Source organism: Centroberyx affinis, unplaced genomic scaffold (assembly GCF_046629955.1).
Source record: "Centroberyx affinis isolate AG114_WGS23_722 - 3 ecotype Tasmania unplaced genomic scaffold, CSIRO-AGI_Caff_v1 ptg008327l_1, whole genome shotgun sequence".
Classification (NCBI taxonomy): Eukaryota; Metazoa; Chordata; class Actinopteri; order Beryciformes; family Berycidae; genus Centroberyx; species Centroberyx affinis.
Window position 1 is genome coordinate 313019 of NW_027284140.1, and position 72089 is coordinate 385107.

The following is a 72089-nucleotide window of genomic DNA, read 5'->3' on the forward strand; positions in this document are numbered from 1 at the left end:
TGGAGAATGACAGGGGAAAGATAGCGAAAGGTGACAAGAGAGCACCAACGCAGGCTTTTTTCGGGGGATAAGGGCACACACTCACTTCAGGTTCAGAGCTGCTAATACTAATATATCAAAAACGTTCACAAATCCCTGTTCATGGTGTATGGAACGGCTCCAAATTTGACATTTTGAACATCACAGGTTCGATTTGTACAGCAGTTCTCTGGTTTCTGAGAGAGTTGTTCAAGTTCACATGTATTGCCTGGACCTTTCTGGACCATAGGAACTATGGTCCAGGAGGGTCCAGAACTATATGAAATCTTAAATGCAGTGAAATCTCCCTTTAAGGCCAGGGATTGGTACAGTTTGGGGTTACCACAGACTTTCTTGAGAGAGCTTTGGTTTTTTTTGGGACGATCTAACCTCCCATACATACAACTGTTTTCCATCGTGACCTCCTGTAAAGGTAACCCCTGATTTACAAAGTCCTTTGCTGGGATCTCATTCTGCATGTGTAGGCATCTGTAACCGTGTGCATTGTTTAGCTTAGGAATCGAAAGAGGTACATCGGCATAAAGATCATCTGTTCAAAAATCATGTGCTACGGTCACTTTACTTTGAAAGATGAAGATGTATTTTCGTGTAAATAAAACAATACAGTGCAACCACTAAGAACGGGAGCTGTGGTGTTGTTTCTTCTCCATCCCTCGGCCATGTGTCTTTGATAAACCAAACAGTTGCTTTACAAAATAAGATATGCACCATTTGAAAGATATGATACCTGCAAATAATTACTGACATGAAGATGAAACTCGTTTTTGAATTATTGAGATTATGAGCCACGTTTTTCAGATCTGGACGCTGTGTAATGAATGTCATGTGACTTTATTTTGGAACGAAACTTCTAACTTGTCGGCTTTGAAATGTGTTAGATTTAGAATTCTGTTAAAACTATTGATTACTAATGGAAGTAACCCGGAGCTGAAGCGGACATGAAATTAAACCTCTCCCAGCAGGCCAAAGGACATGCCACCCCTTCACTGTGTGAGATATTTAGGCTTGCAATGTCTCAGGCTCAATCTAAAACAAAACTGCACCCAGATCCCAGCCTACAGTCATTATTCCCTCTCACCCTTTGTGTTTCCCAGGGCCAACTGCATGCCAGATCGTTTCAGTCTTGGACTCACAAGGCTTTTAGCCCCGGGAGAACTAACATTTCAGACTGGTACATCTCGCTCGAGGCCATTTAGCCCCACCAACAATAGAAACAGACTCACGCAGTGTGAAGAGGCTCGGTGCCAAGCTCCTGCCTGGGGCAAAGATATGACAGTATGATAACTACCATTGTCATGCTTTGTACAAGCCAGTGTAGAAACCTTCCATGGGGCCTCGACTGTTGCAGTGTATTTCTGAAGCCATCTGCTGGCCAAATCAATTGGACACGCTGCCTGAATGAGAGTGTGATACCATGAGATGACCACAAGATGGCATCACGCTCATGCAGTCAACCAGAAAGTCCTGATTTGCATATGCCTGTAATGTCACCTTGTTAGTAATACTAATAACGTATGGTCTCATAGGGTCTAGGATATAGGGCTTATTATAGGAGCAGGCTATGTGTTTTCCATCCTAAAACATTCAAACTTCCCTTGGAGGGTTTTAGTTCAGAAGTGAGTGTGATTGGGCTTTTTTAGGACCTAGGCTACTGATTAATTCTATTAGATATGTAGATAATTATTTTTTTATTTGGTTTGAAAAGCACATTATGACAATGATAAGTGAAAAATGCTCTGTAAATTGTTATCATTATTATTATTATTATTATTACTACTGCTACTACTAGAAACTACTACCACTACTACTACTATTACTACCACTACCACTACTGATTATATATTAATATTATTATTACTAGTAGTAGTAGCCTAGTAATGATTTGTATTCTATTTTATTATTTCAATATTTTTATTCATATTTATTTTCAATTATTATCATTGTATTAGATTTTATTTGTTTGTTTGTTTGTTTGTTTCAATTGAATTCTTCTTCTTCTTCTTCTTCTTCTTCTTCTTCTTCTTCTTCTTTATTAGCCTATTATTTTTTTTATTCCTGGTCTAGACTGGCCCCTCTGCATTGGTACAGCTCAGCTCAGGAGGAGGAGTCTGGTCTGGTGACGTCCTCCGTCTTGGGAGCCGCACGCCAAGTGGATCCAGACACACACCGCGCTCTTCCCTGCACCGTACCGGGGATGAAACGATGCCTCTGGAGAAGCTGATCACGGCCGGATCCTGAAGCCAACCATCTCCCCCCCCCCCAAACAATGGACATAAAAACTTAGATCATTTTTTTGAGCTGATCAGTTATGAAAAATGGCCCCTGTGTCCTCCTGTGTTTCCAAACGGGCGAGGAGGTGAGAGCCTGGTGAGAGAGAGCGGCGGTGGCTCAAGACAGAAGCGCTTTTCTGGGAGGAGGAGGGAGGTAGGGGGGACGACGCTGCCTCCTAAGCCGATAAAGAAAAGGGAAATCAAGCTATTTTTAACCGGGCTGACCTGTCCTATCCCCCGGTAACACCATGAGCGGCGGGCAGGATGAGAGCTCGGTGCGCGTCGCCCTGAGGTAAGGATGCAGGCTTTGGACCTCCTCTCCCAAAAGATGCTCTTGCGGGTCACACCTCTCTGGGACCGTGCACTTGTTATTCCTGCCTGTACTATTGTTTTAGCATCCACCATAATGCCAAATAGTGAGCTAACCTACTGGCAAAAGCACACTCTGATGATCCAGTGCCTCTCCACGCCATCTAATCTCACGGATATTTCCCTGTCCAGTCCCTAATCCCAACAACAATACCCTTCCCTCCCCATGTGCATTCATTTCAATGCTATTCTGGGACATTTGCTCTTCTCCACACCCCTTGCAGTGCCAGTATAGCTGCGGTTTAATGGTCATTGTATAATCTACAGAGTAAATATAGCCCGATGGCCTATGATTACATGAGCTCCCTTTGTTAATGCCTGCTGTATAGCACAGACATGCTGTGCAGTGGATTTATGAATGAAGATGTCGGTGCCTATAGGGATTAGGCCTGTATAACTCTTCCTTTGCCATGTCTTTCACTGTGATTCCTCAGTCAGTATAACACACAGTGGTGGATATTCAGCATTTTTAAAAACGGACACCTGCTCTGACATTGTTTGCGATTGTTAAAATATCTATCTTAATACCTTTGGTGGCAAAAAACTTTGAGTTCTTGCAATATTGACCTGTGAATTTGTGTTTAATCTTGTTTTTTCAAGCATTTTAGAGCGACACCTGCCAATTCTGCCACACATGCTGTGTCATATGTTGATCTGACCCTTGATCAGCTTAGACCAATCCATTCTGTAGCAGACGGCCGTGATAGACTCCCATTGGTTTGCCGGTTTTATCAGTTTGTCTCATTGATGTTTATAGTGAGATTGTGCTGAGAGTGTGTGGAGCGGTGGGGCTGAACAAAAGGAGAAGCCCAGACGCAGCCCAAACAATGATATATAACAAAAATCAATACAGAAAATAATAGAGTGGCATGATACAATGGCAGCGGCAACAGTCGGGGGCAGGTGTGTGTGTGTGTGTGTGTGTGTGTGTGTGTCTTAAATAGAGAGACTCAGACAGACAGAGAGAGACAGCGGCTGACACCTGAATTCACAGTGTCTCCTATATAAAAACAAGGGTGAACTGTGGCTGTGTGTGTGTCTGTGTGTGTTTGTGTGTGTGTGTGTTTTGGAAAGACTATCTGAAATGTCATGTGAACTGGATCAGTGGAAGAGAAGGCACAAAAGCTCGTCCCTCTCATGTTTCTTTCTTCTCTCTCTCTCTCTCTCTCTCTCTCTCTCTCTCTCTCTCTCTCTCCTGTTATTGTGCATTCAGACTTTGACCCAGAACTCTGTTTACCAAGCCAACTTAGTTTACTAGCTCTCCTCTCTCCTTCATAGATAATACATAAACAGCCTGCATATCTCATCATGCACTCAGTTCATTCATTACAATCCATTTATACAGTTATATTTGTCTGGCTTGCTCAATAATGTATTAATGGCATGGAGTTGCATTGTCAGTGTAGTGTAGACGTCACAATACACCTTTTTAAACTTTGGAACACACACACACAGGCTGTTAATACGTAATATGACAAACCGGCCTGCAGAGAGGTGTGTGTGTTGGTGTGTGTTATTCTCCTGATGTGGAAACTACCTGCCATTGTATCTTCATAGAAAGCTCAAGCCTCATCAATTATGGGCGAGCTCTGCCTTCTTGTTTCCTAGCTGGTTTTCCAGCTCCTTCCGAAACATTAGAACCCACAAGCTTTTGTCCTGTTGAGAGTCAGTCACCCATTCATGGGTTTGTTCATTCATGTTTTTGTCTGTTTGTTCGTTCTCATTTGTTCTTTCTTTCTTTCTTTCTCTCTTTCTTTCTTTCTTTCTTTCTTTCTTTCATTCATTTGTTTAATGGGGAGCTATTGGATTCATCAGTGATCCGATATTCACCAGCACAGTCTCATAAAATTTTGTGAAATGAGCACAAACTCTGAAATGTAGATTACATGTTGCGGACACGAATTATGTGAAGATTATGTTCCTTCACCATGAACTGGATCGTGTGACAAAATCGGGAATCGGACACTTCCATTTTCACCTGTCATCATGTGAAAAGGTTCGCTGAAGGTTACATTTAGGCAGGTAAAACAACTCTGGTTAAGGGTTGAGTTAGGGTTAGGCAGCTAAAACAGATTGGTTAAGGTTAGGGTTAGGTTTTGGTCATGGTTAATTAAGAAAAACCCTCGCTAAAAATGAAAACTTACAGTAGAAAACATCTTGGCATGAGGGGTCATCTGAGTTGAAGGCAAATTTAATGCTCATATCATGAAATTTGTTGTATTCATGAACTAGCTTAATTGTAGAAGTTTGAAATGCTGTGTGCACACATGGATTATCCCAAAAGATTTACAATCAGACCCTGAATCACCAACAGGAGAACATTAGGTTTAACATTCGGGGGAAGAGTCAACAGTTGAGAGTCTGCCGAAAGTGCTTGGTCACTAATCTCTCTCTCTCTCTCTCTCTCTCTCTCTCTCTCTCTCTCTCTCTCTCTCTCTCTCTCTCTCTCTCTCTCTCTCTCTCTCTTTCTGTCTTTCCCTCTCTATTTTTACACACACTGTCTTACACACACTGTCCTTTTCTCTCTCTGTCTCCTTCATGTGACAAGTCCATCCTGCATGCACACACATACTGTATACATGTGAAAGTTCATTAAATGTCACTGCAATAAAAAAAAATGGTTGTACAGCTGTATTTGACAAAAAGGGCTCTGCTCTTGAGGATGCTCCCCAAATGAGGGCAATAAACCCCCAAAGGCATAGTAGACTTATCATTAATAATATGAAAACCAACATAAAACCAGACATAATTTGGAGATAGCTTGCACAAGCATCCTGTGAACAGATAACAGCAGGAGGAGGTTGATGTGGTGGAGGGAGTTTGCATAGATTTGGGTCAACAGCAGCAGTGGCATGAATGATCAGCAGTGTGAGCTATCAGATTATAAAGGCCACCTCATTGATTTGTTTGAATGTGATAGGTGATGAGAGTCAGCTGTTTGGATTGGACAGCTGATAGCCAATCAGCTGATGGCGTGCACGACTTCAGTGTTCTGCCTGAACTAATGCGATGCTCCATTTATGTTTGTCAGATGCAAAGATTTGTGTGTCAAAGATTGTCAAAGATTCCTGGGAGCCTATGATCGGCCGATTCTTTCAGGTGAATTTTTTTTATACATAACCTGAAGCAGTAGAAAATACTGACCAACACAAACCACTGCGTCAACAAAAAATAAGACAACCAATGTGATACAAACTCAACAATTGAGAAGTCGAGGATGGACTGGTTGAGGAGAGAGAGTGAGGAAAACGGCACCATCCACTTCTGCAAGGCTGCCAGATTCCAGCAGTGTGAAAGAAGTTAAAACAAATGTTAGTGGTAAAAAAAAATCTCCCTGTAGCTCTTTCATTTCACAGACTCTCAGACAGGCAAAGACAAGCTCACTCTCACTGACACTTTGTCAGTTTTTTCTCAATTCATCTCTTCTCTCTGCCTTTCATTATTACTCGCTCATTATCAGCCATTGATAGAAAAGTGCATGTTCCGATTTGGCACCGTGTCTAAATCCCTCTATCGGGTGCCCTCTTAACTAGTGATGTCATCCTCTTTTATCTGGCTGTCTGCCTGCCAGAGACGATGTCATCAGGCTATTTCATGTTGTAATATCACAGACTCACAGGAGTCTCATACCTGGCGTGCACATTCACAAAGAAACATGAAAAATGGGCTTGAAACACACCATCGAAAGAAAAAAAAAATGCTGCATTTTACAACCATAGAATTTGCTGTAATAACAAAGTTGGAAAGAAGTAAAAACTGTAACAACAAAAGTCCTTTATTGAGTTTATTGAAGCTGTTCAACCAGAGATGCAGTGGAGGGTAAATCACCAAAATTCAGTTTACTCAACTTTTTTGTTTGCAAAATAGACTTTAGCCACATTTGTAGGCTGATGTAAATCTTTGTGATGTAAAGTAAATAAAGTCAGTAGTATCAAACTGATTTAAAGAGGATGAGGATGGAGTCTTTTAGGAAGAAAAAGCTTAATCCTTTCATGAAAGTAGAATTGAATTTTGCTTACATTGGCGTTTGTTCGCCTTATGATGATTAAACACTGGAAGTCATAATTTCTCCACCTTTTCTTTTACCGCTCCATCACTGTCCCATCCCTTTGAACATCCATCTACAGCTTCATGTTGATGTTTTTTACCACGATTAATCGCCGTGGCAACATCCTAATTATTTTGGAGCAGCAGAGTGGTGGCGAACTGGAGCCTCAGAGCATGACTGACAGCTTCTCCCCGGCCTGTAACAGCCTGCCTCAGCCTGCTGAGCTAATGCTATCTGTTAGCAGGGACTTAATCCCCCATCCCAACAGGTTCAAAGTGATGAGATGATTCTTTATCATCCTGATTCTTTCTTTTTTCTCTTTTCGGGCAGAACAAGAGAGAAAGGGGGGTCTGAGGTTGTAACAGAAGGAAGGAGTTTCAGGGATTTTATTGTCTTTTTGATTTATTACTGGAAAGATCATATAACTATTAGCCTTTTTAAAACGTGTATTTGCTTCTTGATGGATCCTCAGTAAGATTATCTTCAAAGAGACAGTGAAATAGATTTTGATGGGAGATTTGACGATACAGGCAGGCTTCATCCAAAAAAATATCTTTTGTTTAGTTTATTTAAACCAGATGTGCTCTGCTGGCAGGGAAGGACATGGCATCGGCTGCCATGTGCTGGGAGCTCTCCGGTTTTGAAGAATGTCTTCACACCTGACAGAATGCAGATGGTGCATTTCAGCAACATAGACGTTTTTGCATGATTCAGCACACACACACACACACACACACACACACACACACACACACATAGCCACTCTCAGTACTTATTGGATGTGCATTATCCCCCGTGTGAATGTGTTTGTGTGTATATATTTCAAGTGCTGTGTTCTAGATCTCTTTCCTTATGTAACATCACATCTGTGTGTGTGTGTGTGTGTGTGTGTGTGTGTGTGTGTGTGTGCATGCATATGTGTTTATCTGTGCTGAACACTCATCATCTTCCCATATTCCATAGAAAAGCAATACAAGCAGTTAACGATTTAACCAGGAAAGCAGAGTTTGCCTGAAGCGGCCGATCAAGTGACTTAATTTGTCAATATCCTTGAAGTGCGGCTTTAATATTTCAGGGGCTACAGCCGTGGTGCAGAGTCAGCCGGTAGCGGGGATTCAGGTTTCGCACTTCAGAACTGATAGCTTGTCCTCTTAATGTAGATGAGTCAGAGTGAATGGCTTCAACAGGATGCGGACTGTGTGGGTTTGAAATGGGGGAAACGGTGACGTTTTAATCCTCTTTTTAATGCTTTGTATCTGTTTTGTATTTCCATACATAGGCTGCAGCTTGGTGAATGTGTTATCTAGTGGAAGACAATGATCTGTTTGTTGCCCCTCTGTTTGTTTTCTTTCCTTCAGGAGAAGTAATTTGCTGCCATTCAGTTTTGTACAGTATGAAAAACAACTTCCACAGACCTGAAAATTGGTTTTTGTCAGAGTTTATGGTTTATGGTCATTTCAACCCACACCTACACACACACACACACACACACACACACACACACACAATTATTGTCCAGACAGATTGTCTAACTCCTATTGGTTCATCTGACCGTCAATCAGACACTGTCCCTGCCTCTTATTGATCCTGCCTCTGATCTTAGTGGATTATGTTTGAGAGCAAAGGCTGTCCACCTGCTGCCATGACACAATAGCAGTGTGTGTGTGTGTGTGTGTGTGTGTGTGTGTGTGCGTGCGTGTGTGCGTCTGAACATGTGCATGGACCCGTGTCCACGCATATTCATGATAAATATTCATGAATCAACTCAAGTGGACTGAGACACAAAGCGATGCATGCTGCAAGCCATCTGCCAGCAGCTGTCATGTGATATTGCAGCTGACTCTACTATTCAATAACCGCTGTCTAACCAAGGAGGGCTCAGGCTTATTTGATATGAAATCATTATTAATATAAGGTTAGAATTCTGTTTAGTGTAGTTGTATTTGAAATCCATGCTGGCATTTTTGTTTATGTGTTGTATACTATTAAGTGTGTGTGCATGTGTGTGTGTGTGTGTGTGTGTGTGTGTGAGTGGATGGCTGTGGGTGTTTGTTGACCTTGGTGCTGTTGCCTGGCCTTGTCCTTGTGTTTATGTAAAGATGCAGATGAGATGTTATGGCAGAAACTCATGAGAGTCATGAATCATGAGAGGGAGATAGAGAGACATTGAGAGTGAGAGGTTAAAGTAATAATCTGTGACATTTTCATATAAATAAATGTCCGTTTTGATATCACACAATAGTGATTCAACCCATACCCAGTTCATGAAAGCTTTTACATTTGCCGTTGTTGGTCTTTCCTGAGAAAAATCCTCTGGTTTCCAGCAGCAGCAACAGCGGTTTGTTTAGAATCAGTAGAAGAAGAACTGGGTAGTTAGCATGAGCAGCGATAGCCACTCAAACCAAGGGAAAAGACGTCACAGTCCCGCCCGCACTGTTTGATTGACAGGTGATTTCTGGGAAGTGCAGAGCAGAGACACCACAGCAATGTGCGCTTAGAGCCAAAGATGGGCACAAAATCAAAAGAACTAGAACTAGAAGTAACTTGAGTGTTACCGTATTAACTATTTTCTGCAGAACTGATTGAATTTGATAAAAGTGGCGACAGGATTTCTCTTCACTGGCTCAGGAGTAGGGGTTTCTGGCACAACTTCACCTACTTCCAAGGTGCATGGAGAAGGGAAAAAAGTCTAAAGAGGTCAAAACTCCAGCAACACTTGTAGTATATAGACCCTGATGAAGGCCACAAGCTGAAACGCGTTGGTCTAACAATAAAGTTGTTCTATATACTACAAGTGTTGCGGGAGTTTTGACCTCTCTTCACTGGCTCAGCACAGTATGGCTGAGTCCTATCAGACTACAAGCTTCAACACACACACACACGCACACTATATAATTTCCCTTGCAAAACAAAAATGTGACCTTCAGCTCCTTATCTTTGAATGGGCCATAAATTAATGCAAAACATGTTTTTCCCTCTCCATTAGATACAGCGGCCTTGCTTATTTTCCCCTGCATTTTCATTTCTCTCACCTTGTATTTCCATTGAAGTCCCATGTGTGCCATCACTGGGTTGAACTGTCCTTGTCAAAACGTGATGTTTCCATTAAGCTGGCATTGCTGCTGGAGGCCAAAGAGGTGTGTGTGTGTGTGTGTGTGTGTGTGTGTTATCCTCATATGCCCTCTCTAGCTGCCAGTCAGAGTAACAGCCTCCCTCCACTTCTCCCTCCTTCCTGCCCAGCGATCTTTGACCCAGGAAGCGGTCGGAGCTGTGATCGGTGACCCGGTCAAGAGTTGACGTTTGTCGTGGTTGTTTGGGCCCACGTTAGCTGTCGCCGTGGTAACGGTGGGTCTCTTAAGGCCTGGGGGTGTGTAGCGATGACCCTGTGAATGGATGCCGGTCAGTCGGCCATGGAGAGAGCAGGACTCAGGCCAAGAGAGAGAGAGGGAGAGAGAGGGGGAGAGAGAGAGGAGGGGGATACTGAAACACTGAGTCAGCAGAACTCTTTCTCTCTGTCTTGCTCTCTGCTTCTCTTTCTCTCTGTCTTTTTTCTCTTTCCCACCCTGTCTCTCTTTCTCTCCCGCTTTCTCTCTCTTGACCTCCCTCCATTTTCTTTCTTTCTCTGTCTCCTTTCCCCCCATCTCTCGGCCCCCTGGTCTTTCACAAATGCCCTTGGTGACATCAGTGACATCAATGCCTTGCTGTTTGGACACCAGACACTGAAGGACAGAAAGTAGCCACTCACAGGCTACTACTGCTACTACTACTGCTAACACTAATACTACTCCTACTACTACTACTACTGCTTCTATTGCTACTACTACTATTATTACTGCTACCACTAGTACTACTATTAATACTACTGCTACTACAGCTACTGCTACTTGTTTCTCTCTTACAGACCATAGCTGTGCTGCCATGAATATTTTTGAAGGGAAATGCATTTAGATTGTGAGATCATAGATTTTAACATAATTTTGCCCTTTGTACATTGTTTGAACACGATGATAATAAAACAAATTACAGTCTGTAAAGAATTGTTCATGTTCAGCGGTTCAGAGTAATCAGATGTAGTTACTGAGTTGAAGTGCTCCAGTAGATTATGTTGCATATTAAATCCTTAACCAGGTCATCAGTAATCTGTTACTGGATTGAGTTTTGGAAGCAACCTATCCATCGCTGCATACATTATACATTTTCATTTTACTTCCCATCCCCATCCAATCATTCTAAATCACGCTCAGCCATTCCCCCAAAACTGCTGAGTCTGGCTATATTCAGCCTCTCACAGGGTGAAGACTTGTTTGGGCTTGTTGCTTGCAGTACATTGAAGAGAATGACACAATGAATTGCTCCTTGATGTCAAGTCCAACAGCTAGACAATGGAGAGGCTGTTACTAAAAACAAAGTCTTACTCCGCTGCACACTGAGTGATAGTTACAGTGAGCAGGAAAAACATTAGCAGTTCATCTTGGCTAATTTATACATCGGGCCATTTTTCACTGTCCTTCTCAGCCAGTAAAAAATAATTTGTTTTGTTGTTAATAAATGTTACTGTTAATAAATCTAAATGCATGGAGAAATGCCTAACCATGTTGTTACTATGCTGAATGAAGTTTAAATGTTCAACAAACACTCTTAACTAGAGCATAAGATTGAATCACAGGGTTGATATACAGACATCTGTCTATTCAGTACCGCTTTATGATGACCTCAATATGCCTCTCTCTCTCTCTCTCTCTCTCTCTCACACACACACACATACACACACACACTGGGTCTGTCAAGGGAGGAAAAGTGAAAAGTGAATCACAGTGGAAATCTTTCTGTCTGGTCTGATTTTGTCTTTTTTCCTCCTTCCATCATTTCTGTTTCTCCTCCTTCCTCCTCTTGCTGTGGGCGGCCATTAGACCCCGGTCAACAGGAACATATTGCACAAGCTGGTCCACACACACACACACACACACACACACACACACACACACACAGAAATGCACCTGCCGGCTGATGCATTATAGAAGAGCCAGCCTGGGTGTGTTGGTGTGTGCGTCTGTGTGTGCGTGTTGTTACATAAAGACATCATTATGGCGCACCTGAAGGGTTTTTTGAAACACACAACACACACACACACACACAGACACACACACACACACACATACACACATTTTAAAGGATGTGAATGAAGGCAGTGGTGCGATCAGGTTTCCTACAGTCACTAAGTCCTGAAGAATAGAGAGAAGGTTTTCACTATTTACACTGTTCAACAGCGGGCTTTGAACACTAGAAGAAAGATTGGTGCTGTAATAGCTACCTGTGTGTGTGTGTGTGTGTGTGTGTGTGTGTGTGTGTGTGTGAATGTGTGAAGCTCACTGAAAGCTGAGTTCCCTTGTCTCAGTTACATGGACGACACAGGGCCAGTAAGGCATGTGTGTGCATGCAAGTTTGTAGGCACTTATGTGTACATGCGTGTGTGAGAGAGTGTGTGTTGTGTAGTGTGGGATCTCATTAACCTCTGCTGGATAGCATCACCGTCACCAGTCCACAGTAAAGGTCCCTCACAGGACTACAGTCCACTCAAATCTACATCAAAACACTCATACACATTCTTTAGCTGCTTAGCCTGAGATTGCTAACCAGTCTGTTATTGTAGTAGATGCTAAGATGCTAAGATATCTGATGCTGGGCCAAAGAACTGAAGGTCTTATGACAAGAACTTTTTCAATGCAATTTCTATGACTGTCACACCTGAAACAATTTAAACCTCTTATGTGGTAATGGTGACAAAGCAGAATACCAGGTGCATTAAGATGGCGGCTTGATCTTTTCCACAAAGCTCAGCATTCAAACAGTGAAACGCATTTTTCAGTGTGGGACGGGCCAAGTGGATTGAATCATCTCTGAATGACTGTGCATTGAATACAGAAACTATTAAGTACACTGATGAGGTGAATCCAGGTAAAAGCCATTATCCCTTATTGATTTCCCTTATTAAATCTGTACAGATCACAAAGAAGGAGATGTAGATAAAGAGAAGCAGACAAGTTAGAAGAAGACTTTTAAGCTTTGAGACAGCTGAGATTGGGATTGTGCAAAAGGGGCTGCAACTCAATATCAGGAAGAGATCTCTAATATTTTGTACGTTCAGTGCAATTGAAGGCTCAACCTGAAACTGGAATGTTTGCTTACAGTTTGATGTACTGGAGTGAAGGTATTTTATTCAATCTGAAATTGACTGACTGGGATATTGACACTAGGAGAGACGGTATGAGGCAATTAAACATGAGTTCAAGATGTATTTTGAAAATGCAAATGCTTTGTTTGCACTTGTATTAGTTGTAAATAATAAATTGAAGGCAAAATGGGCCTGTGTTTTGGGTTATGGAAAGGGAATCTTGCAAAGAGATTATTTTTCATTAGCAAGCAAAATCTGAGTGTTTATGTCCACACTTGACATTCAGATGAATCCACATTTGGGCTTGAACCTCCAGGCCTATTTAGTTCAGTTCCAGTGCTTTGGGGGTTGGGAGTGTTGTGATATTTCAATGGTCAGTGAGCTTTTGTTCCAAAACAGTGAATAAAAGCCAGACATCTCAGCATCTGGTGACAGTAACAACAGCTCTATCAAACACACACATATATTGTGGTTGTTTTGTGCTATGTGAAAGTAAAATCTTATATTTCAGGGTCCAAAAATATGCGATGAGGTCTGGTGATGACTCAGCATGCCAGCAGCAGCGTGTGATGTGGTAAAAAAAGGACTCTGCCTGAAAAGACTGTTGTTTTGTGCTGCCTTGTGGGCGCAGATGTTCCTTTCTGTTCCTGCTGAATCACCCGGCTGTCTGTGCCAGCATTACATTAGATATGAAGTCAGCCATAACATCGAACGAAAGATTAGATTACTGATGATCAGATTACTTAGGAGACTGTGAAACATCGGGCTTTATGGTTGTTCTGGTCATCAAGGATGCAGAATCATCCGCTGTATCTCTGGGGAGCGAATCGATTGGCTGATTGTCAGGAAGAGTGATGTCAGCATGGGATTTGATTGGCTGTGTTTCAGGAAGGGTGATATCAGCATGGGATTTGATTGGCTGTGTTTCAGGAAGGGTGATATCAGCAGGTCCTGATCGGCATGGTGATGATGCTGAGATAGATGAATCATCTCCTTTTCCCAACATCTCTCCTCTCCTCTCCTCTCCTCTCCTCTCCTCTCCTCTCCTCTCCTCTCCTCTCCTTCTGTTTCCTCTCTCCTCTCCTCTCCATTCCTTTCCTTCTGTTTCCTCTCTCCTCTCCTATCCTCTCCTCTCCTCTCCTTTCCTCTCCTTTTGTCTCTCCTCTCTCCTCTCCTTTGCTTCCCTTTCCTTCTGTTTCCCCTCTCCTCTCCTCTCCTCTCCTCTCCTCTCCTCTCCTCTCCTCTCCAATGAACATCAAATTTGGGTATGATTTTTTGTTCAAAATGCCAAGGTAATGTCCAATATGTTACAATCAAGTCTATATTATCATCTATTTGGCCAGTATTTCTAGAATAACACTCGTATCATTCCTATCTTCATGGTCCATGGTACTAACACACTGTATAAATCAAAGTTTCACATGATAGTCATCTAAATATGAAGTTATTTCATCAAATCCCTTCAAAACAATAGCATGTACTGCCACAAGAAAGTCATTATATAAACATACACACTGACATAGGCATGCAGGGAAAATGGCTTGTGGTCTCCCAGGCCAGTGGTTCCCAAAGTGGGGTGCTGGGTCCCCATAAGGGTCCTTAATGAGTTTCTACATGGTCCCCAGCAGTATTTACTATTAATAATGTCAGAATGCATTGGAAATACTATTTGAACCACATTTTACTCTCTGCACTGTTATCACCCCCAATAGAGTATGGAAGGTTATACAATTCTGGACTAAATCATATCTCAAAACAAATAATCATCACAAAGCAAGGATCCATGAGTCAAAATCTTACTAAGTGGGGATCTGGGCCCTAATGTGTCACTTTGTGAGGGTCACAAACATGAAAAGGTTTGGGAAACTTATCTCACTTCCATCTTACTGCTGACCTGCAGGATGAGCAGATTTCACAAGAAATCCCCTCTGAAGTGTGTTGGTTAGTAGCTAATTAAACTGGACTGAAGTGTGTGTGTGTGTGTGTGTGTGTGTGTGTGTGTTTTGCGTGTATCTATGGTTCTGGGTGTCTATGTGTTTATCTTTTTTCTTTGTGTCTCTGTCTATCTGTCTTTCTTTGTGTTTTGTGTGTGTATCAACCTTTTGTAGTGTATGCATGCTACAGTGTGACCTTGTGTGTGTGTTTGTGTGGGGGGGGGGGTACTGAAACCCTGAAACTGGACAGAAGGACAAAAAGTAAGATAAGTTAAGCTCTGATGGTCTCATGATCATAAGACTGTTGGGTTGCTTTTCATCAGATTAGATGGATTCTGTAGTTTTACATTATACTGGATTCTTTGTAATCCATCCCATAGTAGAAATGGACAATGTCCCATTGATTGAACTAAAAAGTTAAACCTCTGACAGCCCCAAAACTAATGTTATTTCTATGAGTTTTCTCCAATTGAAAGAGAGGGACGCCAGGACAAGTTAGTGTGTTCTCTGTGTGTGTCTGTGTGTGTGTGTGTGTGTGTGTGTGTGTGCGTGTGTGTGTGTGTGTGTGTGTGTGTGTGTGTGAGGAGCCCACTGTTCCTCAGGCTGTCACTGTAATCGCAGTAATGAGACCCAGAGCATGAGCCTAAATGGACTTGTCACATGGGGAGGGGCTGACGGAGCCATGGAGGACGTGTGTGTCTGCGTCTGAAATGTCTGTATGTGCACGGGTGCACACACACACACACACACACACATGTATTTGAATAGCCATGTGTATGTGGACATGTGAATGTGTGTGTGTGTGTGTGTGTGTCTACCTTTCATCTCTTCGGAGGGTTCAGTGAACTGTATCCCGCCCCTCTGAACCGAGGACCCTGCCTCAGTCAACGTCAGTCTCTTAGAAGTTCAGGATTTTTAGAAGCTTCTCCTATTGAATCTTGATTATAAGCCATTTGATCACTTAAAATAAGTGATCTAACTGCTTGTATTAAAGGTTTGGCTCCTCCCAACACCCAGTACACCCATCCCATCAAAGTGTCTTTTAGCGAAACACTGAAACCCTACCTGCTCAGTCATTGAGTCGCTAATTTGGATAAAAATGTCATCTAAATGCCTTTAAACGGGTCATGTAATATAAATCCCCCATTTACTTGCACTAGAATAACAGAGAGTTGGTGCACAGTTTCTCAAAACTGATTCAGGATAGGCTTGCACATCTTGGACCTTAACTTTAAACTGACACTTTTGATATTTTGAACACTAGCCTGTTGTTTTTTTGCTAGGTACTTGCTAACATCATGGCAGAAAAGTGTCTACACCCAGTACATCAACTAAAAACAGCTTGTTAGTATTGTTAGCATTTCCTTATTGAACCCACCTCTAGCTGTAAGCTACCAAGCTATCCTACTAGTTTCAAGGTTTCAATGGGGAATGGCAATACAAATGTAGTGACAAGTGCCTGGTGAAAAACAATCTAAAATCCAAAATGTCAAGGTATCTCTTTAATCCTCTCCACCTTGGAACTTGTTAATATTCCAGCTAACAGGCTTAAACTGTCATAGTAGATCAATCTGCTGAGCAGTTATCACTAAAAGGTTTTCACTTGGCCTTGAGTGGGGGCGGAGGCTGTGTGTGTGTGCGTGTGCGTGTGTGTGTGTGTGTGTGTGTGTGTGTGTGTGTGGATGGGGGGTGGGAGGGGTGGGGGTTGTTAGGGAAGCTACTTTGAAAGTCTAGTTTTATAAGCAAGTTATTTCACATTGGTAGAAGATGAATGACAGCAAAGCAACCGTTGAGAGAAATATAGTTGCAGAAGAAATACAAAAGTTGCTTAGAAAATGTAGTTCACACTACATTGCAACAAATGGTCATATTTACATCTGAAATGTCATATAATGCAAAATCACATAGCTGCAAAAAATGATAGGCAACAAGCTTATTATAGAGGAGCAGGCTGGACAAGAAAAAATAGTTAGTAAGTAGTTAACTATGCCTTAAAATGACTACTGAAAGTACAACTAGAACACTATCCAAACTGGAATTTAGTTAACTATCACCAAGCTACTGCAAAATGTAGCTAAACTACTAGCCTCATTACATGTAGTGAAACAACTCCCCAAAACACTGCGTAATGTAGACCTATGTTTGTGTTCATGAGAGAAAGACAGTGAATGTGTGTGTATGTGTGTGTCCATGTGTTGGGGCATGCTTGCTTGCATGCGTGTGTGTGTATGCTTGAGTGTGCATGCTAAGGAAGCGGTGGAGTTATATTTCGTGGGGAAGCAGCCTGTAAAGAGCCTCTGTGTGTCACTCTAGAAGGTGGATTAGTGCCTTAAGTCCAAAGTCTGCACGGTGCTAAAGGGCAGCCCTTATTCAGCCAGGAGAGAAGACTGTTTTGGGTTGAACCACAGAGCGAAGCCTGCCAGATGACTATCCACACACTAATAATACACCAGCAGGCTGTGCTTCACACCTAGCCTCGCTCTCGCCTGTTTATGTTTAGCTAAGTTTAAAGGCAGAGGTTTTTGGAGTATATTAGTTGTGAATACATACACGTCCAGAAAATACTCAAAATAGAGGCCCATTTTGTCACAGTGTGCATAAACAGCATGAATGTAACCAGATTCAAAATCCATGTAAGATCTGTGTAGCTGTCACACACTGGTCAGTATAGATATTATTACTTGTGTAAATAGCTCAGTCAGTTTGAGTGTTAAAAATCTAATGAAGCACAACACGAATAAAATCAGTTGTGTGACGGCAGTGTTTCAACATACAGACATACTGGCAGGTCCAGTATGGCTTTTAACTTTAACCAATTTTTTTTTAACAGTATGACTCTTTGAACTTTAACCTTTTGACCCCTCTGAATAGCTGGTCTTATGAAATGTGTTGTTTTGGTTCAGAGATGTGTAGGAGTTGGAATTAGCAACAGTGTGCAACAATTTTTCCATTTAGGCAGCGGCTATACGTCACTTGTTTTTTTCTTGTAACACCTGCACAAGGTCATGAGTTTTTTGTTTCTTTTTCTGCATTGTTTATGAATGAATGAATGAACATTCTATACTTAAAGGTGCTACATACATCATTTTAAAATCAATAAATCATGACTCATTAAATTTGTGACATTAGTATAATTAGTGTAAACAAACAAGACAGGAAGATTTGCAGCCTCTACTGGCCTTTACACTGCTTTTTAGATTGTGTGCCACGGAGTTGGTTTTCATGAGAAATCTGCTGGATTGCTTTACGGCACAAAGGGAGATTGCTTTCTGGCTCGAAACAGGAAGAGGCCACTGTCCTTCCAGTGCAAATGGAGCAAGTAGCAGCATCTTCCTTTGGACAGAAAGCAACGGGGTTTATGAGAAATGTGGTCCTGAGTAGCACTAACAATACCACTGGTCTGGTGGTAATAATGGAGGTTCTCAGGCCTGAATCAGTTCAGTATGATGTCTTGTTATGAAGAAGACCGTCATTACCCACAGAGATAATAGGTCTGTGTGACTGGAGGGACTGTGGTTGCTTCCTAATGCGGAGATAGACATCAATGTTTTGTCTGGGCCATAACCATTATGTCTAGTCTCTCTCCTTCCTCTGTGCTTTCGTGCTTTTTTCTTGCTTGCTTTCCTTCTTTCTTGCTTGCTTTTCTTTTCTTGCTTTCTGTCTCTCTCTCTCTCTCTCTCTCTCTCTCATTCTCCTCATTCTTCTTCTACCTCTTTATCTCTCCTCTTTAGCCCACAAGGGCGGACTGCCCCCGTGTAAGGAGGACACTGGTGATGTCGCAACACTCGATACAAACACACACACACAGAAGATGTGTTTGTTGGTTAATGTTGCGTCACTGCTCTGGGGAGGCGAGCACAATCAGGAAGACACGAGCGGTGATTTATTCAGAATGGGGGTTACATTAAGACTCCCTTGTTCCCTCGGCTCTCCTGTGGAATGAGTAGCCACTAGACTTTTCTTTTAAACGTATTTATTTGATGGTGCTTCATTGAGTTGAGCATCAAAGCCTTTTTCTCTCGTCTTTTGAACCCACGCGCTCTGAAAGCCAAGCTGTTGCCGAAGTCGTCGTCCTCGTTACTTCCATCGCCGTAAGCAGCAGAGAGTGCCTCCATTGTTACTGTGGATTACAGTAATGGCTCTCTGTCAAGTTTTGGGAAGGTGGCCAAAGGGATTAATGTAGATTCACTCCTGTAATGCCCCGAACCATCCTACCAATAAATCAGAGTCTCCTGGAATGACCTAAACCCTCCTAATGTTACAGTTGCAGTTTCACCTGGAACAACCTGAACTATTTCAGTAATATGAAACTTTGTGTCTTTGTGTCTTTGAGTGTTGAAGTTGGGCTTGAATTGGAGTTGATGGATGCAGGTATTTGTAATAAGTCAACAGAAATGACATCATGGCCTTGAAAGGTTCTGAAAATAGAACAAAGTATAAAGATATCAATTTCTTGGAATTTCACGCATTCAAATTCTGCTTCCTTGATTTTAACACAGCAGGGGAAGAAATTAACTTTTTTCCAGAAGGCATTTTTTGCCCCCTTGATCAGATTTTTTTTAGGGGCATTTTGGTTCTTCTCAGTGGCAATTTTATTGAACTATGAAACAATACATTTGCATTGCATGTTGGCAAACCACTGAGATTTGCTTTATTTTAGATCATAATATGCCATCACAAAAACAGAGTAACAATCACAGACATTTCCTACCGCTTCAGGCCGCGTGCTCAGTTATTTTCTATTAAAAGCCGCTTTTTTCTCACCCACAAGGCACTGGAAAGAATCATAGGCAAACAACAAATCACCTGCGGTGGCCCACCAGGGACAGTAGTCACATTCATGTGAATATATGATATCTAAATAAAAGAACAGGGTGAAATGTGCCCTCGTTTTTTAATTTCACTGACATTTTATGAACTTTCACACACATTTTGTCAGTTCATTTCTGACCCTGGTTCACAGGGTCAGAAATGAATGGCTTGAGGAAGCACTAGCTACATGCTGTTGTTAGTACGTAAGCACTGTCTTTCTCAAGTCAACACTTAACGATTGAAAAGGTTTTACAGGTGAGTGCTACCTGCATATCACCAATATATGTATTTCCAGTATTTTCATAAATTGTCTGATAGGGCTGCATTATTATAGCTCTGAAGAAACACCTGATTGTATTGATAGATATTGTGATAACAATTAGTAATCGTTATCACAATGCACATGATGATTTGAGGAGCCAAATTATTTTACTGCACTTGTACAATCTCATGTCAACATCTTCACTAGTTTCACCTACAGCAGGCATCATAAATAGAAACAAATGTTTCAAAATTGCTGATATTTGGGCTGTGTAAAGTACAATTTTGTGTGATAAACTGGGTAACTCTGCTGTCTGCAAGGTAAAAGCTGACAGTGACACTGGAGGTGTTGTGTTACTGTTGCAGGCAGTCTGTCTCTACCTCTCCTCCACCTCTCCTCCACCCTGGGTCTGTCTGTCCCTCCCTGGCTCTGTCCCTGTTCTCATCAGGCCTGTAATCCCAGAGACAGGCTGCTAAATAGCTGGGATCTGATGTCACACACACACAATGACACGTCTGTGGACCTCTGCTACTGTAGCCTCAACAGCTCTCCTTTCCTTTCTCCTCCTTGCTTTCGTGCCTTTTTTTCTTGCTTGCTTTCCTCTATCTCTCTCTCTCTCTCTCTCTCTCTCTCTCTCTCTCTCAGACTGTCCTTTCAGGCCATTCATTCACTATAGTACTTGTATAGTCTCTCAATGTGATGAATGGAAGAGTCTTTTTTTACACACATGCAAGCACACAAACATGCAAAAAAGGCACCAACGTATATACACACATGCAAAATACGTACAGACTGCATGCAAAGCGCCACATCCTCTCTCTCTCTCACACACACACACACACACATAGTTAACGCCCGCCAGCATGCAGCAACAATAGCAGCCATTTATAACGATGCAGCTCTGCTCTGGGACTCTCAGGTATCTGGGCTACTTATCTTCTCAGGAGCCCCGATACTGAAATCTAATTCTCATCTAACTGGCTTCATTCTGGGAGAAATTAATTTACTGTCTGCAATATGTTTCCTGACAGGAAATTTCCAATCAATTTTAAAGTTTTTACAGTGATATTGTCCAATATTTATCCAGAGTATTTCCAATATTTATCCAGAGTATTTCCAATATTAACCAGAATATTTTCAATATTTTTCCAGAGTTTCTCAAGTGTTTTCATTAATATTTTGCAATACATTATTTTCAATATTATTCATATGATTAAGGTGTTTTCCACAGTTCTGATATTTTCATACCATCGTTTCTGACATTTTACGACTCGATGCTTCCAATAAGTCTTCCTAATATTTCCGAAGTCTACCTCCAGTGTTTCCACTTCCTCTCCAGGCGGACAGTGAGTTCAGTGATGAGCAGAAAGTCCGAGAGGAAGAGGGGCATCATGGGAGGAAATGATGTAATAAGAGTGTGTTTATTTGAATGAAAGCAAACAGAGTGATTCCTTAATGAAAACCAGGGACCAGGGTGGGACTGTTTACCCAGAGCCTCCCTCTCTCTCTCTCTCTCTCTCTCTCTCTCTCTCTCTCTCTCTCTGCTGAACAGTGAAGGCACTGTATATGGTGCCTGCTGGGGAGTGTACTGGCACCGCGTGGTCTTCAACACACACACACACACACACACACACACACACACACACACCACAGTTGCAGCACTCATCGCAGCTCAGCTCAGCAGCTCAATATTACCTGCCTTCATTTTTACTACCAAACCTGTAAAAATCAATCATCATTTTCATCCATAATTCCCTTATGTACAACCATGCATACTCCCTCTTTCTCTCTCTCTGTCACACACACATCCACAGACGAGGGCTCCCAAGGGTCTTGAAAAATCTTGAACGTTTTTGGACTGGAGAAAAGTTAAATAAAGACTTGAAAGTATTTGATTTTGCATAAAAATGTAGCACCCAAATTCATCAGAATGCCTCAGCTGTCTCTGTCTTCACATCAACACTTCACATCCTGAGGAAAACCTGCTGATGGAGATATGTTTTGATAAAGCAGCAGGATTTCACCATGGCTTCTTCACTTGACAAGATCAGGTGTAACAAATGAGGCCTTTATGACGTCTAATTTTGGTCATTGTCATGTTTTACCCCCAAACAGTCCTTCAGTTTCACCAAAGAAAGTCAAAGTCATTGAAAAATCTTTGAATTTGATGTCCAAGTGAGTGTGGCATGCAAATATACACGGTATCTCATTCAGGCTGGGTCATTCATTGCAGATCATGTAATATAATGGCACCAGTCAACACTGCAGAGAGTCGATGAGCCCGTATTGAATGCTGGGAAATAATGTAGGTGCATGGTAGACAGTTCAACTGATTATTCACCTTCTTTCCGACTTTATATCTCCATCCTCTCTCTCTGTCCTCCAGGATCCGTCCTCAGCTGGCCAGGGAGAAGATTGAAGGCTGTCACATCTGTACGTACGTGATGCCCGGCGAGCCCCAGGTGTTTCTGGGTAAGGACAAGGCCTTCACCTACGACTATGTGTTCGACATGGACTCCCAGCAGGAAGCGCTGTACACCCACTGCACCGAGAAACTCATCGACGGCTGCTTCGAGGGATACAACGCCACCATCTTCGCCTACGGACAGGTTGGCAAGCAGAATCACATGCGTATGTAGATTTAGTGTGTGTGTTAGGATGTAGGAACACACAGGGGCACACACACACCACCCATGCAAATAGATGCACACACGCACACGTTGTTACAACTGTTAATGTCTTAGAATGTGTCCCATTTCCGTTCTTATACATGTTATGAGTTACAGTAGAGATTAGCACAACTCAAGTACTCTCTCACACACACACACACACACACAATGTCATATGCATTTGTTCACTTTCTCTTCTCATACGTTAAGAGATAAAACACACAGCAGCACAATGGTATAATCTTAAGTACACACTCATAAACACACACACACACACACAGTGAAATTTACAGTTTATATAGCTCAAAGGGAAGCAGCTTGGTTCCAACCTACCCTCCATGTGATAAGGAGCCGGTTTCATTTCGTATCATCAGATGAATAAGAGAGAGAAAACAGACCAGGCAGCCTGTCGATACACTATCAGCTGACATGATCCAACCTGCTCATACTACCTGGTTTATATTGGCCCTGATAGATTAAAGAGAGAGAGGGAGAGAGAGAGACAGAGAGAGAGAGAGAGAGGGAGGGAGTTTATTACCCAACCAAGTCAGTGTGTCTACAGATTGCTTCACCTCATGCCAGGCCAGGAAACTAAACCGCAAAGTCAAAACATATTTCAGAGAAATTAAACAGATGATACACTAACCTGCCCTCTGGCATCACTAAGGTCCAATAGCTGATTCAAATAGACAAAAACTGCATCATGTAACACATTTCTCAACCCCTGCATAGCCTCATGGAGTTTCATAAGGAAAATCCACCCTAAAATACTTCAACAGTGTTAAAAAAAAACATCTATTTGTGATGTATCTTGCATTTCTGGACTCATAATCAAAGAGCAAGGGCTTCTTTCTTGACTCTCCATTTTGCACCAACGTTCAACAATCATACAGCCATTGTAGAAGTGGCAGAGAGACCAATTTCTCCACCCACAGTAGCTTCATAATGCAATTAGACCAGAATGCAATGCAGCCGCAAGACATGTTGCATTCAAGTAACTTTTTTTCAACTGGAAAAACTTGTTCTTTTGTTGTTACAATCACTATCACTATCATTATTGATCTCTCCACCTACATGTAAAATCCACAGCTGGATGCAACAAGTTGACGCCCGTTCTCTGGGGGTTGTTGAAAGGCATTCTGGGAAATGTAGGATATCACTAACTGAAGTAGATGAGGCACGTTGAGGGAGATTTACAATAATTCATCACTAAATAACAAGTTTTCCTTTTAATGCCATGAACCTTTGGATTTAGAGAGAGAGAGAGAGAGAGAGAAATCTTCCTGTAGAGTTTTTAGCATTTCATTTGAAGTTGATTCTCTCTGGTTGAACTTTAGCAGCTAAACTTTCTCTCTTCTTATTCTCTCCCTCCTCTCCTCTCCTCTCCTCTGCTCTGCTCTCTGTTCATTATTCTCTCCTCACATTGTTCCTCCGCTCCTTGTCTTCCTGTCAAAGAGCCTTTCACAGGGCGCAGTGGAGGGCACACACACACACACACATGCACACACACACAGATAGAGCAGCTCACACACATGCACAAACAGACACAGGACCACACACATACATTTTGTACTCATAAACACACACACACACACACACACAAACACACACTCGCACACATGCACAAACATACACAAGCAGGCTGAAAACACAGGTGAGGTCTCAAAGGAAACGACACCCACACACTCTCATACACACACACACACAGTCTCATCCCCCCACCACACACACACACACAGACTCACACACACACATAAACCCACACACACACACACACATACACACACGCACACTCCTGTCAGGCTCCCTTTCAGGGGTTCCGGCGGGGAGCAGAGGGGTGACGTGTGAATTCGAGCCCAATGTTGCATTCCTCTTTTTGTCACCATGGCAACCACCCCATCCCCTCCGACCCCCTCTAACCCCCTGAGTCCCAGAGACTCAACAGACACAACATACATGAGCAGTTCAGCCCAGCAGAACGGTTTTGGTAGATTTTGGTGCTGCCATTTGACTTCAAGTTCAAGACTTTATTTTTTGTATTTGAAAATGGTTTGAAACATTTGATGTAGTTAGACTTCAGCTTCCCTAAAATCGAACGTACCATTTATGAAAATCTTCATTAAAAACAGGGACGGATGAATCATATTGATTATTGATTGTGAATATTTTGGTAGAATTATAGTAGAATGCTGTTTGGAATCAGCCACACTGATGTCAAATTTTATATAGTATTTATGTTTAGTTTTATGAACTTTACTTTATTAGTTGTACTTTTTCAACTGCTGGGTTTGTTTCACTAATTCTGGAGAAATATTATCAGACACATCATCAAATCATAATTTCTTGTGACGCCGGGGCTTCTTGCTTCTTCTCTCCAAGTCGGTTTACTCAAATCAAATTTTTCAAGATAATGTACATCAATTATTAGTACACAATCATAAACTATTTAGCATAATTTCTGGTGTATGTTTTTAATACTTGTAGCTTAATTAGTTCCCACTCCAAAACATTGCCAAAACAAAGAATTCATGCAAAATCAATGACTAATGATTGATTGATTTAATTTAATTGATAAATTAAAACACAATTCCCCTTCACAAACATACAGCTTACAACTATCAGGATAACCCAGTAACGTGTAACATGACTTTGAATCGTTTAGCAGCCAAGCAGGTAGAAAATGATTACTGATACATTCGACAACACATTAAATGGTATACTTAAATATGAGGAAAAAAATAAACAGATTATCTACTTCAATATGTAAAATAACCCTCTGCTTCTGCTGCTACGACATTCCAACTATATTTTCCTCAAGAGAGATGGGGATGGATTGTATTTGTGAACTAACTGATGCGTCTGTCGTCCCCCTGGCGTCCAGACGGGTTCGGGGAAGACCTACACCATGGGAACCGGCTTCGACGTCAGCATCGGAGACGAGGAGCTGGGCATCATCCCCCGGGCCGTCAGCCACCTGTTCAGAGGCATCGAGGAGCGCCGACAGGCCGCCGCCGAGCAGAGCAGGCCCGCCCCCGAGTTCAAGATCAACGCACAGTTCCTGGAGGTGCACAAACACACACACACACACACAGAAACTTTATAATTTGACCAGATGTAAGCCCAATTCTGCAGTTTCATGCCTAGATTAGCGGTAAACATTTCTTGATTCAGGAGCATTTCTTGGAGATTACCAAAAATTAAGGTATGTTTAGCACCAAGCAATGAATTTTCCCTGTCAAAACCTTATCAACACCTCCAGTCCACTCTATTAGCTAGTCTATTAGTCTATTAGCTAGATGCAGCCAGAAAGCAGACAGCGAGAGGTCAAAGGTCAGCAGGGGGGTGTAGGGGGTTTTGGGTTGTTAAAGCAGCCAGTTGACCCTCCAGTCATTAAACTGTCATTAGTCTCTCTCTAGTCAGCTTCTGGCTTTATTTTAAACCACCAACAAGTGGCTGCTAGCAGCTGGTATAGAAGCAGCTGAGATAGAGGGAGGGAGGAAAAGAAGGAGAGAGGGAATGAATGGCACAGATAACAAGGGAGGAAGAGGGAGAGAGAGAGGATTGAGGATGCTGAGGAATTGAGTGATAGAGGCAAAAGTGATGAGTAAAAGATGAGGCTGGTGAAGGAGAAGGAGGAAAGTGAAGCAACTGATAATAAAATATCTGCCAGACAATGTAATAACTTGTCAAAATGCAATATATTGTGTTCTAAATGGGTTGAAAATGAACATAATTAATTCCCAGATGATGTAATAACAGACGGCAATCTCTCCCTCTATCCTTCCCTCCTCTATCTTTCTCTCCCTCCCTCACTCTCTCCTCTCCTTACCTTACACTCCTTCCTTCTCTCCAGCTGTATAACGAGGAGGTGCTGGACCTGTTTGACTCGACGCGGGACATCGAGGCCAGGAAGCAGAGATCCAACATCAAGATCCACGAGGACGCCAACGGAGGCATCTACACCGTGGGAGTGACCACCCGCACCGTCACCTCCGAGGCTGAGGTCATGACCCTAAATTACCCCGAACGACCACTGTTCAAAGATATGAACCACTGCTTGTCCCATTGACTTACACTGGCCAAAGTCTCCCAAAAGCAAAATATATCATCTTTGTCCCATAATTCACTTACTGTATAATGGATTGGTACCGTGGCATCTCATCATTGTTCCATTTGTTTACATTGAACCAAAGATTATCTTAATGCAAAGAGAAAGTTTAACACAATTTCTAGCCCCGATCAATACCAATATCAGCTTCTGTTTTAATAATCAGGGGTTTCCTGTGTGTGTGTGTGTGTGTGTGTGTGTGTGTGTGTGAGAGAGTGCCCAAAGATGTCTATTATCATGGAAAATATGCATTTTGTCATGGCTGCTTTAGTATTTCTGTTTGTCTTGCATGGTTTCCCACAATCCTTCTCACGCCTTCTCTCTCCTTCTCTCTGCCTTTCCATCCCTCCCTCCTACCTCTCTCTTCCCTCTCTTATTCTTCCTGTCCCTTCCTTCCTTAATTTCTCTCTTTCCTTCTTTTTCTCCCTCTCTTTCTCTCCTTCTCCATAACTCATCTATCCTCCTTTCCTGCCTTTCTCCATCTCCCTGTCTTCATTCCTCTCTCTCTTTCCTCGCCCTCCTGCTTTTTCCTTCCCTCCCTCCTTCCTTCCCTCCCTCCCATCCTCCTTCCCTCCCTCCGTCTCTCCTCTAACAGATGATGCAGTGTCTGAAGCTGGGCGCTCTGTCTCGTACGACCGCCAGCACCCAGATGAACGTCCAGAGTTCGCGCTCCCACGCCATCTTCACCATCCACCTGTGCCAAGTTCGCGTCTGCAGCCCCGATAACAACGTACGTACTGTAGCACACAGCGCTGCTGGGAGAAACACACTCACAGATTGGACCTAGCTCTGAATTTATGCACTAGTGGGTTATTTAACTCTGAGAATGTTTTCTAATGTTGTTGTGGCTTAGAGATATTATGGCACAAGATAACAAGATGACAACGAGGAAGCTCTTAATCAGCTGCAAATTCACAATAAAACATTTTCATTTTACCGCGTTGGTTATTGCATTGGCTTACATCCGTTGTATATGAGATATTTACCAGTGAAATCTGATTTTAGTGAATCTGTTATGTGATTTGTGGGTAACACTTTACAATAACGGTCACTAAGTTAAGGGTTAGTTAATGCTTAATAAGCATTAAGTAACCCTTAATTAACAGTTAACTAATGTGTTCATGTTAACTAAGGTATTAATTTATACATTATTTAATAGTTTATAAAGATGACTATTAAATAATGTATAAATTAATACCTTAGTTAACATGAACACCATTAGTAAATAATTACCAGACACATTAGTTAACTGTTAATTAAGGGTTAGATTTTGGGCATTAACTAACCCTTAACTTAGTGACCCTTATTGTAAAGTGTTACCGATTTAGGTTTAGTTTACAGGAGCTATATGCAGCATTTTAACATCAGTAAATCATTACCACATTTATTTTGAGACATTAGTGTAATTACCGTTATGGCACAGAACAGGAACCGTTTTTACTCTGCAAGTAACACACAACTTCATTACAGTTCCACTATTATAGCTGCATAATTTTCTTTGTTTCATGTTAACATATTGGTTGTTACCAAGGGCTGTTAGTGGCTCTTCTCCTGTTAGCGACAGGCTGTTAGCAACGGTTTATGGGAAACATGGTCTTAATTTTGAAAAACACAAAATGTTATACATAGCAGCTTTGAGTGATACATTGATATTTTTGTTATCTTAGTTTATTTTTCTTTTCTTAGTTACTTTTCTTTACAAAAATGGTGAAAAAAGCTTCTGTATTGGCTCTTCTATTAACAAAAAAACATGGATTTAGCATTAGCATTCCTTATTCAAATCAAAAGGTAGGCTACTGTCAACCACATGCCAGCTGTATTCATTCTTTTCAGTGATGAATAGTGACAGTACTAATACCTAGTATGCCATGGGTAGCTGAAAGATAATGCAGAACCTTTTTCCTTTTGTTGTGACAAATACCTCAGAAAGAAAAAAACCCTGATTTAATTCAAAATGTCAAGGCAGCCCTTTAGAAATCCAAAACCAGCTGCTGAATTTGATCCTGTAACCAGCTCTTTGTATTCACTTGTGTAATTTTCTCTTTTCTTTCTCCTCCAGGACAATGAGACAGACAACCGTCTAGCTAACAGCTCAGAGATGAATGAGTTTGAGACGCTGTCGGCCAAGTTCCACTTTGTGGACCTGGCTGGCTCCGAGAGGCTGAAGAGGACCGGAGCCACAGGAGACCGAGCTAAAGAAGGCATCTCCATCAACTGTGGCCTGGTGAGGAAGCTGGGCTGATGTTGGATTCTGCATTTGCCATTTTCTATGAACTGTTGCAGAGTCATCGCCTAGGTTCATGAAATAAGTTTTTGCCTGGAAAGTTGCTGGTTCAAATCTACCAACCGACTGGGAAAACCTGGGTGGGGAAAGTTAATGAGATGATGTACTCATCCCTACCTTAATAATTACTGCTGAACTGCCCTTGAGCAAGGCATTCAACTCCTCCCTCATCTTGCAGCCTCTTTCTGACTGTTGCTGTAAATTAATATAAATGTGAATATCCTCTTTGTCAGATTTCCAATATAAATAAATACATGTAATTATGCATTTAGCACATTGCAAGTGTTTTGTAGCTACATTATCTGCCATAAGATTTAGTTTTGGTGTATTGGGGCAAAACTGATAAAGTAAAATGTTCCCTAATGATAGAGTTACTGTCATTCCTCCTTCACACTCACCAACATCCACCTGTTGTCCTGAGGTGGATTTTGCAGGAGCAAGAGAGCTCCCTGGTGGCCAGAGTAGGAATTACACTATGATTTCCTCTTTCACTCAAATCAGTTCTGCCATCTCATCACAGTCCGTCTACTACACATAATCTCAGCCTGTATTCCTATGAACTTTATTTACCATGGGGATATTAACTGGGGAGTCTTTTCCAGTAACACCCAGCTTCACAAGCACAGCTACACACATTTATACTGTATGTGGGAGCTGCCCAGTATAACCACAATGCTCTACTGTTGGCCACAGAGCAGCTCCACTAGAGGAGGGTTAAGCGTCTTACTCAAGTGCTTCTCAAGTGCTTCCCCCACTCAGACTGACTCAGCCAGTCCAGGGATTTGAACCGACAAACTTCTGGTCCCAGGCCCGCTTCTTGATAATCCTTTCTAACTCTTCTCCTCCTGTTTCTTTCCTTCCTCTTCTCTCTCCTGCAGCTCGCCCTGGGAAACGTCATCAGTGCTCTGGGAGACAGGAGTAAGCGCTCCACCCACGTGCCTTACAGAGACTCCAAGCTCACACGGCTGTTACAGGACTCGCTAGGTGGCAACAGGTCTGTAGGCCTGCCTCATAATATTAAATACCCTTCATTGGTCTGACCTAAAAGGAATGCCTTGAGGTTTTTACTGAAATGCTGTGGGTGAAAGTTTCTATATTTGTCCTTCAACATCAAAATGACTTGTAGCAGTCCTCAAACCTCATGAGCAAGAATAACACATCCAACTAAAATTCAAAATGTCCAGACATCCCTTGGTTTATTATCTAGCTGTTATTATCTATTTCAGCATGTGTTATTATAGTGTATGGACAGCTGACCAATCATCTTATTTTCACTTGGCAACCACTCAGCAACCACTTCTGTGCTTGTATTGTGTGGGAGGGCTAAATACATTGGCTGATCAATGAAGTACAAATTCAGCTTTAAAAGGTAGGCAGTGGTAGTTAATGTAGAAGTCCTCTTTCATGCATTTACCCTTTCTTCAATGTTACACAACAGATGTGAATTAGTATCTGGATTAACTACCTGGATTAACTACCTACCAGATCATCCCTTGCAATGGCAGAACAGAGAGAAAAACCTGAATCTTTCCAACGATTCTTTTGGGGATGGAACAAAAGTACAGCTGCTGGCAATATAAATCCAACCCACTGCAACTTATCAGTCAAAGGAAACCTATCAAATCTATTCTAACCGGTCCAACATGAAACAAATCCACAAACCGATCATTCTGTCTGTGTGCATTCTCCAGTCAAACAGTGATGATCGCCTGCATCAGCCCGTCTGACCGGGACTTCATGGAGACGCTGAACACGCTGAAGTACGCCAACCGGGCCCGAAACATCAAGAACAAGGTGGTGGTGAACCAGGACAGAGCCAGCCAGCAGATCAGCACCCTGAGGACAGAGATCGCACGACTGCAGATGGAGCTGATGGAGTACAAGACGGTGAGATGATGGAGGGAGAGAAGGAGGGAGGGATAGTAGATAGAGAGAGAGAAAGCTAGAAAGTGACAAGTTTAAGATGGTAAGGAAGACATATGGACAGATGGAGAAAGGGAAGGAAGGATGGAGTTGGAAGAATTTAAGCAGAACATGTAATATCAGTTAATATCAGTAATATGCAGAGGTGTGACCAAGTCAACTTTGCTCGAGTCCCAAGTCAGTCTCAAGTCTTGAGGCACAAGTCTCAAGTCAAGTCCCAAGTCTAAATGTAGATTAGTCAAGTCCAAGTCAAGTCCATGTCAAGTCCATGTCATTAATATCAAGTCTCAAGTCTAAATGTAGATTAGAGTCCAATATCAATTTAATATCTCTAGAAAAGAAAACAAAATATCTAGGACTTTTCAATGCAATATGGTTTTAATAGGATAAAAACTTGGTAAGAGCATCATGAGTTTGATGCTTCAATAAATTCAGTCATTCCATACAAATTCAGAAAACAGAATTTAAATTCAGTCGTCTGGTGGAACAAATCAAGTCAAAGTCAAGTCCCAAGTCACCAGAACCCGAGTCAAGTCAAGTCTCAAGTATTCTCTTCATGCATCAAGTGAAGTCTCAAGCAATTCAAGTCATGTGACTCGAGTCCCCACCTCCGGTAATATGCTGTGATATTGATCTCCCTGTCCTGTGCTAATACCCAGGGCAAGCGCATGGTGGGTGAAGACGGCATGGAGGGCATCAACGACATGGTCCATGAGAACTCCATGCTGCAGACGGAGAACAACAACCTGCGGGTGAGGGTGAAGGCCATGCAGGAGACCATCGACGCCCAGAGAGGCAGGCTCACCCAGCTGCTCAGCGACCAGGCCAACCAGGCGCTGGCCAGAGCAGGTAGGAACCGGGACTGGACTGTGGATTCTGTTCATCAAGGTCAAGCTCAAGACTGTATTGTTCCTAAAGGGGAGTTTGGCTCACAGCGAGGCAGAAACCACAATATACTGTACTTCCCCAGTATTCAAAGAGATAACTTACATAAACATAAAACAATGGATGGAGAGTATTTATGTTAGAGTCTATAAATGCCACTTTCATTTACTTTCTTGCACCTATGTTTTATATTTTTTTTAGATTTTATTGTCTTGTTTTGAAATTTTATCTACCTTGATTTTTGTCTGTTCACTTGATGACATTTTGCCTTTTTTGCCGCTTTTGTAACACATAGAGTTTCTTCTTAATATTATGTATTATTTGTCATAGTAAATAGACTGTCCATAGAAAGGAAGAATATTGATCCAGTATAGTAATATTGATAGAGTAATATAGATGTTAGACTCACCTCATATTTAATTTTAGTAGTCTAACATCTAAGGCAAGTAACAAAGTCAGGAACTAATTACTCATAAAAGTAACTTTTTCCAACACGGCTCCTAACAGTGATGCTTCTGCTTCCAGGTGAAGGTAGTGAAGAGATCGGGAACATGATTCAGAACTACATCAAAGAAATCGAGGAGCTCAGGTTTGTTTGGTGACACATTAACAGAAAATTGTTCTCTGAATGCTGATGATAATATTTGGATGTAGAGTGAAATAGAGTGATTGGATAATTATTATACAGCACTTGTTTCCAGCCATGCATTGTGATTGGACATGGCATTGTAACTACAATATACAACCTTGTAGCTTATAATTTAAACAGCATCATTCTGCCTTGTTGATATTTAATTAATTAGCCACCAGCCAAGCCAAGCCACTCAGCACACACTCTCTCCACCACTGCAACCACTGACTCATTTATTTTAGTAATTACACACACAAAGCACTCAAATAAATTAACTGAGTGGATTGAAGCAAGCAGGGATAATTGGAATTAAAACCCAAAGCGTGTATCTTTGTTTAATGTTTGATAGTATTGTAAAATTGTTGTAAATGTTGTATAAGAGCAGTAACATACACTGCTGCGCTAATAGCCACAATACAGCATGACCTTTAGCATGTTTTTGCTTAATTAAAAGTCAAATCAGTCAGTTGTTGATAGTGACACCTTAGCTTTTCCCTTTCTCAGAGCCAAGCTTCTGGAGAGCGAGGCAGTGAACGAGAACCTCAGGAAGAGCCTGTCCCGGGCCTCCACCCGCTCCTCGCTGTACGGAGGCCCCGCCTCCTTCTCCTCCGCCGTGCTCGTCGCCCCCGAGAAGGAGGCCAGCGACATCATCGAGATGGCCAAGAAAGACCTGGAGAAACTGAAGAAGAAGGAGAGGAAGAAGAAAAAAAGGTAGAGCGGGGAGTGTTGTTTTAGTTGAACTTACTGTATTTGTTGCTGTGGTACTTTACACACCTTTGTATTTGCAGAAAAGAGTTTACGCATCTGTTTAGTGTGACATAAATATTTATGATATGAAATTCAGAGTAAACATCATAGTAAGTAATTGGAAACTGATAGAATTTATCTGTACATGGTTGTAGAGCATGTACAGATCATTTTAGGGACAGTCTAAAAGGCTTAATGTGAAAACGGCTTAAAATTTAACACTGATGAAATATTTTTTTCCCCAGGTATATGGCACCATAAGAACTAGCAATGGTGAAAAGAAAGAGAACATGTACATCCATTTGATTTTTTGGGAATTAATTTAGTGAAAAACTACCAAAAAATGGGGGCTTAACGACCCCCCATTAATGAGCTAATATTGAAATGAAAATTTAACATTCATATTTCAAAGCCAACAGTGTCAAATTAGTATTGAACCTCTGCCACTGCTTGTCCTCAAACTGCTTTGGAAGTGAATTAGTGTGACAGGCGCTTTGTGGACAAACTGTAGAGGGAGGGTGTTGACACTCGTCTGTTGCCACGGCGAGAGAGTGTGGCCCGATGTGTTGTGGGTAATTATCTGTTGGCTCCCTTCCTTCCTCCCATCCCAGCCTCAGCAGTTTGCACCCTGATGTTCCTTTAATGGAGCGTACGCTGGATTTAGACAAGACGAGGGTGACGGATGTTAATCGTGATGAAGATGGTTGTCTGACAAGCTCTAGCACGCTGTAGCACATAACCATTATATGTCCTTTTGTTGTGAGTGTGTGTGTGTGTGTGTGTACTTTGATTACTACACTTGTGAGGAGTTCTGCACATTAGAAATGAGGAATTTGTGACATGTTTACCATTTTTACCGCTGTCTGAAATGAAAATCGTCATATTCATTTCCATATATTCAGCATTTGGAGACACTGTGTTTGTTAGAGTCTCTGCACTCACTTGGTCTTTCTTGCTGCTCTCTCCCTCTCTCTCTCTCTCTGCTGTTTTGTAAACTTTCCTCACTTGCCCCCCACTGTCGCGGCCTGTGTACCCCCCTTTCCACCTTCTCCTCACCGTCCTCATCCTCATCTTCATCCCCATCCCCATCCCTATCCCCTCCTCCTCCTCGTCCAAAAGACTGAGGCGATACGAAGAGAACCGCCACCGAGAGGTTGAACATGCCAGGTTTGCTATGCCCCATCTAGGATTGGGTCAAAACATGATCTGAAACTGATTCAATTACCTCTCTGGGATTGATTCCTTTTGTCTGGAACCAGTCGGATCATCCCGCTGGTGCAAATCCAGCCCATTGTGCATTCAGGACAGGCTGAAATGCACAAAGTAATTGAGAGGATTTCAGTTGATCATTGACCCAGGTCTGAACCTGTACCTCCCTTTCCAGAGTTCCCACACTAACTCGCCTCTAACTTGGCTTCTTCTGCACCTGCAGGTAGTTTACACTCCTGGAGGGAAGCCCATCTTTTTAACCAGCTCTGACCTCCTCCTCTCAACCCTCTGTCCTCACGCTTTTTACCCTTTTCCTCTGCGTTAGGGAGGATGCACACTACAAGCAGATCTCATCCTAATTAGTATCTCACCCAAATTTAGAAAGAAGAAAGAAGAAATTTAGAAATTTAGGCAATTTCGATGAAAATACATAACATTTCATTTCAAGCATTTATTTACACAAATCCAGTTTTAAAAATTTGCCCAGGACGACAGAATTTAGTGTTATCATCATACTATAAAGCAAGGAATCTCTGTCTGTATGTGTGTCCTTCGCATATCCCGAGAGCCGTTCGTCCGATCTACTTCACACTTGGCGGGTGTATTGCTAGGGACCCGAGGACGTGCAGGTCGTGTCGGATTGGACACGCGGCACGTTCAACATTAATAAACTTTGAATAAACAAGCGAACAGCGCTCTGTGCAGCAGCGGGGCTCAAATCAAGCGACTGGAAGCGCAGTGTGGAGTGTGAAGCTGTTTGGACGAGCGGTTCTCGAGAAAGCTGCAAGCAGCGATACCGGAGGCCAAGCAATCGGCCCGTTCCGAACAGGCATGTTTTGAACGGGCACTGCACTAGTGTGAAGAAATCTTGTAGTGTGTGGCAGCCCTTACAGTGAAATGAGTTTGTAATGTCGTTGGTAGCAAATGCGGATCATGGTCGCATCACTTGTATTTATCTATCCTGATATATTGTTCATGTTGTCCCCGCAAGCAATCACAATGAAATCATTCACTAACAACTCGTCCTTAGTGATGATGATCTAATCAACAGTGATTTCAAATCTGGTCCTAATCTGATGAACTGTATAGGAAAGTCATTTGCATGTACCTTTTACCTATTGTTGTTGTAATTTAAAATGCTACTATAGAGGATCTGACCTGTGAGGCCTCCTGCTCTGTCTAACGCTCTTTTCCTCCTTCAGTGTGATCAAGGAGGAACTTCCAGACAACGAGCAGGAGCGAGGCAACGAGGAGGCGGAGGGGGTGAGTGGAGGATCGTTACTTGATACGGCAGTTACATGTTACGAAGACAGTATGTTTCACTGTCTTGTCGCTGTGTGGATGTGTGTGTCTGTAAACTTGTGTATCTCTCCAGGAGGGCAGCGATCACGAGGAAGGGGAGGATGCGGAGGGAGAGGAGGAGGACTTCGACCTGGAGGGAGAGGAGAGTTCAGAAGAGTCTGACTCGGAGGAACTGGATGAGAAAGGTGAATTTAGCTGATACAGTATGTTAGGGCTCCCCCCCATTTCATAATCTTAATCTACTGATCGTTTAGTTTGGTCTTAGTCAAGAGAGAATGTTTTTGAGTTGGTTATTAATTTTTTATTTATTTTTCTGGATAATTACATCTCTAACACTGTGACAGTATTCACAAATATGCATTTTTCGGTAACACTTTACAATAAGAGTACATTAATTAAGGGTTAGTTAATGCTTAATAAGCATTAACTAACCCTTAATTAACAGTTAACTAATAGTTTATTAGTCGTCTTTATAAACTATTAAATAATGTATAAATTAATACCTTAGTTAACATTAGTAAATGATTACTACACACATTAGTTAACTGTTAATTAAGGGTTAGTTAATGCTTATTAAGCATTAACTAACCCTTAATTAATGTACCCTTATTGTAAAGTGTTTTCTTTGATAAAAACAAGATCATAAAGTGATAATTTTGCATGAATGCATACATTTGCTGGGAGACAGTAGAAGAAGAAAAATCTAAGTTTTTAATTAAATGTACACAGACAGTAGTCATCGAACGTGTGTGTGTGTGTGTGTGTGTGTGTGTGTGTGTGTGTGTGTGTGTGTGTGTGAGCAGAGAACTTCCAGGCGGACCTGGCCAACATCACCTGTGAGATCGCCATCAAGCAGAAGCTGATCGACGAGCTGGAGAACAGCCAGCGGCGGCTTCACACCCTCAAGCAGCAGTACGAACACAAGCTGATGATGCTGCACAGCAAGATCAGAGACACACAGCTGGAGAGGGACAAGGTGCTGCATAACATGGGTGAGAACACACACACACACACACACACACACACACACACACACCTAAATATCTTTGACGTCAGTTCAAAACAGTTTCTAAAGCTGTTTTAATAGGAAGTTTTACTGTGCCATAATATCACATTGTGAAGATTTTATACTCGTTTGGGTTGACATTGAACTTGGCCTGCATGTTGGTATCTGTCATATTCTTGCTGGGTTCAGTGTAGTTTAGTTTAGTTTTAGTGTAGCTTAGCATTTATTTTTTAGCTTTAGTTTAGTTTACTTTAATTTTGTTTCATTTAATTTAGTTTTAGCTTATCATTTAGATTCAGATTAGTTTAGTTTTAGTTTACTTTAGTTCAGCTTTAGTGTTTAGCTTTAGCTTTTATGTTTAACATAGCTTCAGTGTTTAGCTTTAGTGCTATAGCTGAGCTTTAGTGTTTAGCTTTAGTTTAGCATTTAGTGTCTAATTAGCTTCAATTTTTAGCTTTAGCTTAGTTTAGTTTATTTAAGTTTAGCTTAGGTTAGTTTTGATACACAGTGATAGAGAGATTACTCAATTTCTCAAGCTAATATAGGCTAATTCTTTGATATTAATTTATAGTCGGTAATACAGTATTGTAATTAGTAAATCAGCTGAGTTATATAGCATAAGATATTGGTGGCAGTTTGCCTTATCTTTAAAACTGTGTCAATTCAATTCATTCTTTGTTTCCAGGTTTTCTACTTTTTCACCAAGTCCCATTACAACACAGAAACAGGCTCCTGCTGTATGGGCTGTTTAAAAAAACCCCCAAATCAAAACAAAGGCTAATCGTTCTTCCTTTCCTCTCCAGGTTCGGTGGAGTCGTGTACGGAGGAGAAGGCGAAGAAGATCAAGGCGGAGTATGAGAGGAAGCTGAGCTCCATGAACAAAGAGATGCAGAAGCTGCAGTCGGCCCAGAAGGAGCACGCCCGCCTGCTGAAGAACCAGTCGCAGTACGAGAAACAGCTCAAGAAGCTCCAGCAGGATGTGGTGGAGATGAAGAAGACCAAGGTACAGGAATGCAAACTGTAATGTAGTATCCAGAGGAAGAACGAAAGGCAAAAAATGGAGTAAGTCTCCTTACCGTGCCGTGTTTGTCCACCAGGTGGGGCTGATGCGTCAGATGAAGGAGCAGCAGGAGAGGAACAGAGCTTCAGAGTGCAGGAGGAACAGAGAGATCGCCTCTCTGAAGAAAGACCAGCGCAGGGCCGAGGTGAGCGGGAGGGAGAGAAATACACAGTTTTAAATAGCATTAAAATCCACACAGAATTGACTGAATCGTGTCATTTTGCTGTGAGGATTATATGTGCATTATTTATCCATTATTTGTTCTATTGCTTTTGGCCGTGTTGCGATAAATGAATCAATTTGTTTTTATTATTTTCATATTTAATGTGTTTTATTGTTGTTTTGGGTGTTTAAATTACAGATGAACAGGATGTAGATGGAACATAAACCCACCTAAACTCAGTGTGCCCACGTTTTTAGACATAATAAAAAATGTAAAAACAAATCATAGTATACATCATAGTAAGTGGTGTCAAACTGATATATGTTAAATGATGATTGGGTCTTTCAAAGAAAAAAGGATAAATTAATGCTTTTCTGATTTTAGTTTTGTTGGTGGCTGTTTCTTATGATGATCACCGACTGTACATTTGATTTACCGCTGAATCACTGCAGACGGCAATAATTTTTCTTTCTTCTTATTCGTCTCTCCCAACAGCACCAGCTGAAGCAGCTGGAAGCCCAGAAGAGACAACAAGAGCTGATCCTACGCAGGAAGAATGAAGAGGTGAGACACAGGGAGGAAATGGACCGGGCTTGAGCCACCGTGGGACAGGGTTTTCTTCAGAATCAGTGTTAGATGATCAGAATCCAATTGAACATGATTTAGTTTGAAATACACAGAATACACAGCTAGAATACACTCTACTGACACTTCACTTCTGCCAGCACGCTCATAAATCTCTGGATTAGAATGTCAAAATGGCTATATCCAGGTTTGGTTCCAGTTTGTCCCCTCTACATTAATCATCTTGTTTGCATTTTAATGTGCAGAATGAGTGTATTATTAACTGTTTTCCTGTGTTAGGTGACGGCCCTGAGGCGGCAGGTGAGGCCCACGTCCGGGAAGGTGAGCAGGAAGGTGAGTTTACCTGAACCGCTCCAGGAGCCGTCGCACAGAGGAACCGCGGGACGGCTGCAGTCTTCTGGGGCAACACACGCCAACGGAGCCAGGTACGACGGGACAAACTGAGTGTGTGTGTGTGTGTGTGTGTGTGTGTGTGTGTGTGTGTGTGCATGTGTGGGTGGGTGCATCGGGGGCAGTTTGAACAGCTGAGTTTATGTTTTAGGAGACAGTTTCTTAGTTAGATCCAATGTACATGTTGTTGGAGCCATAATGAACTATGAGCTATGGTTATTATTATTAAAACTTGGGGAAAAGGGAGTTAAATGTATGAAAGTAATGAAAGTAAAATGATTTATATAAAGCTGTACATGCTATGGTAAATATGGTATGGTTAAATATGAATGTTGAATGATTTCTGTATGCTTATGCCTACACATGTCGATCTCCCTTTCCTCTTCAGGAAATACCCAGTGCGGATGGGCAGTGTCTACTCCAGCAGGACAGCCAGGGCCAAGTGGCAGTCACTGGAGAGACGCGTCAGTGACATCATCATGCAGAGGATGACCATATCCAACATGGAGACGGATATGAACCGACTGCTGAAGGTAAACGCCTTATATTCCCAGCACAGGCTTGCCATGGTCATGAAAAACTCAAAGAATAAGAGGAAAGCTGTGTTTTCGAGGCCTGAAAAACTAATGCAAAATGATAGATGCCCCCAGAACCAGAACATGGACATTTGGTCAGAAAGTGTATCTTTTTTGTCCAGCCAGTTAAGTGTTTAACGTCAAAGTAGGCTGCTGACAGATTCAGATAGTAGACTTTAATCCCAAATAAATAAATTACATTCATTGCAGTACATATACACAAATCCCAAATTATAGTTTCAGCGAGCAAAAAGAAGATATAGAACATTGAAATTGGCTATTAACATGAAAATGGACACATCGTGGAGATAGTCCTAAATATCATGAACACATGCCATTGAACTCAATCTCTCTCCCTCCTTTCCTCTCACCCTGCTCCTCCGTTTACTCCTTTCCTTCCTCCTTCCCTCCTCTTCTCCTCTCTCCCTCCCTAAACCCCACCCCCACCCCCACCCCCCCACCCCTGCAGCAACGTGAGGAGCTGACCAGGCGGAGGGAGCGCGTGTCCAGGAAGAGGGAGAAGATGGCGGTGGAGGGGGCCGACGCCGACCGCTCCCTGGCCTCCCTGAACGAGGAGATGGAGTCTCTGAGCGCCAACATCGACTACATCAACGACAGCATCGCCGACTGCCAGGCCAACATCATGCAGATGGAGGAGGCCAAGGTAAGAGGCAGGGACTGAGTGAATTATTCCATGGTGATAGTAAATATTAAACACTATTTGTATGATGCTTCAGATTAGTTAAGAGAGCCGGGATTCTTGTAGTCAATTGATCCATAGTGATAATAATAAGTAATAAACTTTATTTATAAAACACTTCAAAAATGAGGTTGCATAGTGCTTTATACATAATGTAAGAAATAAGACAGTGAACATAAAAAATAGTAGAGAGAATGAAATAAGTAAGATAAGAGTTAATCAAATACCATATGATATCATCTGACAAGGTACAATACAGTTTAATACAGTGTCCTGTGATCCAGTTTCTCACAAAGCCATTTTATTAAATGTGTCATTATTATGGGATGCAGGAGGAAGGAGACACAGTGGATGTTACCGCGGTGATCAGCTCCTGTAATCTGTCAGAAGCCCGCTTCCTTCTGGACCATTTCATGTCTATGGCCATCAATAAGGTATCCTGTTATATCCTGCTGTATCTTGCTATCTTCCCTTGGCGTGTGCTTGTTTGTAGCGCTCTGTATTAACCAACACTTATTATTATGTACTCATATTCACTTATGTGGAAAATGTTTACTTTCCATTTAATCTTTCATGTGATTTTGATTATATTTTGCTGATGTGCATTGTTGTTTGTTTTTGCAACATGTTTGCAACTTTTATGTTCATCTTGATCCTTGATCCCCTCTTGAAAAAGAGATTGGGACTACCTGATTAAATAAAGTATAAATTAGATTAGATAAGATTAGATTGGATGAAATTTAAGTGGTTTCATGAGGAAATTGGCTCGACCCAGCAGCAAAGAACAGGATGTAGATAACGAATATGACAAAAGAACTTCCTTACAGCAATAAAGTATATTGAGCCTTTGTCATGCAAAAATATAACTCCTATTGTGTTGGAAAAAATCTTCCTGTGTTGACTATTGACAGATTTACAGGATAGCAGATGTTTGCAGATGTAGGAACAGTGAAAAAGCGGTGCAGCTGCATCTGAACCTGTCTGGTGTCTGGTGTGTGTCAGGGCCTGCAGGCGGCTCAGAAGGAGTCTCAGGTGAAGGTGATGGAGGGCCGGCTGAAGCAGACGGAGATCAACAGCGCCACCCAGAACCAGCTGCTGTTCCACATGCTGAAGGAGAAGGCCGAGGTGAACCCGGAGCTGGACGCCCTGCTGGGCAACGCACTGCAAGGTGGGAAACACCGAGGAGAGCGGCACGGAGAGCGGCAGCATGTCAAACACAGTCATCTTTTCTTTCACCGTGTGGCTGCACTTTGTTTTGCAGGCTTTAATTTCCTTTTAGGTGTTCGAAGAGAATCGATAAAGTAGTTTGTTGTTGTTTGGACAATATTCTTTGATGTTCAAACTCCAAATTTGGTTGTTTTTCATTTGAATTAAAAGTCTGCATGGTCACATATTTGGTTAGTAAGTTTCCTAAACCGAGGTCCCCTTAAAAAGTGTATAATTTCAAAAATCCATGGGCACCAATCAAAACTAAAGCTGTCTTTCCTTTTAATTCCTGATACATAGTCAGCCAACAGCAGTGATTTACTCTGAGGTATTCACTGATATAGGAGAACTATATCAAAATATATTTAAATATATAGTATAATAATATATATCTTTTATTGAGAACACTCTGAAACGAGACACAGGCCTGTAAAATATAGTGTAACCATTTCCTCATCTTTGAGTTTGACGTTGATTTGGTTTCTTTTTGTTTTCTCTGTTGTGTTGGTGTGAATTCAGAGTTAGGTTACCTGTCAGCAGGTGAGTAAGAGATGCATAGCAGTGTGACTGTATTTCTATTTCAGAGAGCATGGCAGACGCACACCACAAGATTTCCACCAAATTAAAGGCAACTATCAACACAAAACTAAAAGATCAGTGATAATATTCCCTGATAGTCTCTAACCTTCAACAACCTTAAAACCTCAATACACTGTTATCCTGTTAAGAATGACTGTGTAAGTGATTTTCTCCAGCTTCCCTGATAAAATTTCCAGTTGAAACTATATGAGTGAATGAATATGAGTCCATTCTCCTACCAGCCTCTAATAATATTAAAAAACATTTCTACACTGGAAGAATAACCATCTCAACAAGTCATTTAGTCAGGGATTCAATATTAAAGTCTTATTTTTCTCAAAACAAGTGAAAATCTGTTGATTTGTATTGGCAGTAACTGATAGTATCTCCCCCTATTGGCAGATTGTTTCATTTGTTTACAAAAACAAGATTACCGAAATCACTCTCCTGATGACTCAAGGAGAGACGTGAGCAGCCTCGCCTTAAAAACTTTGCTTTAGACAACTATGTGTCTTCAGTAGGTTAAGAAATCTTGTAGTGTGCGCCCACCCTCAGTCCCCCTTTTACAACTAACCCAGTTGAAGTAACACTGCCATGCCCTGCATGAGGTATTGTGTTGTCTCACCCTCTGTTACCCCGCCTGCTAGCAACCTCCACTTCATCAGGTTGCTGGTTACTAAAACTTAGAACCAGGACTCCAACCTGAAGTCTGATGTACACCACTAGGACAACAGTTTGTGTCATGTCTCTTTTTGTATCTGTGTATAAGTGTCTCTTTCCATCTCTCTCTCTCTCTCTCTCTCTCTCTACCTTTGTACCTTTACACAAGACAAATACCACGACACTGTAGCTTCCGGTTGCATCACACTAATGACCCCTGATTGACCCCCTTTGTGTAAAACTAAACCTGGCGACCCCTGACTTTGTAGTTGTTTTGTATTGTTGAAACTGTCCTCAACACTGTTGTGCTGCAATATTTACAACAGCATGTCTTTGAGAAAGCTTTTTGAATTGTTTTTTCTCTTGAAAGCAATGCAAAAATGAAAAAAAAAAAGATATTTCATAGAGAATACACACTTTTCTTAGTTGTTAAACCCCAAAGGAAAAATACAGATAGGCTTTGCAATACATTTTTGGAGTATTCCTTAATGTGTGTGTGTACGTGTGTGTACGTGTGTGTGTGTGTGTGTGTGTGTGTGTGTGTGTGTGTGTGTGTGTGTTTTAACACACAGAGAATGGGGATGACAGCAGCAGTGATGAGTCGACCCCCAGTCCAGCCGCAGAGGGCAGGTAAATATGGATATATGACTAGAAATGGAAATGGCTCTTGATTCAGATTGCCAGTTCAACTTCAAATACATTTGACTGATGTGATTTAGGCAGAATGAAAGGATGGTTCATATTTTCATGAAACCTTTTGAGTCCATCTTAGGAGATCTTGCACTTGTATTTTAGTTTTTTAGATAGTAGAAGCAGATATTGTTAGCATTTGTTAGCAGTGTTGGTGGAAGTCAGCAGGGCTAAAATCATTACATCATTACAATAGATAGATAGATTACAGCATTTCAATAAATTTTTGGTTAGACTGAAATGACTCCTTGTTTGTGAAAAATCATATAGACCTGCTAAAAACCTGAGCTTTCCATTAAAGAGAGACATATAATAGATGTAATGTACAGTAGCTCTAAGTTATTGAGTTATGAGTGTTAATGGGGTCAGCAGCACAAGCCCTTCTTATATTTTTTCTGATTGTTTGCTAAAATGTTTCGGTGCTCCTTTTTATTTCACAGCAGTTTTTAACTTTTAGTCGAGAAACATAATATATAAATACAGTTTTTAATATCAATAGTATTAGGGTGTTCATAATAGATTGAGCTTTCCTGACTTTTTTCAGCACCCTGGCATCAGATCTGATGAAGTTATGTGGTGAATCCAGACCCAGGAGTAAGGTACTGTACTGTACAGAACAATCTCTATATATAATATTTGTCATTTCACTCTTAGCTTTTTCGATATGTATTACCAATAAATACCATTTCAATTAAACTGCATTTGACATAATCTTGTGTGGTGATAATGTAAATAATTTACATGTGGCAGTATAACTAAAAAACAATCAAATACATATTTTGCTGTTGATGACCTCATCTTGTCAGTAGTTATTTTCAGTATTTTAAATCATCACTAACTGGTCCATTAACTTGTCAATTAGCTGATTAGTGAGCCAATCGTTTGCTGTCCCGCAGGCTCGCAGGCGGACCACCACCCAGATGGAGCTGCTGTACGCCAGCAGTGGGGATCTGACCTGCGACTCGCCCACCGGTGACTTCTCCGCCCCCCTGCTGCCCCTCGCCGAGCGGCTGGAGGGGCCGGCCGACCCGCAGGCGCACGCGGCGGGACAAACTGCCGACCGCGAGCCAACTGTTTCCCCGTCTGCCACATCAGCCAGGGCCGCCGGCATGTGAGTGTTAAAGACGTATTTCACTATCTGAGTTCTGTTGCAAAATGCTATATTATCCATTTTTGAGGGAAAATGACGACCTTAAGTAACTTAAGGTCGTCATTTTGTATCTCGATATGATATTGAAGATTGTGGGTAGAAGTGATTAGGGAGACTGTCCTTCAACCCAAGCAAAAAGACAATTTCTCCTTTAAGGATCAATAAAGCATCACTAAAAAAAGGTTCCAGTCTGTAAAAGTGTTGTCGTTTTGTCAACCAAGTACATAATTTACTTACTATCCTTTAGTTGTTTTAACTTTGTGCTGTCAAACACTTTGTTAGAGCAGGTTTCACTTTTTTTAAAGGGGCAATAAGTAACATTTTTACTGCCCCATTGCTCAAAATGACCACAATATACCTGCAGGGGGTTCATAGGCTTCTTGTTCAATACCTATGAAACAATAACTTCGCCACGTGCTGAGATTTCTGGCTATCAAAACTCACTTTCCCCACCCAAACTCTCTGTTTTCGAACAAAAAATCTGCTCCCACTGGAATTTCGGGACATGAAACTTCCTCTCTCTCTCATACACTGACATTCCCTCTCTGTCCATCTCTCCGTCTGCAGCTCTGGATCCAGGTCACCGACGGGCACAGAGAGGAAGCCACTGGAGCGCTCACCGCTCGCCCGCAGGAAGATGCTGGAGAGAGGACCCGCTGCCACACACACCCCAGCACCCACACACACACACACACCTCCGGTTAGCGCAGCAGAACCCAAGACCAAAGGCTCCGACTACAGAACACTGTAAGTGGGGACTGCCAAGATATAGCACTATAATGATGCTTTTAATGTCTATTGTAAAAGAAATTGTAAAAACTCATAGGTCTCAGTTGCAAAATTGATATTCTTTTTTCAGTTATTTTTTCAGTTACCGATACAGGTGTTTTTATTAGATGCACAGCTGATATGCAGATATTATAACACTTTTAGATCTTTAATTATGCATTTTAATTGATTTTTCTTAACATCTTGATGTTTTTAGTGTTTTAGTTTTAATTAGATAAGCTTTCCTTAAGGTCACAGTGTGTGTGTGTTTTTGCTTATCCCTTTATTATTGTATTTCAGGTTGGATGAGTCGCCTGTATTTGATGGCCATAGGTAATCCTCATCTTCATCTTCATTTTTTTCTATCATGTCTACCATATTAATGCTCTACAAAGCTTAGCACAGGCAATGCAATTAGTGTTAATTGGTAGTAATTCAGTAGGTAATTTAGTTTCTCCTGTACTGTGTGTGTTGTAGAGGTGTGATCAATCCTGTGGCGGCCCCTAAGACCAGCCGAGGAGCCAAACTGCAGTGTGTCTATGTAGCTGAGGGACACACCAAGCCCGTCCTCTGTGTGGACGCTACTGATGACCTGCTCTTCACGGGATCCAAAGGTACGTCACAGCTTCTCAACCTGCAGCGGATCTCAAATTAGCCCCCAGTTCTGTGCTATCTCATATTAAAAACAAAAATTGTTTGCAAATCAGAATATGTTATTGCTTTCTTTCAAATCACTGTCTTTACTGTAAAAGACATTTTGCTTATGGTGCGTTAGCAAACCTCACTGTTATCTGTCATGCTGTGGTGTGTGTGTGTGTGTGTGTGTGTGTGTGTGTGTGTGTGTGTGTGTGTTCTCAGACCGTACATGTAAGGTGTGGAACTTGGTGACAGGTCAGGAGATCATGTCTCTAGGGGAGCATCCCAGCAGCGTCGTCTCAGTCAGGTACGGCTCTTTAGCTTCATACTGGCTTCAATCATTCATTTTTGATAACTCACAAAACAGATATTCAGACATAGAATTAGAAAATACTATTGTCTATCTATCTATCTATCTATCTATCTATCTATCTATCTGTCTGTCTGTCTGTCTATCTATCTATCTATCTATCTATCTATCTAGTCAAGTGCTGTCGATTTTATCTGTCTTCCCTGTCTTTTTGTTGTCGTGTTACAGGTACAGTTCCAGCCTCGTCTTCACTGTTTCCACCGCCTACATCAAAGTCTGGGACATACGAGACTCTGCCAAGTGTATACGCACACTCACGTGAGTGCACACACACTCATACCCATGCCCATATGTGTTTGTATCTGTGTGTGTGTGTGTGTGTGTGTGTGTCTATGTCCCTCTAAGTATAATTTCTGTTGTGTATGTTAGGTCGTCAGGCCAGGTGAGTTCGGGGGACAGCTGTTCCTCTCTGAGGAGTTTGACCATCCCACCAGGAGAGAGCCAGATCAACCAGATCGCCCTCAACCCCTCCGGCTCCTTCCTGTACGCTGCTGCTGGCAACGCTGTGCGCATGTGGGACCTCCGCAAGTAAGCCCACACACACAGTAATACTGTTTTATCGATAAGACAATGAAATGCAGATTGGAGTTAGACAAACATTTCTCAGAGGCAGATCTGCTCTGGAGGCAGAAATAATCTCATTGGTTGAGTTAAAGCTCAGTGGGCAGAGGCAAAGGGCCACAGTTTCTCTGCCTAAGTAAGGTTAGACTGAAGCCCACTGAAAAAGGCATAAAATAAGAAGAGGAAGCTAATATTATGAAGCCTAGCGGTCTGGCTTGCAACTGAAAAAATGTAAGTCAATCAAATCAGTTTCCATTGCAAAACCTTTATTTAAAAATAGTAACAGTGAATGAGGTGGGACCGCCACAAGTAAGGAGGGGACTTGAGAAGCTAATCCACTGTCATTCAACACTTTAAAGTCTACCAGTGAAAGAAGTAGTGGTAAGAATAGCAGTGCTGGTTAATAATAATAAAAAAAACAAAAAAACAATAAATTTTGTTTTTTTCTTTGTGAAGGTTTGTGTCCACAGGGAAGCTGACTGGTCATTTGGGACCTGTCATGTGTCTGACTGTTGATCAGTTGGGTAATGGACAGGACATCGTGCTCACTGGCTCCAAGGACCATCATATTAAAGTAAGAGCCTGTACACACACACATACACACACAAACACACACACACAAATACACACTAACCAATACACATGTGCCTGTGTGTACGCAAATATATGAACTAAACCAATAAACTAACCCAGATATGTTTGTGTGTGTGTGTGTGGGTGTGTGTGTCCAGATGTTTGAAGTGGCGGAGGGGGCCCAGGGCAGCATCAGCTCCAGCCACAGCTTTGACCCCGGCCATCAGGACAGTGTGGAGTCTCTTGCTGTGCACAGAGACGTTTTCTACAGCGGCTCCAGAGACTACTACATCAAGAAGTGGGACCTGGCCAGCAAACGACTGCTACAGGTAGGCGGATGTGATAGAAACGAGATAAAAACATCTCACTTTGGTAAGAACGTGCTTCATGTTTCAGCATGCACTGCAGTTCTCAGTATTGATATATATAGTTGACCAATAATGAGTTCCTATAGAGATACAGTATATGCACTAAAACATGGGAATGCTCCAAAGTGAAACATCACTTTAAAGGAGATAACAGACAGAAGATGGAAGAAGACTGAGGAAAATGTTCAGTACACCTCTGAATTCCTCTCTGCTCAATTTCTGTCACTGGGCATTTGGCCCATTACACAAACCCAATGTTAAGCTCCACCTTTCAACAAAACTCCCATCCATATTTCCCTTTTCATCAGAGCCGTTTGCCCTGAATTATTATTAATAACCGGAAAACTTGGATGGCAAAATATAGATGGCAGTGACTTCTTTTCTTCATTCATTCATTCATTCATTCATTCATTCATTCATTCATCCATTCATGAGTGTGGCATTCATCATCTTGGAAGGTCAGCTAGGCTAACTAGCTAACCTAGATAACTTAGTACAGCTGGATTGCATTTTATTCCAGTTAACAGCAAGAGCGCTAGGCGTGATAATATTAGCTTTTACCTTTGTTACCACTTGCCATTTTCACTGGGTCTATTTATCCAGAAAAAAATGTGTTATAACCAGAAAAAACTGTGTTCTTTTGTCTCCACTCACTGAGGTTTAATTCAACTGTTCATATTATTTCTGCCTCTGAGAAATGTTTGTATAACTAAAACTCCAATCTGCTATTTGACTACTCCATTGCTAAGTGCATGCATAATTATTCTTTCCTGCTTGTGTCCTCCACTAACCGAGTGTTGCTTGGTGTCTGCAGCAGTCTGTCAGTGCCCAGGCGGACTGGGTGAGCGCTCTGGGTGTGGTGCCCGGCTGCCCCGTGCTGCTCAGCGGCTGCAGAGGGGGGCTGCTGCGCCTCTGGCACGCCAACACGCTGGCGCCGCTCGGCGAGGTCCGGGGACACGACAGCCCCATCAACGGCCTGGCCACCAACAGCAGCCAGCTCTTCACCGCCTCCGAGTGAGTCGCACAAATATTCGTTTCAATATTATGAGGGATTTTCTCACTGCTTTCAAGTCAGTTGTGAGGCTGTATTATAGTTCCAGCAAATAATTCCAGTAGAGTTGAATGGAAAAAAGTGTGGGAACTCTGGGATTGAAATTCTAGCAGTTCATGATTCAATCAACTCTGATATGTTTAGAAAACGTCCTATAAGCGCTATATTGCATTCAAAAAAGATAGTGAAAAGTGGGAGCCCTTGACTTTTGCCACATGTTATTTCTTCCTTCTCTTTTACATTTTTTCTGTCTCTCAAATGAAGGAAAAAATGCCTAAAAAAATCTTTGAAAACAAATTCAAACGAAGTTCACTGGGATTATTCTTGCTAAAAACAGATGAATGTATCTGATCACCAATAGAACAATAGAGAAATCTTTACACTGACTATGTTGGCTATTATGATCTGTTGTGTGTGAACTTTCCCTATGTGTGTGTTTGACAGTGACCGGACAGTGAAGATTTGGGAAGCCAAGGGATCTCTGGAGGAAGGAGTCCACTGACACTGAATCCTCATCAGTATAGGAGCGGACTGTTAAATCTCTCATATCCACTGACCTGCAACCAGTAAAAAACAAATCTTCCGTAAAAAACGACTGAACATCACTTCATAAATTCGACCACCTTTGACATGGGATGGGAACCCAAAGTTGGTCTTGGGCCTGAAAGAGGCTCTATACTCCTTAGGTCCCAGGCTGAAAAGCACCTTTCGCCGAAGCACTTCTCTTGACGTTGAAGGGAAGAAAGGAAACAAAACGGATCCATCACAGACGTTCGAGAGGAATCAGTTTCAGGGAATCCCACTGTAACTTCATCAAAAGTGACATTTCAGATCAAGATTACCCAGTACAAGCCCAGTGGAGGGCTCACAAGTCTCCAATACCGCTCCCAGGACAGCAGAAGAGCTGCAGCGGACAGCGTTTTCATAATCGTGGGACAAGCCATGGGACGTACCAAACTGCTTTTATTCAAATATCAGAAAGAGTGGCTTGTGGATTCATGTTAATGGAGCCAACTGAGCTGTTTCCGTGCATTAAAACTTGACTCGACATTCCTCGAGCTCAGTCCAGCGCAAGACAACATGGATACCTTCTATGCATATATTGAACGCTATGGGAGCTGCTGAGAAAATAAGAAAAACAAAGAGAAAAACAAAACAAAACCAAGAGATATCATATTTTAAAATCAGGTTTTTTGATGGAACGCCATGCTTCCACGCACCATCTCTACTTGGAAAATCGTTAAAAAAAAAGACCGCTGAAAGAGTCCGTGTCTCAAGACAAATGAAAGTGTTTCTGAGTCTTCTTGTGTATTCAGTTCTCCTATCTCCTACCAGCAATAACTGTGAGTCTATCCTGACTGTTCAGATGACGTGTGACGTGTCGGTGTTTTTTTTTTTCGTGTCTTCCTGTCGTTGCTCTACAGGTCTTTTAGGGTGTGTGTGTGTGTTCTCCATAACCAAGGACCAAATAACTACTGAAACTGTGTAAGGTCTTATTCTTCAGCTGTTACTGCCAAAGCCTCCAGTGGAACATAAGAGGCCCTCGAAATAAATGATATCATGCTCATTTTACAGGGTTCCTACACATTTTCCAGTTCAGATTTCTGTACGTTTTACAGACTTTAATTTGTTGATTTGAAGATTTTAGTCAGACAAATGCAATGTCCCTGTCAACTAGGCCAAGTTGTAGATGCTGGCTATGACTTTTCAGGACTTTATACAATTCCCAAGCTTTTCAAGACCAAGAAATGATTTAGTTTAGTTATTTAAATATCCATACTTCTCTGGAAATGTGTAGGGACCCTGATTTTATCTGTAAGTTAACTTGTGGAACCCCTGAAAAAATCACTATTACACCCAGATCCGAAAAAACACTAAACAATATGGATGTCTTGATGTTTTGCAGTATTTATTTTGGACAATAACAGTCCAAACCTCCGAATGCTTTTTCAATATTTCAGCCTGGGGAGAGGGGGGGCTTTCCTTGTGGTCAGTGATGTGCGGTCATGGTGGCAGACAGTAGCTGTATTTCTGGAGTCAGTATCTGGTTCATGTCACATAGGTCAGGGAAAAGTTTCCCAAATCAAATCAACTGTAGCCTTAAGTCGTGTTTTTGCTGCCTGTGCTGACTGTCTTCTCTCCCTCCACCGTACGCCCCCCTCTGTCTCCTATAACCTGAGTCTCCCAGGGCTGCCAAGTGTATTTTCTCACTTCCAGGTTTTGGTTTCTTCACATGAAAAGGTTACCCAGCGAGTATTTACTTTTTTATGACCTTTAGTAGCTGTGCAAGAGTTTTTCAAATAAAAGTACTGCTTTGGCTGCGAGTGTTTTGGGAAACATTTGCCAAAGCCCTGTAGCCTGCAGTCAGCAGCATAACTATTGGTGCAGTGAGCTGAAGTTGGCTTTTTGTTATTTTCAGTATTTCAGCATTGGTTAATGAGACGGCTAACGAAGAGCAGTCATCAAAACAAAAAGTATTTTGATGCATATTCATCCTTTAAATACAGATTACACTTCAGAGTTAACAGCAAAACTAAACTCACTGGCCCAATATTTATTTCTTTTGACTACATGAAGCTATGAGATAGATCAGTCTTTGTAATCACAACAATGTGAATGTAAATTAATTCATGTTGACGGAATCAAGCACCTTGTTATCTATCTGTAAGTCATGAAATACAGTTTTGCGTACGGATTTTTGTGAACGTATCTATTCCTGAACGATGTGTGTGTGTGTGTGTGTGTGTGTGTGTGTTCCAATCAAATGATGTGATGAATTCAACTCATTCCGTTGTCCATTCGAATACTGTTCACCTCTGCAGTCTTACTTCTGTATCTTTAAATTGAACACATGCTGCATCTGAGCAGTCAAAGCATCATTCAGTCTCTTAATTTGAGTCTAAACTGTTTCTATTTATTTGTGTTTTATCATGAAATCTCCAAAGTTTTTGATCTTTGATTTTGTTGTTGTGTCTTTCAAATGGCTTTCTTGTCAATCAGCAGAAGAGATTTTGATCTTTTCATCTAAGGCCTCTGGTATCCTAGCAACATAGACGATGGACTGCACAGAAATTATGGGATGGATTTCTCCATAATCCGAGGTGTATTATTATGAGTGCCTGTGATAAATGTTATACTGTAGATAGTGACTGCAGTATCACTACCTGATAAATGTGGACTAGTCCCCATTAAAAAGTCAGATGTTTTAGAAGCTGAACTAATTTATCATGAACTGGGAAACCATTGGAAAAGCACTTGCTGCTCTGGTTTGGTTGTTTTGATATCGGAGGCAGAGGTTGTTAATAATGCTAGAGGAGTCAATGGGTCTACAAAAGATTGCACTGAAAAATCACATTTAGCAACTTTTAAATAGTTTCCCAATTGTTTCACAACACAGTAGGACTGGAATAAGGTGAGTTAGCGAAATTGGTTTTCAGCCCCATTGACTTTCACTGGCATTAAGGAAGGTGTCTATTGTCTCAAAAACCAAAACACTGATGCAAATACTGTTTGAGCTGTAAAGATTCCTAGTTCATGATAAACCTGAATTTTCCCATTAATCTCAGTGTTGGGGTTATTTGGGGATTTAAACTGTAAATATACAGCTACGTATGTGTAAATAGGAAACTCGTTTTTCTTCCTGCTGATGTTCTTGTGCACAAACTCCGACTTTCTAGTGATTCAAATGTCAGATGCAGTGTGGAAATAAATTTCATCTGTCAAAAGGAATTCTGTCTTTCTTTCTTTCCTTCTTCTGTCTTTCTTGTATTGATGCCTTACGACCACACGGTGGTGATACAGTATAATAATATAGTCTTGACACCATGCTTGTGAAATTAAATAAATTAAACATTGGAGTAACAAAGTGTATTTGAACCTGGCAGATCTGTTGTGGTGAACATTGCATTTCCCCAGCATGTTTTACACACAACTGCTTTGAGGGCAAGGCAAATATCAAAAAACTACAAGATCACCTATAACTTGGTGAATCATTTCTATCCTAATTGAAATTCTCTCTTCCAGGATGACAACGCCCACCCACATCCACAGGTCATGAATACCTCATTAAAATGATAGAACACCATAAAACATGTCTATTTCAGTCAGCAGATCTTAACCCAAGTTAACACAAGCAGTATATTATGGAGCAGCACCTGAGGTTTTCTAAACACCAAATCATGGGATTTCCTGTGGAGGAATGTTGTTGTATCTCCTCAAAAGATTACAAAAAAAGACTTATGTTAGGCATTTAGCTGACTCTTTATCCAGAGTGAATAATACTGAGTGAGCAGGTCAGGGTTCTGTTTTTATCTCAGTGACACTGACACTTTGGAAACTGTTGCCTGTTGCAGGAACCTTATGAACTTTGGTAAGGTTTCTCTTCTCACTTGGATGTCAGATCAGCGTTACGGTAGAATTTTTTACTCATGGTGGCCAATTAAGACACTTTTTCTATGACCACACATGACAATTGTGTGTTGATATTGTACTGATTACATATACTGAGCACATAAGCGATGTCTTTGTCTTTAGGTGGACAGAAATCAAGCTGTTTTTATTGTAAGACATGATGGTACTACTACATAAGAATAGCTTTTGTTTTGAAGGAGAGAATAAGGGAAACAGAGGTATTACAGAGGGAGAGAAGAGAGAGAAATGATTAGACATTACAAGAGGACAAAGTGATGAAGCAGTTAAATGGTGAAGATGAATAATACAGGTAACACGCCTGATTCTTTTATAGCACTTCAGTATTATGTTATGAACTGGCTAATGACAACCGCCAATAGGCTTTAAAGCTGCGTGTTCAAAGTGTCTTCCATGCAATTCAAGGCTCTCTGCAAATCCTTTTTTTATTTCCAGATATTATCACTGTGATTCCATTTTGATTAGATTTTTTGCTCAGGGGCCCAGTGTTAATATCAGCGAAACCCACATGTAGTCCCAGCCGTAATGTATGGCGGTGCTGTACTGCAACATGAACGATTCTGTGAGATGATTCTTGTTTTTTTCTTTGAGTGAAGGTGCTCCAGAAACTTAACATTACATCTGGATCGTATCTGCCCTCGCTATTTAAATTATAAAGCTTAATTTGTGCCCCGGTTGCTTCATTCTCTTTTTAATTATAACTACAGGCAGTAATATCGAGTCCTTTGACTCACTCTAGAGTAAGAGACACTGACAGAGTGGGGTGAAAGAGAGTGAGAAACTCCCCCTGAAGACTGGAATTAATGTGAACAGTGATGGAAGGATCAATATTTAATGTTCCGCCGTACTGAGAGCAGCAGAGTGTTAATTTGCCTCAAAGGAGCAGAGCATCGACATACTGCCTCACACGACCTTATAGTGTTCTATTCTATTCTATTCTATTCTATTCTATTCAGGGCCTAGGTGACGTAACACACCCCCTACACCTCTGCTGCCTCAGCAGAATTCAGTAGACATGCTTAATTTCTGTGCTGTTGACTGGGAATTGATCATATCGCTTCTACTAAACCTGATCGATTTTGTGATTAAAGTTGTTAGCTAGCAAATGATAATCTGGTCAGCTAACTACTATCTTGTTGTGAACACAACTGATTAGAGGAGTAGAGACTAGGTCTAAAGACACAGTAGCCTAAATATGGAAACCAAAATACATTTCTATTGTTATGGATCTATCCACACTGCAACAAATAGACTTAACCTGCTATAGTTAGATAAAGCTAGCTAACTCCTATGCTAAATTCAAGTTGTCCAGGCTATCTGAAGTCGTGCACTTATGTGTTGAGGTAATGTTAGTTTTATGCTTATGCCAATCTTACGGGTAGATCTTCCCGCCCCGAGTGTGACGTAAAGTCAAAATGGCCACCAACTCCTCCAGTGGAGTTACAGTGGAGGACTGTGGTTGAACTGGGCAGCACCCAGGTGTGAATTTGTGTTTCTGTGAATATGAAGCAGGGCTTCACTGGAAAAGAGTCAGTCTACTTTTCCTGGATAAATAAAGGTGTGACACCACTGCAGCTACCAGGAAGTTTCTCAAGGTAAGAAATGGCTTCCCGAAAACTGCTGTCATACTTGATGATCAGCTCTCTGTCCGGCCAGCCCTCTGTGATGATTACTGTAGGTAGGAATCGAACGCTCCTCATATTTCTGACATCAGAACCTCAAGAGAGCAATACTAGTGTACAACCAAGATCATCAGGTTTCACCAGAAATCAATACGACTACTCAGACAGTCTGGGCTGAGAGTTCCAGTTCCAGTCTAATCTATAAACAGTTTAGCTAACATATTCTAATCTAATCGACTCTTTGAACACATTGCATGGTGATGTGTGGGCCTTGCTCGATGCTCTTGTTTAGCAATTAAATCTCTGTGAAATATGACGGCTGCAGGCACTTTGTATTTTCTGAGCCAATAAAACAATACAGGTTCATTTCTTTGTGGAGCGGTCGGGATGAGATTAGATAGATATATGTGAATCCCAGTCTCCTGTGTGTGTGTGTGTGTGTGTGTGTGTGTGTATTCGATATATAGGCTACTTGAATGTATTTGTATGTCACATGCACATACTGTATGTGTGTGTGTGTGTGTGTGTGTCATACCCACATTGATCCAGTGAAGCCTTGCTCCCCTCAGTACTTGTGCTAAGAAATTACATGTAAAATAGTGCTTGAAATGCATTTCTTAAATAAATAGTGATGCATGCTTGGCATGATCAGACTGACACTCATTGCACAATAGTTCAAAAGTGGCTTTGGACATTCTGAAATATCTCGCAAAAATATTTGTCCACCACGACCTCCCAGTAATGTCGTACCTGCTGTTTCTTCCCATCATGGTTGTTTGGCCATTACTTAATTCACGAGAACATGGCCAAGTGCATTTCATCTGTGGATGAAAGCATGTCCAACATTCGCATATGTTAAAGAAAAACAACTTGCCCACAACTCTTTCCATTTCCATTTAAACACACCTAATTTGCATTTTGCTTTTTGCTACACTTCAAAAGTTTGGGTGAATGGATAATCTAGCTAATGAGGGCTGGGTGAAGGACAGATAGAGACAGAAACACAGAAAAAAGTGATACTGACACTGAGAGAGAGACAGACAAGGGGTGAGGGGAAAGAAACAGACAGAAAATGAAGGACGAAGTGAGAGTAAAGGATGGGGTGATGAGAGGAAGGAAGGAAAGAATTGAAGGCTAGAGAGACGTTTTTCTGAGCAGCAATGAGGCTCAGCAGGACAGGGTCAATATTCACCACCCCGGCTCCTGTCTCGCTGCGTCCACAGAGTGAATCCTCCAGCTAAAAATACCAGCGCTGCTGCTTTATGACCAGAACTGATGAGCCGTGATACTGCTGCTTGCTCTCTTAATGCTGCTAAAGGAATCAACCTGCTGCCTCTCGACGGATCTCACTCATCAAGCAAAACAGATTTGGAAGGAACACGTTTTTAATATGCCATTAAAAGCATTTCAGCATGAAATTAGAGAGTACTGACTTTGAGAAAAAAGAAATGGCATCCGTGCTTCATTTATTTAATCAATTTTAGTCTTGTGTTTTCAACAGACAGAGCAACATGAAGCCTGATGTTGCTTTTTCTCTCACGCTCCTAGGTACAGTACACACACACACACACACACACACACCCTTGCCCTTTCTGTCCCTTGTTCTTCCTCCTGAGCCTTCTCTCATGGGAGTCGGCGTGTTGCCAAAGCCAGTTACAGTGTAAGATGGCAGGAGATTGACATGAACTATGGGAGACCAACACCTAGGGTGACACCTGCAGAGGGAGAGAGAGAGAGAGAGAGAGAGAGAGAGAGAGAGAGAGAGAACTGACACAAAGAAGGAAAAAATGAGATACTGTGGTAGATTGAGGTATAAGAGCAATATAGCTGGATCAAGTGCGTGTATTTGCACTTGTATGCGTCTGTGTGTGTGTGTGTGTGTGTGTGTGTGTGTGTGTGTGTGTGTGTGCGTGCGTGCGCATGCAAACACACACAAACGCATGTAGGCTATTCAAGTTTAAGTGTCTATGAGTTTGTGTTACGGCTAGACAGAGGAAAGAGATGCCGCTCTCTAAATTCATCAACACTCCATATAAGTGTAGGTCAACATCAGCCGTGTGTCTAGTGGCCAATTCTCACTGAGTGCTAAAACCCAGAGAGCGCGACCATCTCTCCTGCTGAAGAGGCGATGGATAACGTATGGTGAGCTCAGTGCTGCAAAATGGCAGCCGTGCATCACCCAGATGACTGGAACACGAGGAGATTCAGATCTGATCTTAAAGTAACAATCTTAACCTAACAACAATTCAGTCTATATCCAGTTCATGAAAGATTTTACATTTGCTCTTCTAAACACCAGGTGTCTGGTAGATCTTTCTACTTTCTAATCCTCTGCCGCACAGGTTTTGTTATGTTTCCGGCAGCAGCAGCAGTTTGTTTGGAATCAACAGAAGAAGAATTGGGTAGTTAGCATGAGCAGTGATAGCCACCATAGCTGAACAGACAAAGAAAAGAGCGCCGCCTACAGAAACTCAAGCTTCATCAACATAAAATCCAAGGAAAACAAAAAACTCGTAGATTACCACTCCAATATTAGCATTTAGCTTTTCTCCCCAGTTGCTTATATATCGGTAATTGCAAAAAAACTACACCTTAAAAAGTATGATCTGGAACACAGAATGGAATTATTCTACCTGTGGATGTTATAAATATTAATTTTAGACAAGGTTTATATAAAGAAAGGAGGAAAGTGGCCCCACAGCACCTGACACTGGTGAATCACCATTCATGAACTCCCATGGAGGGACATTAAAAAATAAAAATGTTCCACCAGGGTGAAATATCACTTTAACTTCCCTAAAATATTGAATATCAGATGAAATGTCACATATACGGGAAAGAGAAATACACTGTTCGTAATCGGCCAATATTAAAGGACACATAATTTACATGTATATTAAACACATACTGTACATATAGGTGGGTGTTTTAATATAGGTGGACCATGTTCATATCTTGGTAGTGTGTAATGATTATGCAGTGATTTTATGCATGTTCAGGGATTCAGAATCTGACATTCTTATAGCATTTACTGCAAGATTTTTTTGTGTGTGTGTGTGTGTGTGTGCGTGTGTGTGTGTGTGTGTGTGTGTGTGTGTGTGTGTGTATATGCATGTGTATGTGTATGTGTGTAGGCATCTTTAAGCCAGTGTTGCTCTGTGTGGTGCTACAGTCGGGTGGCAGTGGTGTGATGAAGTAGGAATGGCTTCTGTCTATCTGTGTATGCCCCTTATGCATGTGTGTGTGTATATGTATGTGTGCGTGTGCGTGTGTGTGTGTGTGTGTGTGTGTCCATTTACGTTTGCCCCTGTGTATGTATGCCCCCCCCCCCCTCCCTTGTGTGTATGTGGGCAGGGTGGTGGCGTGATGTTTGCCCAGAGGTGCGGTAATGGTTTCTGCCACCATGCTACACATCCAGCCCAGGGCCTGTGTGTGTGTGTGTGTGTGTGCGTGTGTGTGTGTGTGTGTGTGTGTGTGTGTGTAAGAGAGCTATATTTGGAGACGTGGTTGGCCAGTAAACACACTGAGTAATACTGGAGATGCGTCATCCTAAGATCCCGTGTCTCTCTCTACCATCTAAACATAATGCTTACACACACACACACACACACACAAATGTACCATATAGCAAAGGTGTGTATTTTTTTTCACCTCCAGGGTAATTTTAGGATAGTGATGTGGTGATGTGACGTAAACACACACACACACACACACACACACACACATATAAAGGAATATAGTGAGTTTCTCTCAATCACACACACATGCACAGCAACTCCCTCTCTCTCTCTCTCTCTCTCTCTCACACACACACACACACACACACACACACACACACACAGGAAACTGGTTTAATATAGGTCTCCCTCTCAAACACACACACTGCCCTCATAATCCTTCTCTCCTTATCCCTCCCCATTCATCACACTGTCAATCTATTCTCTGCTATTGGAGAGTCTCCCTTTCAGTTAATTAAATCAGATGCTTATCCTTATAGCAGAGAGAGAGAGAGAGAGAGAGAGAGAGAGAGAGAGAGAGAGAGAGAGAGTTAGTGTTTCGACACAAACACTAATAACCGCCTCATAGACTACTGAGAGTGTGTGTGGCGCAGGAGCTGAATCCGCAGCAAACCACATGGTCCACTGTCCAGGCACTGACACACACACACACACACACACACACACACACACACACTGATACTAGTACATGCGAGTGGGGTGATTTTGTGTAAAAATGTCGATCCTTTATTGTAATGCTTTGGCATGACGTTTTTATTCTCATACCAATAAAATACATTGAATTGAATTGAACTGAGAGAGTGGGGAGGGGGGTGAGGGCAGGCACACACATACACACACACACACACACACACACACACACACACACAGTGTCAAAGAGTCAAACAAGGCAGGAAAGGGATTTCATGTAAAATGTATTCATTTTTTGCATGCTTTTTGGCAATACTGTTCATTACTGCCATGCCAGTAAAGCACACTGAATTGAATTGAATCGAATCGAATTGGATTGGACTGGATTGAATTGAATTGAGAGTGAGGGAGAGAGAGAGAGAGAGAGAGAGAGGGAGAGAGAGAGAGAGAGGAAAGAGGGACACTAAGACAGAGAGGGGAAGAGAGCAAGGGAGGGAGACACACACACACATTGACAGAGAGAAAGAGCGAGAGAGAGGAAGAGAAAGCGAGAGAGCAGAGGCTGGGAGTTGTGATGTCACCTCTCTCTCTCTCTCTCTCTCTCTCTTTCTTTCTCTCTCGTACCTTTCCACTCTCCACTTCTCGCCGAGGAGGTGCAGCTTCTGCTTCTCTCCTCCTTCGTCTGCCGAAAAAGGGGCCGGACCACAGCAAAAAAAAAAAAAAAAAAGGGCAGAAAAAAAAAATATTTGACAGGATGAACAACAGTTTCCTAAACATGGCGTCGATAGGCGAGTTCGACCCGCTGAACGCGACTATTCCTGCCACCAAAGTTGAAATCACAGTGTCCGGCAGGTAAGGAAATGTCTCTGTTTAACCTCGTTTTAGTCTGTTTAAGAGGCTCGCGCGTGTGATATGACATGCTGGAAGTCACCTGCACTTTTAACTCCGGCCAAGTTTCCGACTAGTTTCACCGTACGGGCACAGATTACAACGGCGGCAGTAGTGTAAATAATGTTACTTTTGCGTCATTTATGGCGAATAATCGTTATATTGCATCAGTTTAATTGTATAGACGAGGGAGAGAGTGTGTTATAGTAGCGAGGCTTACGGGTGAATGTTATTTCCACCTTGACTGCCTTCATCACCCTACTCCATGCTTGCGATAATAATTTTGAGGTTACTACACACATATCATAGCGAAACTGTAAGAAACTATAGGAATATTATAGGAATACTATAGCGGTACCATAAGAAAGGCCTGTCTTTAAAAAAAAATGCCATAAACTACGATACGGCCAGTATAAACTCACTTTTGCGTACCACAGACACACTATTAGATCATATTGGAATATTGTAGTGATAATAAATACCGTAAAGTTGGATAAGGTGATTATAAACACACTGCTGTGTATCTCAGTCACACTGTAAGAGCCTGGGAATATCACAGGACATAATAAATACCGTTCAATATAAGGTCGCTATAAACTTATTATTGAGTGCCACACTGTAATAGCATAGGATATGATATGAGTGTTATAGTTACGCAATTGGAGATAATACATAACCTAAAGCTTCTGTCTAAACTCACTATTGAGTACCACACACACACACACACACACACACTAAGTCCCTATAGGAACATTATAGTGATTTTATTGGCTGCCACGGTGTCCGTCTACCTGTGTGTGTGGTCGTTAATAGGTTATTACTCAGTATTTAGACATTTAACAGAGGGAACATTTCAAAGATGCTGGCCCAGGCTGTAATCTGCAGTCACCCCCAACTTGTTTGAGTTGTTGTGAGCGCTGTCACCGCAGGGTTTTGACAGCTGACAGCCTTCTTCTTCTTCTTCTTCTTCTTCTTCTTCTTCTTATTGTTGTTTTGGCCCATCGTGGTGGGCGGTCACCTGTCAAAGAGGACATCATTTTGTGCACAGTCACATGCAAATGAACTGCATTAAAATCATTACATGCAGGTAACGTGTGTGAACATCAGGGTGTGTGTGTGTGTGTGTGTGTGTGTGTGTGTGTGTGTGTGTGTGTGTGTGTGTGTGTGTGCATGACAAGGCAGGGGATTTTACTGATGTACAGTATGTTTGACCCCCCATTGAGAGGTCTCTCTCTCTCTCTCTCTCTCTCGCTCTCTCTTTCTCTCTCTCTGGATTTGGCAGGATGTCATGGATAATGATTGTCATTCAGTGAGGAATTTGCTCTTTGCATGTAAACAGGGTCAGAAATGCCAAGAATGATGCTTATTTTTTTTGAAAGACCGGTCACTCATGGCTTTATAGGTCAACCACATGTTTTGATAAGGAAATCCAATCACCTCCATGTCACCTCCATATAATGTAATAGGTAACGTATTACCTGTGTTGTCAGTAATGTCTTTCACTATGCAAAGCTTCCTTATACCTTTTGACATTCAGGATAGAGAAAAAAACACAATATTGAAAAAGAATAGACTCTGTAAAGTGGTGTTTTACAGTGCTACACCCCTCAAGCTGCCTGCACAGTCTTGGTAAAATAGGTTACAGCGTTTCTGTGTTACAGTAATGGGTACAAATAGATCGGCTGTAAAGTCATATCTCTGCAGACTGTAAAAAGGTGCTTTGTTTAAATGCTTGAATGTGGCTGATGTTGGGAGTCCGTTGCGTTCAGTAGGCTACAGCATGTAGAGATAAATGTATTATGGTAGACTAGGAAAGCTGCTTGTATTGCGATTAATATGTACTGCGTTTTCAATAGGCTTAGATCTAAATGTGTATTTGCAAATAGACTACATGTTGTTGGATAAAACCCCTCTCTAAAAAGTCATTTTAGCAGGAATCCAGAAAAGCAAGTTCCTTCTCAGGGCATCGCCTTGCATTTTTGACATTTTACAGTGGGTGTTGAACAGGATTCGCAGGCCCTTGGGTCATGAAACTTGCTCAGCTCAAACATCGCCATGTTCAGGTTCAAGATACAAATCAAAAACACTGAAACTGAAATTAAGATGTTTTCCAGTGACGCAGTGTTTGTTTTGGCAGTGTTTCCAGTAATGGCTCCAGTGCCTGTTGTGGTTAAAGTTGCTCTTATTTGGATCATGATCATGACATAATGGACTAAACGTGCTGCGATTAAATCTGTTTGGGGGTGCAGCTTTCATTAAAGGCCAGATTTTGCAAACATGATATCTCAGACACCACTGGTCTGCTTTTGACAAAACCTGGAGGGATGATGAATTTTGTCATTTCTGTGTTGCGGTGTTTAAAAAACTTGGCCTGATGATGCTGTAATTAAAGGGCGATCTTTTAAACTTTGAAAAGCCATAACTCCTATGCTGTAAATCAGATTGACATGAAATATACTACACACATCTAGCATCCTTACAAATGACACTGATTGGCCTAATAAAAGTGCTATAATTAAATGTCAAAATTGTATCTGCCACACTGTAAGTCCGATTTACACAAAACCTGCTACACAAATCCAGCTGTCCTTTCAAAATACATTAATTGGCCTAATGAGAGCACTACTGGCCTGATGGGGGCGCTGTAATTAAAGGTCAAACTTTCAGTATGCTACACTGTAAGTCCAATTTTGATTCAGCTTGGAGAGACAATGCATCTTGTTATTGATTGGCCCAAGAGGTGCCCGCATCATTCCTGGGGGACGACATGTTTACTTGTTTGTTTTGGTTGTGCTGTTGGACCAGATGTGGAATATTCATTGTCTTTAAATTTTTCTACTAGTGGGGATATGCTGGTAATACAGTTAACTTTTGGTTGTGGTTTATTCACTTACCAACCATTATTTGGAGGTATATGGAAGTGCCCAGTGAGTTTTAGAATTGGCGACCCTCTGTTGCTGGTGGATGAAACAGTTCCCCACCCTGCCTGAGTCCCTCATGCAGGCCTACTGTATTTCTAGGAGGTTTCATATAGTCTCTTCAGTAACAGAGAGCTCATGTAATCTTCCATCAGGCTATATGAATGTGTTTGGTATAGTTTGCTAATGTCTGAGTCACCCGGCTCCTCAGCCCCCCGGGGTGTTTCGGTGGGGGATGCCTTCGCTCCCCTCCCACCTCCAACCTGATGGAGAGCTGGAATGCCATGGTTACGGCCAGGTGTGTGTGTGTGTGTGTGTGTGTGCGGGCGCGTGCTTGTGTGTGTGTGCTGATGGCGTGTGACAAGCTTGCTTTACACTTTGTGTATTGTTGTGTGTTTCTGTGTGTTTGTGGGTGGACAGGACGGGAAGTGTAAAAAATCACCATGGTTACTACTTTTTAAAGTTTCTGTGTGTGTGTGTGTGTGTGTGTAGGGGGGGTGTCAGTGTGAAAAATTTCACTGGAGACAGATGGGCTTAAGAGAACAATATGAATGAGAGTGGCCATTATATCAGACAATGTGGACGATAACTGCTTAATGTGGCTGCGATGATAGCAGTTTTTCATTGTCAATACTCAGAACTGATCCAGGATGTGAAATGGAGAGAGGCAGAGAGAGAGAGGCAGAGAGAGAGTCAGAGAGAGAGTCAGAGAGAGACAAGAGAGAGGCAGAGAGAGAGGAAAAACAGAGAGAAAGATTTCCACCTTAACAAGTCATCTAATTGAGTCTCAAACTCTTATGTTCCTGAGAACCAGTGAAAAAAATCTGCCAGTAGGGTGAGATAATTTCACGTGTTTCCAATGCAAATCAGCTTGTTTAAAGAATATCCTGATGCAGTCTTGTTACAGTCTTATTTCAAGATACTGTCAAGTGTTTCAGGAAGAAGTGAAACTGAAATGATCAGTGAGGCTTAAAGAATACTAGTGCAGTGCCCGTTCAAAATTGGCCTAGGCTATCAGTCGCTTGCTTTGAGCCCCGCTGTTGCACAGAGCGCTGTTCGCTTGTTTATTCAAAGTTTATTAATATTGAATGTGTCGCGTGTCCAATCCGACACTGCACATCCTCAGGTCCCCAGCAACACACCCGCCAAGTGTGAAGTAGATCGGACGAACGGCTCTCGAGATATGCGAAGGACACACACACAGACAGAGATTCCTCGCTTTATAGTATGATGAAAATGAAATGAGCATCTTCATATTCTTTAAGAAATGTGCAGCGTGGGGAAGAGATAGAGAGCCGAGGAGAGACAAGAAAGAAACAATAAAGAAAATGAGAGACTGCGAGTGGAAGTAGCTCTTCTCGTGTGATTGTTGCACAGTCGGCTGTGACATAACCGCTGTACTGTAGATATACTGACGGATCCCCTTGGCGTTGCGGCTCCAGCTAATTCTCCTAATGCTCTGCTGCTGTGGGGATATGGAGTCAAAGCTTGGCTCGCACCCAGCAGCGAGCGGGAGACATTTTGCTAATCGATGACAGAGCCGGAGGCATCGGCTCTGATCAATACACCGCTAACTCTGTGCCAGCCGACTGCGTGGCACAGATGCACCAAAGTTTGCACACTGGCATACAGTATACAGTATGCACACACACAAAAGCATGTTAACACACACACACACTACCAGTCAAAAGTTTGGACCTCACATCTGATTGAATGTACTTTGTTTTTCATTCTCTTAAAGCCATTTTGATCTAAAGGCTTATGCTTAAATGCTTGAAATGTGTTTCTTAGACAAATATAAATAGTGAAGTTGATCCTATGTATGAATTTCTTTCCAAAGCCTTTTGCCTTTCCATCAAGGCAAAGGGCGGCTACTTTAAAGAATCTATAATATAAGATAGTTTTGATTTGTTCAACACTTTTTTGGTCACTGCATAATTCCATTTGTGTTATTTCATAGTTTTGATGTCTTTACTATTATTCTAAAATGTGAAAAATAGTAAAAATAAAGTAATATGAGTGTGTCCAAACGTTTGGCTGGTAGTGTATGCACGAGCACACTTGTAGACACACACACACAAGTGCTTATAGGTCCAGACACACACACACACACACATACATATGCACGAGCTGGAGAGGGCACGCCCCACCCTTCCTCACCCACACGCCAACAGTCAGAAGAATAAATGACTGCCTCATGCACTTCAGCATTACCGCCTACAGTCAGAGCTAAGGGACTCTGTGTTGGACGACCTCAAGCCCAAATATTCCATTACCGTCATCGATTGGCCCGTGGGCTGGCACCTGTGCACACACACACACACACACACACACACACACACACACACACACACACACACACACACACACACACACCCAAACCATACTTCTCATATTTCAAGTAACTGACACGCCTGGAAATTTCCACATTGTTTTGAGGAGTACAAAGTTTGTGTTTGCAGCACAAGTGAACATTAACTGCGATAAAAAAAAAACTAAAAAAAAAGATTTATTAGACAGCAAACCAGGAAATACATAACTGTGTATACGAAGTAAACACATTTTGCCAGTCTTTCAGGGTGGGTGTGGGTGTTTTTGTAGCAGTCTGTGATTGTGTGTGTGTGTGTGTGTGTGTGTGTGTTTGTGTTTGTGTGGTTTTTCTGTGGAAGTTTGCTACTGTTTCCTAGGTAGCTGTATGTATGTAAGTCCTTTATGTATATATATATATATATATATACATATATTCATATATATCTGTTTGTGTTTGCATGTATGTGTCTATGTACATTAAATATGTGTCCTTAAAGGAATACACCAAGTTTCTGTCCCATTGGTCAACTTACCCATTAAGTGATGAGAATACAGACACCAAACCTTTTTCTTGCTAACTCTTTTGCATACAGTATGTTGAGTGATAGTGGAGGAGTGAGGGGAGTAGCATTGCTCAAAAGTGAGAAAATGAGAAATTACATGTGGCCAAGTCTGGCAGTTTTGTGTATGAAATTTACACAAAAACATGACATTAGAATATCATACTCTTTTGAACTACTTGGGACTACTTTCCCTGTTTCCATAGGAAGTGAAGGTGGTGGGCGATGGGAGACTGTTTACAGCATAAATCACTGCGCAGCGGAAGAATACGTGGTTTCTCACCTGAAATAGTTCCAAAAATAAACCTGGATACATCAGCTATATGGAGTTAATGATGTTTATTTATTTTTTTATTCATGAATCTACAAGCAATATAATAAAAACTACTGACAGCTTTTTATTACTGAAAGGTCAGTCTTCTTACTTTTGATAATATGTAGATATATATAATAGAGTATGCTAAAGTGTTAGCATGAAGCACTGAAACAAATGATCTGAACACGTGGATGATTTCGGTGTCTAAGTTGACCAATGGGCCAATCTCCCAAAAACACAGTGTATTCCTTTAAGTGACTGTGTATGTGTGTATATGTAGTGTATATATATATGTGTCTATATGTGCTGTTCATCTGTCCGCAGGTAACTGTGTGTTGTGTATAGGGATCTGTTTGTATTTGAGGGCCAGTGAGTGACGGGACCTCACACTACTCCGGCTCCCCTCCCTGCTCATGAATCATTCACAGCAACACTTGTAGAGCATCAAAGATTCAGCTATTTGTCACACTGTTTAATTCTCTCTCTCTTTCCTCTCCGACTCGCTCCTCTTCACTCCCAGTCTGAAGTCTGGCTGAGAGGATCAGAGCTGAATTATTAGTATTCATAGGAAGGAGGCAGCGCTCCATGCTGGAGGATCTGTCTCTGTGTGTTGTGGGTGGCTGTTGCCACTCACACACACACACACACACACACACACACACATACACACACACAACCAAGCACAATAATGCATCAGGTGTTTGAGGTGTGTTTTATGTTAACAGAATATACCCTCCTGTCAGGGTGACTCTTCAGCCCACAAGTCTTCTGTCTGCCAGCATGATAGACAGCTGAAAAACAATAATAATACACACACACACACACACACACACACATACAAGCTTGTAGTCCCAGCAGAATAACCCCCACAGCGAAGAATTGAACTGGTTTCAAATAGGATCTAAAATATTGTTGTCTTTTAAACTGCCTGTTACATCTCTCTCTTTCTCTGTCAATCTCTTTCTCCCTTTTCTCTCTCTGTCAGTCTATCTCTCTCTCTCTCTCTCTCTCTCTCTCTCCCTCTTCTCTCTCTCTCTTCTCTCTCTGTTTCACACCACGGGTCCCAGCACTGTCAGCAAACATTGTAACTGTTGACAGTAATAACTCTCCGATCCTCTCTCTCCTTTCTCTTCTCCTCCCTTCTTCCTCCTCTCCGGTGGATGAGGCAGGACGTCTCTTTTCTGTATTTACTGTCATCACAACATATTGGTTGTGGTGTCACTGTCCATCAGAAATGGCTAGACCGCTGTTTTTTTTTAGGGTTACGGCTGGCTTTTACACTCCATGCTGGACCACCTGCCTGTTGTTTGTTTCGGACGACCTGCAGAGAAATTCAAACACACGGATGTCTTGGAAAATGAAAAAGAGAAAGAGAAAAGAGAAATTCAGATTGCTTCTGAATGTGTCATTTCCCTGCATTAGGCAACTCAGAATGCCATCTTTGCTCCCAAATGTTGTTGTGCGATTAGAGAAAGTCTTAATCATCATTATCTCCACCATCTGCATGCATGACCCACCCCACTTAATACTTTACCACCTACGCATCTCCAAAATACCGTATGCTGAGGTCACATCCAACAGTTTCGGGGTGCTGCACCTTCGACGAGCAGAGTCAGTCAACATAAATCATGCAAACTGTTCCTAAGCGATTCAAGTCTGGTGTTAAATGAAGAAATCGAGGCCAAATTTGAAAACGAGGTCATATTTGTGCAGGCCTGAAGGCTGGGGCACGGGACTGCTGTGATCCTAATGGGTTCACTAAAAAAAATGTGTCATTATTTCAGCTTCAAACCGCAAGTAGTCCTCCTGCTTCGGGTAAATATAGTCATGCCGAAATATGAGTTCAAATACTCGTAGTAGTCTAGTCACATGACTGAGACAACCCACCTTCATTTTGATGTCTTACATGTGTGTTACATGTGGATAATCGTATGCTTGTTGGTTATATTCTCTCACCTGGTAGAAAACCTGTCCTTTGTCTAATTTCTTCCAGGCTAATTTTGACCTGGCAGTGTGTGGCCGTCTGTCATGCTGGCAGCCACACATCTCATGGCTTTGAATCTGGAGAGAAACTCCCATGGAGAGGAAACTCTGGTATGAATGACATCTGTACGGAAAGCCAAAAGGCTTCCTTTGCCCTGCAAACCAGTAAAAATGCCACGGTAAAAAATTATACACTGGCATTTACCACAGGCACATGAATGGATCTTTCACATTGGTAGAACATTTGCATATGATTCTCCTAGTACCGCTCCCATCTGTTCTGTTCTGCCTTTCCATATTAAAATATGACTATTGAATATCTCACTGTGGCTCTGTATATGTCAATAGGTGGAGTATGGTACTAACTGAAAGGTTAAAATAGTGGAATGTAAAAACACTGGAAGGAAGAGAGGCAAATCGTGACACTTTTGGCTTTAGATTTCTATTGTGTGTTCGTCATTGCTCTGTTGATGGCAAATCCTCAGTCCTGCTCTGTGTGTGTGTGTGTGCGTGTGTGTCTGTCAGTACTGAAATGATTATTAGCTGTGTGCAGAGAGGGCCAACAGGGCAGGTTGCACCCCAGATGAGGCCTCCTGCACTATCACGCTCATCTCCTCAGTCTTTCTGCTCCTTTACTCCTCTCTCTCTCCCTTCCCCTCCTTTTCCTTCTCGGCCTTCTCTCTCTTTATCTTCCCTTTTCCTCCTCCTCTTTCTAATCTCTCTTTCTCGTCTTCGCACTCTCCCGTCTCCTCTCTTCTTCCTCCCTTCTGTCCTCCTCTCCTCTTTTCTTCCTCCCTCTCCTGTTATGTCACTTTTCTACTTTGGACTGACTGGATCATTTTTGCCAGAGAGTCTCTCTCTCTGTGGGACTGTCAGTCAGTCAGTCAGTCATATTACAACTGGCACTGCTAGACTCACATCAGAGGCTGATGACAACTTTGTATTGGAGCTGCACAGCTGTGTGTGTGTGTGTGTGTGTGTTTGGGTGTGTGAATGTGTGTTTGTGTGTTTGAATGTGTGTTTGTGTTTGTTTGATCGAAGTACGCCATCGCCCAGTTCGGCTGCAGTTGTATATTTTGGAGTCTACTGGAGTTTATTTGTGAGTTTGCCCATGCTCCACGCTGTTTCTCTGCTACTTTTAAAAGCTGTTTGCCAAAGGAGTTAGTTTGGACACAAAATTGCACCACCCTAAGGACTAAAAAGCACAGTTGTACATTCTGGAAAACATCAGAATGGAAGCCATTATCAACACTTTTCCTCACAAACAAGTCTGCCTGATCCAACGCTCAAATTAGGGTTTGACCGTTAGGGGTTTTTGACGGCCAATACTGGTATAGTAAGTCTAAATCTGACCATTTTCATGCCAAAAAACTGCAAGGATTATGTTCTTGTCAGGGTGGAAAAGCCTCTGAAACAGCATTTAGACCATCATATGACACAAAAACTCTCCACTGAAACACAGATTAATGACATTCTTGTGAGATTAGAAGCTCTTTAAAGCCCACTGCATTAATATAAAAGAACATTTTGAACAATTGCATTAATAAAGAAAGAAAGAAAGAAAATTCCACTGCAGTTTTCACAGACCTCCATCATATCAGAGGTGGATGGCATTGATGGGCCAATATCTGATATTTAATAAAAGGTCAATAAAGGCCAGATTCATTTCAAACCCAGTTCTCTGGTGTTTGGAAAAGCTTGGCAGCTTCTTGATGCTGTGAGTTCTTTGAATGAAATATAAAGTAAAATAGTTTTTGACTTTGACTGTATTTCTGGCTATGCATCAGGGCAAGAATTATCGTTGTTGTTTCCAATCAAAATGATTTGGATTGGCAGTTGATAATGTTAGGTAACATGCCTTTTCTCCACCTCAGCTAGTTGTGAAACACTAGCAGGACATCAAAATGAGGCACACTTCATTTCTGCTGATACTAAGTTTAGGTTTTATTTCTCTCCCAGAACTGAAAAGGACCTTCCAACCACTTTGATCAGATTTTTTTTTGGCAGTGAGTTAGAGTCCTCTAATTGTAATGTAGAGTTTGGACCAAACAGAGCAGAACTTTCTGCATTAACGGCTTGGCTGCACGGCTGGCCGTCTTGGCTCTTGGCTAGTGGCCATACAGCGAGGATGGACCGGCCGATCGATCTGAACTGGAGCAAAGGAAATGGAGCTGAAAGCAGAAAGCCGGCCACATCGGGGCTCGGATTCATTAAACTGTAGACAGAACACTAGATCATGAGCTTTTAAATATTAACTATATATGAGGTTTGATTGAGGTTGTGTTGTAAGTGATGCACTTTTGAGGTCTTTGAGGCTTTTGATCGTCTGTCAAGTTGCGCCAAGATCACTCCTTCCGTTTCCAACTGTTTTCAACCAGAGAAAAGTCTAGACCTAAGGCAGAACACCAGGTAGGGGGTTTGGAATATTTTGGAAAACAATATATATATATATACATATACATATACTGGGGACTTGATTGAAGATGCTACTGCTGAGGCTTTTGAGTGTCTGACAAGTCAAACCTTTTTCAGACGCACTGGGCAAATGTTTATCTTGGCCCAGAGAAGATGTTAGCACAGACTATGTACTGTTGAGCCCTTGCCAAGATTATTAAAAGATCTCTATGATCTATGTTGTGTACAGATATTTTGTGTGACAATCTCAGTCCAAAAGTCAACTTTTAAGTAAATCAAGAAAAACAAATTGATTTTCCCATTGACTTGAGATGATGTAAGCTCTGCAATGGGTTTTGAGCAGGGTCCATAAGTCCAGGATTCATGAAACGTACTGAAAACACAAAGAACCATTTAAGCTTTCATTTCATGTTAAAAAGAAAAACACTGTAATTGTGAGTTATTAGGGTCTCATCTGAAAACGATATGCTTAAATCTTAAGAAATGAAGCAAATACAGGGAAGACACTTCAGACTATTGGGCCATAGCCAAGGTAAGATAAAACTGGGTTAAAGTAGGTTAGCTGAATGTAGGTTATGTAAGGCTGGATCTGACAAAGACAGATACTTCGGACTATTGAGCCGCAGCCAAGATTAAAGGAATAGCTTGACATTTCAAATTTTATTTGGCCTCCAGGCCATTGCTGTAATTGTGAATGCATTCTTAGTCAGCTTGCCCTTGAAAACTAATCGTTAAAAAGGATTATAAATATTGAGATTTAAAAGTTTCTACATTTAGTGCGTCTGTTTGTGAGCATTGTTATTATTCATCATTAACACCAAGGGACACTGCTGGCGGCAAGCTATCTAGTTTCAAGGTTTTCCTTTAAGACGTGAACTAAGGTTTTGTTATTCTTCCCCTGACGACGTGGCTGTGGGCCGCATGCTCTGGATTTTAGCTTTTTGAGTGTGACACACAAAAGGTTAACTGGTGAACTTTGGTTGCTTTAAAACTGCCGAGGCATTGTGGGTAATATATACCGCCGACTGCACGACACATCGGTAGATCAGCCCCCCACCACACAGGCCAGGAAGAAATTGATGGACACACACACACAATGCCACATAAGCACTCCACCCCATCGATTACATTGATTTGCATTTTAAAACCGAGCGTTACTCTTGTTCTTGTTACAGAAAATCCCCCAAGACGTCCGCAGGGAGCCGTATTTTGCTCTAGAGGTGAACCTTTTACCCAACAAAACGATCATTCCCCCCCTTTTAACATCACAAGTCATGACCGATCGCTATCTATTTTCAGGTCTCTCACTCCCACTCTGGCTATGGGAAGTGATTGCGTTGACCTTTTTGGCCCCATAGAGCTGCCGTAATGGCTCCCTTATTGAAGACGACGCTGTCAACCGTCTGCTTTTGAAGGGAAGACAGGGTTGCCCGCTGAGCGCCGGTTCAATGCCAGCAAAAGGCACAAAAGGTTGTGTGTGTGTGTGTGTGTGTGTGTGTGTGTGTGCGTGATGGCATGACGACCGGCGACGTCTTCTGCCTGTTTACGTGGGGTTCTTCACGGCAGGGAGTGCAAATGATTTTTGGATGAGAACACAAGAGGCGCTGGCAATCAGTGGGACGAGGCGATATTGAAGAAACGGTTTCTGAGCTGCCTTGCGTCGACGCCCTCTGCCTGTCTCACCCACCAGCTGACTCACTCTTTCTTTCTCTCCATCTTTCTTTCTAGTCTAGTCTAGTCTAGTCT

General features: G+C 41.9%; 1 protein-coding gene across 1 annotated transcript; it reads left to right on the top strand.

Moving 5' to 3' along the window:
* Positions 1–2462: 2462 nt before the first annotated feature.
* On the top strand, positions 2463–52445 carry LOC139640085 (kinesin-like protein KIF21A). The gene is made up of 33 exons (XM_071514249.1): positions 2463–2601; positions 22293–22515; positions 25457–25639; positions 26429–26578; positions 27279–27413; positions 28743–28907; positions 29846–29961; positions 30659–30854; positions 31550–31739; positions 32301–32364; positions 32911–33117; positions 35565–35655; positions 35738–35849; positions 36468–36656; positions 37474–37673; positions 37768–37875; positions 38389–38457; positions 38758–38903; positions 39257–39401; positions 39913–40107; positions 40476–40577; positions 41146–41311; positions 43161–43218; positions 43823–43877; positions 44175–44389; positions 45674–45810; positions 46055–46139; positions 46371–46460; positions 46572–46730; positions 47220–47337; positions 47495–47665; positions 48519–48718; positions 49200–52445. Exons 1-33 carry the CDS (start codon positions 2558–2560, stop codon positions 49255–49257), a joined length of 4542 nt encoding a protein of 1513 aa, XP_071370350.1. The 5' UTR covers positions 2463–2557; the 3' UTR covers positions 49258–52445.
* The last annotated feature ends 19644 nt before the right edge of the window (positions 52446–72089 follow it).

Excerpts from the sequence above, each read along its gene's own strand:
- LOC139640085 (XM_071514249.1), top strand. The coding sequence starts at position 2,558 with ATGAGCGGCGGGCAGGATGAGAGCTCGGTGCGCGTCGCCCTGAG. Across the intron at positions 36,657-37,473 it reads CAAGGTGCTGCATAACATGG|GTTCGGTGGAGTCGTGTACG; the intron begins GTGAGAACACAC and ends TTTCCTCTCCAG. Across the intron at positions 45,811-46,054 it reads GCTCTTCACGGGATCCAAAG|ACCGTACATGTAAGGTGTGG; the intron begins GTACGTCACAGC and ends GTGTGTTCTCAG.